This window comes from Salvelinus namaycush, chromosome 5, assembly GCF_016432855.1.
Source record: "Salvelinus namaycush isolate Seneca chromosome 5, SaNama_1.0, whole genome shotgun sequence".
NCBI classification, from domain to species: Eukaryota; Metazoa; Chordata; class Actinopteri; order Salmoniformes; family Salmonidae; genus Salvelinus; species Salvelinus namaycush.
Window position 1 is genome coordinate 21921676 of NC_052311.1, and position 61287 is coordinate 21982962.

The 61287-nt window shown below is 43.4% G+C and overlaps 2 protein-coding genes across 2 annotated transcripts; one reads left to right on the forward strand and one right to left on the reverse strand.

Annotated features, from left to right (window-relative positions):
* Positions 1–20726: 20726 nt before the first annotated feature.
* On the forward strand, positions 20727–42067 carry LOC120048050 (protocadherin-12-like). Its single transcript, XM_038993737.1, has 4 exons — positions 20727–24205; positions 26502–26593; positions 28865–29013; positions 40060–42067. The coding sequence occupies exons 1-4, from the start codon at positions 21284–21286 to the stop codon at positions 40464–40466; spliced, it is 3570 nt and encodes a 1189-aa protein (XP_038849665.1). The 5' UTR covers positions 20727–21283; the 3' UTR covers positions 40467–42067.
* A 1018-nt stretch (positions 42068–43085) lies between these two features.
* guf1 (GTP binding elongation factor GUF1) lies at positions 43086–58984 on the reverse strand. Its single transcript, XM_038992944.1, has 17 exons — positions 58526–58984; positions 58076–58187; positions 54917–55065; positions 53144–53224; positions 52959–53036; positions 52802–52885; positions 52652–52716; positions 52238–52441; positions 51845–51984; positions 51538–51661; positions 51133–51265; positions 47261–47404; positions 46982–47115; positions 46499–46600; positions 46104–46223; positions 45964–46000; positions 43086–43459 (listed from the first exon to the last, which is right to left on the reverse strand). The coding sequence occupies exons 1-17, from the start codon at positions 58727–58729 to the stop codon at positions 43325–43327; spliced, it is 2046 nt and encodes a 681-aa protein (XP_038848872.1). The 5' UTR covers positions 58730–58984; the 3' UTR covers positions 43086–43324.
* Positions 58985–61287: the final 2303 nt, after the last annotated feature.

Genomic DNA, 61287 nt, shown 5'->3' on the forward strand with positions numbered 1-61287 from the left:
TTCATGTCCAGACGCTGTCCTGTCCTGTTTCATGTCTGTTTATTAATTAAATGTTCACTCCCTGTACTTGCTTCTCGTCTCCCAGCGTCGGTCCTTACAATATTACTCATTTCTGAGACTCACTTGGATAATTCTAATTCTGCTGTATTTGATGATTCAGCAGTAGCAATACAAGGATATAACATCTATAGAAGAGACAGAAATGCTTATGGTGGAGGTGTTGCTGTATATATTCAGAGCCATATCCCTGTATTGCTTAGAGAAGATCTTATGTCAAGTGTTATTGAAACGTTGTGGTTGCAGGTTCACTTGGCACATCTAAAGCCTTTTCTTTTGGGATGTTGCTATAGACCACCAAGTGCTAACAGTCAGTATCTAAATAATATGTGTGAAATGCTTGATAGTGTATGTGATGTAAACAGAGCGGTCTACTTTCTTGGGGACCTGAATATTGACTGGTTTTCATCAAACTGTCTGCTCAAGAGGAAGCTTCTCACTTTAACCAACGCCTGTAATCTGGTTCAGGTTATTCATCAATTTACCAGGGTGTTTACAAACACTACAGGAACAAGATCATCCAAATGTATTGATCACATTTTTACTAATACTGTAGAACTTTGTTCTAAAGCTGTGTCCGTACCCATTGGATGCAGTGATCACAATATAGTGGCTATATCCAGGAAAGCCAAAGTTACAAAAGCTGGGCCTAAAATAGTGTATACAAAAGATTTTGCTGTGACTCTTATCTGGATAATATTAAAAATATATGTTGGTCTGATGTGATTCATAATTAGCATCCAGACGCTGCACTTGATTCATTTATGAAATTGCTTCTTCCAATTATTGATAAACATGCACCTGTTAAGAAACTCACTGTTAGAACTGTTAAGGCTCCATGGATTGATGAGGAATTGAAAATCTGTATGGTTGAACGAGATTAGGCAACAGGAGTGGATAATAAGTCTGGCTGCACATCTGGCTGTCTGGCTTACTGCATATTGAGAAATGATGTGACTAAACTCACCAAAAAGAAGAAAAAACTGTATTATGAAGCAAAGATCAATGATATACAGTGGGTATAGAAAGTCACCACTCCCTTTCAAAACGTTCACCTTTTGTTACCTTACAGCCTGAATTGAAAACACATCAAATTATACGTTTTCCGACTTTGTTTACACACAGTAACCCACAATTACCAAGTGAAAAAAATATCTTTATTAATATTAAAATAGTAAAATCCCCTATTTGGATAAGTGAACACCCCCCCCCCCCCCCCCCCCCTTAGAATTGCAATTGCAAACTTGCTGAGGTATAACCAACCACCTTCCAGTTCACAAATCAAGCTAATTGCCTTCCATCTGTGATCAATTGTAGTGACTTTGATTAGTTCAGAATAAAAGCAGTTGTTCATTGAGGAATCCACTGCTTAGTAGTGCAATTCATAGCAAAGAATCCACAATGGGCAGATCTGGTGACTTTGAAGGAGCTTCAAGCCTTTATGGCAAAGACAATAAAAATCAAATCAAATTTATTTATATAGCCCTTCGTACATCAGCTAATATCTCAAAGTGCTGTACAGAAACCCAGCATAAAACCCCAAACAGCAAGCAATGCAGGTGTAGAAGCACGGTGGCTAGGAAAAACTCCCTAGAAAGGCCAAAACCTAGGAAGAAACCTAGAGAGGAACCAGGCTATGAGGGGTGGCCAGTCCTCTTCTGGCTGTGCCGGGTGGAGATTATAACAGAACATGGCCAAGATGTTCAAATGTTCATAAATGGTCAAATAATAATAATCACAGTAGTTATCGAGGGTGCAGCAAGTCAGCACCTCAGGAGTAAATGTCAGTTGGCTTTTTTAGCACGTCCGGTGAACAGGTCAGGGTTCCATAGCCGCGGGCAGAACAGTTGAAACTGGAGCAGCAGCAAGGCCAGGTGGACTGGGGACAGCAAGGAGTCATCATGCCAGGTAGTCCTGACGCATGGTCCTAGGGCTCAGGTCCTCCGAGAGAGAGAAAGAAAGAGAGCATACTTAAATTCACACAGGACACCGGATAAGACAGGAGAAGTCCTCCAGATATAACAAACTGACGCTAGCCCCCCGACACATAAACTACTGCCGCATAAATACTGGAGGCTGAGACAGGAGGGGTCAGGAGACACTGTGGCCCCATCCGATGATACCCCCGGACAGGGCCAAACAGGAAGGATATAACCCCACCCACTTTGCCAAAGCACAGCCCCCACACCACTAGAGGGAAATCTTCAACCACCAACTTACCATCCTGAGACAAGGCCGAGTATAGCCCACAAAGATCTCCGCCACGGCACAAACCAAGGGGGGGTGCCAACCCAGACAGGAAGATCACGTCAGTGACTCAACCCACTCAAGTGACGCACCCCACCTAGGGACGGCATGAAAGAGCACCAGTAAGCCAGTGACTCAGCCCCTGTAATAGGGTTAGAGGCAGAGAATCCCAGTGGAGAGAGGGGAACCGGCAAGGCAGAGACAGCAAGGGCGGTTTACTGAAGATGACTCTTCAGTAAAGACTTAAAGGTTGAGACCGAGTTTGCGTCTCTCACATGGGTAGGCAGACCATTCCATAAAAATTTAGCTCTATAGGAGAAAGCCCTCCCTCCAGCTGTTTGCTTAGAAATTCTAGGGACAATTAGGAGGCCTGCGTCTTGTGACCGTAGCGTACGTGTAGGTATGTACGGCAGGACCAACTCGGAAAGATAGGTAGGAGCAAGTGTAACGGATGTGAACTGGCTAGCTAGTTAGCGGTGGTGCGAGCTAGCAGCCTTTCAGTCGGTTACGTCACTTGCTCTGAAACCTAGAAGTAGTGGTTCCCCTTGCTCTGCAAGGGCCGCGGCTTTTGTGGAGCGATGGGTAAAGATGCTTCGTGGGCGACCGTTGTTGATGTGTGCAGAGGCGCCACTGGTTCGCGCCCGAGGTCGGGGCGAGGGGACGTACTAAAGTTATACTGTTACATTGATGCTGTTGACCCGGATCACTGGTTGCTGCGGAAAAGGAGGAGGTCGAAAGGGGGGTGAGTGTAACGGATGTGAAATGGCTAGCTAGTTAGCGGTGGTGCGAGCTAGCAGCCTTTCAGTCGGTTACGTCACTTGCTCTGAAACCTAGAAGTAGTGGTTCCCCTTGCCCTGCAAGGGCCGCGGCTTTTGTGGAGCGATGGGTAACGATGCTTCGTGGGCGACCGTTGTTGATGTGTGCAGAGGGTCCCTGGTTCGAGCCCGGGTATGGGCGAGGGGACGGACTAAAGTTATACTGTTACACAAGCCCATGTAACGCTTTGTAGGTTAACAGTAAAACCTTGAAATCAGCCCTTGCCATAACAGGAAGCCAGTGTAGGGAAGCTAGCACTGGAGTAATATGATCAAATTTTTGGGTTCTAGTCAGGATTCTAGCAGCCGTATTTAGCACTAACTGAAGTTTATTTAGTGCTTTATCCGGGTAGCCGGAAAGTAGAGCATTGCAGTAGTCTAACCTAGAAGTAAAAAAAGCACGGATACATTTTTCTGCATCATTTTTGGACAGAGAATTTCTGATTTTTGCAATGTTACGTAGATGGAAAAAAGCTGTCCTTGAAACAGTCTTGATATGTTCGTCAAAAGAGAGATCAGGGTCCAGAGTAACGCCGAGGTCCTTCACAGTTTTATTTGAGACGACTTTACAACCATCAAGATTAATTGTCAGATTCAACAGAAGATCTCTTTGTTTCTTGGGACCTAGAACAAGCATCTCTGTTTTGTCCAAGTTTAAAAGTAGAAAGTTTTCAGCCATCCACTTCCTTATGTCTGAAACACAGGCTTCTAGCGAGGGCAATTTTGGGGCTTCACCATGTTTCATTGAAATGTACAGCTGTGTGTCATCCGCATAGCAGTGAAAGTTAACATTATGTTTTCGAATAACATCCCCAAGAGGTAAAATATATAGTGAAAACAATAGTGGTCCTAAAACGGAACCTTGAGGAACACCGAAATGTACAGTTGATTTGTCAGAGGACAAACCATTCACAGAGACAAACTGATATCTTTCCAACAGGTGAGATCTAAACCAGGCCAGAACTTGTCCGTGTAGACCAATTTGGGTTTCCAATCTCTCCAAAAGAATGTGGTAATCGATGGTATCAAAGGCAGCACTAAGGTCTAGTAGCACGAGGACAGATGCAGAGCCTCGGTCTGACGCCATTAAAAGGTCATTTACCACCTTCACAAGTGCAGTCTCAGTGCTATGATGGGGTCTAAAACCAGACTGAAGCATTTCGTATACATTGTTTGTCTTCAGGAAGGCAGTGAGTTGCTGCGCAACAGCTTTTTCTAAAAATTATGAGAGGAATGGAAGATTCGTTATAGGCCAATAGTTTTTTATATTTTCTGGGTCAAGGTTTGGCTTTTTCAAGAGAGGCTTTATTACTGCCACTTTTAGTGAGTTTGGTACACATCCGGTGGATAGAGAGCCGTTTATTATGTTCAACATAGGAGGGCCGAGCACAGGAAGCAGCTCTTTCAGTAGTTTAGTTGGAATAGGGTCCAGTATGCAGCTTGAAGGTTTAGAGGCCATGATTATTTTCATCATTGTGTCAAGAGATATAGTACTAAAACACTTAAGTGTCTCTCTTGATCCTAGGTCCTGGCAGAGTTGTGCAGACTCAGGACAGCTGAGCTTTGGAGGAATACGCAGATTTAAAGAGGAGTCCGTAATTTGCTTTCTAAGGATCATGATCTTTTCCTCAAAGAATTTCATGAATTTATTACTGCTGAAGTGAAAGCCATCCTCACTTGGGGAATGCTGCTTTTTAGTTAGCTTTGCGACAGTATCAAAAATAAATTTTGGATTGTTCTTATTTTCCTCAATTAAGTTGGAAAAATAGGATGATCGAGCAGCAGTGAGGGCTCTTCGATACTGCACGGTACTGTCTTTCCAAGCTAGTCGGAAGACTTCCAGTTTGGTGTGGCGCCATTTCCGTTCCAATTTTCTGGAAGCTTGCTTCAGAGCTCGGGTATTTTCTGTATACCAGGGAGCTAGTTTCTTATGACAAATAGTTTTTATGGGTGCGACTGCATCTAGGGTATTGCGCAAGGTTAAATTGAGTTCCTCAGTTAGGTGGTTAACTGATTTTTGTCCTCTGACGTCCTTGGGTAGGCAGAAGGAGTCTGGAAGGGCATCAAGGAATCTTTGTGTTGTCTGAGAATTTATAGCACGACTTTTGATGCTCCTTGGTTGGGGTCTGAGCAGATTATTTGTTGCGATTGCAAACGTAATAAAAAGGTGGTCCGATAGTCCAGGATTATGAGGAAAAACATTAAGATCTACAACATTTATTCCATGGGACAAAACTAGGTCCAGAGTATGACTGTGGCAGTGAGTAGGTCCAGAGACATGTTGGACAAAACCCACTGAGTCGATGATGGCTCCGAAAGCCTTTTGGAGTGGGTCTGTGGACTTTTCCATGTGAATATTAAAATCACCAAAAATTTGAATATTATCTGCTATGACTACAAGGTCCGATAAGAATTCAGGGAACTCAGTGAGGAACGCTGTATATGGCCCAGGAGGCCTGTAAACAGTAGCTATAAAAAGTGATTGAGTAGGCTGCATAGATTTCATGACTAGAAGCTCAAAAGACGAAAACGTCATTTTTTTTTTTGTAAATTGAAATTTGCTATCGTAAATGTTAGCAACACCTCCGCCTTTGCGGGATGCACAGGGGATATGGTCACTAGTGTAACCAGGAGTTGAGGCCTCATTTAACACAGTAAATTCATCAGGCTTAAGCCAGGTTTCAGTCAGGCCAATCACATCAAGATTATGATCAGTGATTAGTTCATTGACTATAACTGCCTTTGAAGTGAGGGATCTAACATTAAGTAGCCCTATTTTGAGATGTGAGGTATCACGATCTCTTTCAATAATGGCAGGAATGGAGGAGGTCTTTATCCTAGTGAGTTTGCTAAGGCGAACACCGCCATGTTTAGTTTTGCCCAACCTAGGTCGAGGCACAGACACAGTCTCAATGGGGATAGCTGAGCTGACTACACTGACTATGCTAGTGGCAGACTCCACTAAGCTGGCAGGCTGGCTAACAGCCTGCTGCCTGGCCTGCACTCTATTTCATTGTGGAGCTAGAGGAGTGAGAGCCCTGTCTATGTTGGTAGATAAGATGAGAGCACCCCTCCAGCTAGGATGGAGTCTGTCACTCCTCAGCAGGCCAGGCTTGGTCCTGTTTGTGGGTGAGTCCCAGAAAGAGAGCCAATTATCTACAAATACTATCTTTTGGGAGGGGCAGAAAACAGTTTTCAACCAGCGATTGAGTTGTGAGACTCTGCTGTATAGCTCATCACTCTCCCTAACTGGGAGGGGGCCAGAGACAATTACTCGATGCCGACACATCTTTCTAGCTGATTTACACGCTGAAGCTATGTTGCGCTTGGTGACCTCTGACTGTTTTATCCTAACATCGTTGGTGCCGACGTGGATAACAATATCTCTATACTCTCTACACTCGCCAGTTTTAGCTTTAGCCAGCACCATCTTCAGATTAGCCTTAACGTCGGTAGCCCTGCCCCCTGGTAAACAGTGTATGATCGCTGGGTGATTCGTTTTAAGTCTAATACTGCGGGTAATGGAGTCGCCAATGACTAGGGTTTTCAATTTGTCAGAGCTAATGGTGGGAAGCTTCGGCGTCTCAGACCCCGTAACGGGAGGAGTAGAGACAAGAGAAGACTCGGCCTCAGACTCCGACTCGCTGCTTAATGGGGAAAACCGGTTGAAAGTTTCTGTCGGCTGAATGAGCGACACCGGTTGAGCATTCCTACAGCATTTCCCTCCAGAAACAATGAGAAAGTTGTCCGGCTGCGGGGACTGTGCGAGGGGATTTATACTACTATCTGTACTTACTGGTGGCACAGACGCTGTTTCATCCTTTCCTACACTGAAATTACCCTTGCCTACTGATTGCGTCTGAAGCTGGGCATGCAGCACAGCTATCCTCGCCGTAAGGCTATCGTTCTCCTGTATATTATGAGTACAGCGACTGCAATTAGAAGGCACCATGTTAATGTTACTGCTTAGCTTCGGCTGTTGAAGGTGCTGACGAACCATGTCCAGATAAAGCGTCCGGAGTGAAAAAGTTGAATGAAAAAAAAAGTTGAGGGAAAAACTAAAAATATAAACGGTAATTAAAAGTAAAAACCGTAAAGTTGTCAGGTAGCAAAGTAAGGTTGGCAACAAAACGCACAGCAACACAGCAAAATATAAACGGTAATTAAAAAGTGTGTGTGTGACCACAATATCACAAGCGCTCCTTAAATCTGGCCTCTAGGGGAGGGTGGCAAGAAAAAAAACACTCCTCAAAAAAGCCACATCAAGTCTCATTTGAGCTTTGCCAAAAGGCAAAAGGTGCAAGTGGCAAAAGGCAAAAGGTGCAAGTGGCAAAAGGTGCTGTGGTCAGATGAGACCAAAATTGAACTTTTTGGCCTGGACGCAAAATGATATGTCTGGCAAAAACCCAATACATCTTTCCACCCAAATAACACCATGCCTACAGTAAAGTACAGGGGTGGCAGCATCCATTTGTGGGGGTGTTTCTCTTCACAGGGACTGGAGCACTTCTCAGGATAAAACGGAAAATGAACAGTGCAAAATACCTACATATTCTTGAGGAGAACCTGCAGCCCTCTGCCAGTAAGTTGAAAATGGAAAGATGGGTCATGTTTCAACATTACAATGACCCAAAGCACACCGCCAAAGCAACCGTACAGTGGCTGAAGGACAAGAAGGAGAATGTCCTTGAGTGGCCTAGTCAGAGCCTTGATCTAAATCCCATTGAGAATCTGTGGAATGACTTGAAGAGCGCAGTCCAAGAGTGGTCACTATGCAATTTGACTGAGTTTGAACAATTCTACAAGGAAGAATGGGAAAATATTGGACAGTCTAGGTGTGCAAAGTTAGTAGAGACATATTCAAAGATACTCATGGCTGTAATTCAAGCATGGCTGTAATTATATATATTTTTCCACTTGGATAGTGTGGGTTACTATATGTAAATAAAGACAGAAAAAGTCTGATTTTGTGTTTTTATTTTAGGCTGTAAGGCAACAAAATGTAAACATTTTGAAAGGGGGTGGTGACTTTCTATACCCACTGTAAGGAAATATGGAAAGAAAACTTTGTTGTACTTGAAATGAAATTATGGGCAGAAAGACACATTCAACTCCATCTTTCATTGAATCAGATGCAGTGGTGTAACATATTTAAGTAAAAATACTTTAAAGTACTACTTTAGAAGTTTTGAGGGGTATCTGTACTTTACTTTACTATTCATATTTTTGACAACTTTTACTTTTACTTCACTACATTCCTAAAGAAAATAATGTACTTTTAAATTAATTTTCCCTGACACCCAAAAGTACTCGTTACATTTTCAAGCCTTAGCAGGAAAGGAAAATGGTCCGATTCACTTATCAAGATAACATCCATGGTCATCCCTACTGCCTCTGATCTGGCAGACTCACTAAACACAAATGCTTCATCTGTAAAGTATGTCTGAATGTTGGAGTGTGCCCCTGGCTATCTGTAAATTAATAGAACATGAAATTTGTCCCGTTTGATTTGGTTAATATAAGGAATTTGAAATAATTTACACTTTTACTTTTGATACTTAAGTATATTTTAGCAATTACATTTACTTTTGATACTCAAGTATTTGTAAAAACAAATACTTTTAGACTTTTACTCATGTAGTTTCTTACTGACTTTCACTTTTACTTGAGTCATTTTCTATTAAGGTATCTTTACTTTACTCAAGCATTACTATTGGGTACTTTTTCCACCATTGATCAGATGGCTTATTCATCATAAAACCATTTGATGTTGCCAATTATTTGAATGATTACTTCATTGGCAAAGTGGGCAAACTTAGGCAGGAAATGCCAACAACTAACAGTGAGCCATCATACTCATGCATAAAAAAGCTAATAATGAAAGACAAGCATTGCAAGTTTAGTGTGGGAGAGGTGGAACATTTTTTGTTATCGATCAATAATCACAAACTTCATGGCATTGACAACTTAGATGGAAAGCTACTGAGGATGGTAGCTGACTCTATAGCCACTCCTATCTGTCATATCTTTAATCTCAGCCTGGAGGAAAGTCTTTGTCCTCAGTCCTGGAGGGAAGCCAAAGTCATTCCGCTACCCAAGAGTGGTAAAGCGGCCTTTACTGGTGTTTGACCAAATACAATGCTACTTCTCTAAACAAATTAAAAACAGACTTTCAGCATGCTTATAGAGGGGCACTCAACACACAATTGACTGAGGATTGGTTGAAATACATTGATCAGAAGAAGATTGTGGGAGCTGTACTGTTAGATTTCAGTGCAGCGTTTGATCTTATTGACCATAACCTGTTGTTGAGAAAACGTATGTATTATGGCATTTCAACCTCTGCCGTATTGTAGATTCAAAGCTATCTATCTATTTTCTATTTTCACCAATGACCTGCCACTGCCATTATACAAAACATGTGTGTCCATGTATGCTGATGATTCAATCATATACGCACCAGCAACCACAGGTGATGAAGTCACTGAAACCCTTAACAAATAGTTGCAGTCTGTTTTGGAATGGGTGGCCATTATTAAACTGGTCATGAACATCTCTAAAACTAAGATCATTGTATTTGGTACAAATCATTCCGTAAGTTCTAGATCTCAGCTGAATCTGGAAATGAATGGTGTGGCTGTTGAACAAGTTGAGGAGACTCAATTACTTGGTGTTACCTTAGATTGTAAACGGTCATGGTCAAAACATATAGATTCAATGGTTGTAAAGATGGGGAGAGGTCTGTCTGTAATAAAGAGATGCTCTGCTTTTTTGACACCACACTCCAAAAAGCAAGTCCTGCAGTCTCCAGTTTTGTCTTATCTTGATTAATGTCCAGTTGTGTGGTTGAGTGCTGACCTAGTTAAGCTGCAGCTGGCCCAAAACAGAGTGGCACGTCTTGCTCTTCATTGTAATCAGAGGGCTAATATAAATACTATGAATAACAGTCTCTCTTGGCTGAGAGTTGAGGAGAGACTGACTGCATCACTTGTTATTTTTATAAGAAACAATGTGTTGAAATTTCAAAATTGTTTGCATAGTCAACTTACACACAGCTCTGACACACACACTTACCCCACCAGAGGTCTAGTCACAGTCCCTAAATCCAGAACAAATTCAAGAAAGCTTACAGTATTATATAGAGCCATTATTGCATGGAACGCCCATCTCATATTGCTCAAATGAACAGCAAACCTGGTTTCAAAAAACAGATAAAGCAACACTTCACACCACAACACCTCTCCCCTATTTGATCTAGATAAGTTGTGTGTATGCATTGATATGTAGACTATGTGTGCCTTTTTTAAATTGATATAGTTCTGTCCTTGAGCTGTTCTTGTCTATTAATGTTCTGTATTATGTAATTTTTATGTTTTGTGTGGACCCCAGGAAGAGTAGCTGCTGCTTTTGTAACAGCTAATGGGGATCCTAATAAAATACCAAATAACCCTTTGTATTCAGGGCAAAAACTTAATTGCTTTGCCACATTTTTTGCAGTATTACTTTAGTGCCTTGTTGCAAACAGGATGCATGTTTTGGAATATGTTTATTCTGTACAGGCTTCCTTCCTTTCACTCTGTCAATTAGGTTAATATTGTGGAGTAACTTTTTTGATCCATCCTCAGATTTCTCCTATCACAGCCATTAAACTCTGTAACTCTTTTGGCCTCATGGTGAAATCCCTGAACGGTTTCATTCCTCTCCGGTAACTGAGTTAGGAAGGACGCCTGTATCTTTGTAGTGACTGGGTGTATAGATACACCATCCAAAGTGTAATTAAACACTTCACCATGCTCAAAGGGATATTCAATGTCTGTATTTTTTTATTTTTTTATTTATGTTTACCTATCTACCATTATTATGTGACTTGTTAAGCACATTTTTACTCCTGAACTTATTTAGGCTTGCCATAACAAAGTATTTGAATAATGTTTTAACAAAGACATTTCAGCTTTTCATTTTAAATTAATTTGTACAAATAATTCCGCTTTGACATTATGGGGTATTGTGTGCAGGCCAGTGGCAAAAAAAATTCAGGCTGTAACACAACAGAATGATGAAAAAGTCAAGGGGTGTGAATACTTTCTGAAGGCACTATATTTCCCTCTGCTGGCTTTCTTAATTTCCCTAATCTTCTATCTTTTTTCTTTCTTCATTTCCCCAAACTGCTTTGGTCACGTGTGCTCCCTCTCTGGCCTCTAGGTCACCAGGCTGCTTGTTATGGCGCACACCTGTCACCATCATTACGCGCATCTGCGCATAATGACACTCACCTGGACTCAATCACCTCCTTGATTATCTGCCCTATATATGTCACTCCCTTTGGTTCCTTCCCAAGGTGTCGTTGTTTCTGTTTCATGTCTGTGCATTGTTCTTGGTATATTTTGTTTATTCATTAAATGTATTCACTCCCTGAACTTGCTTCCCAACTCCCAGTGCACATATTGCAGAATGACACCTCACCAAAGGGAAGCATCAGGGAGTGTTTTTGTTGTGTTGAAGATGTCGGGTCCGGGTGTCAGAACCGGTGCAACCTGGGAGGCCTCAGCTGGTTTGTCGGATTTTCATTTCTCGACGGGTTCCCCTGCCTCAGCTGGCTCGACGGGTTCCCCTGCCTCAGTGGGATCGACGGGTTCACCTGCCTCAGCTAGGTGAACAGGTTGCGTGCCTCGACCGAGGCAACCGGGGAGGTCTCAACCGGCTCATCAGGGTCTCACGCCTCAGCCGGTTCGTCAGGTTTCTGTGCCTCAGCGGTGGCGACCGGTCCTCTCCTGATCCCCGGGATCGTCCCTGTGGTTGGCAGCTGGAGCCGCGCGCCGGGGAGGGGGTACTGTCACGTATGCTCTCTCCGGCACCATGCTCCCGTGCCTCAGCCGGATCGACAGGTTCCAGCCCTTTAGCAGAGGTCATTTTGGTCAGCGTCCTGTGACTGGAGCCGCGCGTTGGGGAGGGGGTACTGTCACGTGTGCACCCCCTCCAGGTCACCAGGCGGCTCGTTATGGTGCATACCTGTCACCATCGTTACGCGCATCTGCGCATAATGACACTCACCTGGACTCCATCAGCTCCTTGATTACCTGCCCTATACAGTGGGGCAAAAAAGTATTTAGTCAGCCACCAATTGTGCAAGTTCTCCCACTTAAAAAGATGAGAGAGGCCTGTAATTTTCATCATAGGTACACTTCAACTATGACAGACAAAATGAGAAAAAAAATCCAGAAAATCACATTGTAGGATTTTTAATGAATTTATTTGCAAATTATGGTGGAAACTAAGTATTTGGTCACCTACAAACAAGCAAGATTTCTGGCTCTCACAGACCTGTAACTTCTTCTTTAAGAGGCTCCTCTGTCCTCCACTCGTTACCTGTATTAATGGCACCTGTTTGAACTTGTTATCAGTATAAAAGACACCTGTCCACAACCTCAAACAGTCACACTCCAAACTCCACTATGGCCAAGACCAAAGAGCTGTCAAAGGACACCAGAAACAAAATTGTAGACCTGCACCAGGCTGGGAAGACTGAATCTGCAATAGGTAAGCAGCTTGGTTTGAAGAAATCAACTGTGGGAGCAATTATTAGGAAATGGAAGACATACAAGACCACTGATAATCTCCCTCGATCTGGGGCTCCACGCAAGATCTCACCCCGTGGGGTCAAAATGATCACAAGAACGGTGAGCAAAAATCCCAGAACCACACGGGGGGACCTAGTGAATGACCTGCAGAGAGCTGGGACCAAAGTAACAAAGCCTACCATCAGCAAGGGCATTGAAGATGAAACGTGGCTGGGTCTTTCAGCATGACAATGATCCCAAACACACCGCCCGGGCAACGAAGGAGTGGCTTCGTAAGAAGCATTTCAAGGTCCTGGAGTGGCCTAGCCAGTCTCCAGATCTCAACCCCATAGAAAATCTTTGGAGGGAGTTGAAAGTCCGTGTTGCCCAGCAACAGCCCCAAAACATCACTGCTCTAGAGGAGATCTGCATGGAGGAATGGGCCAAAATACCAGCAACAGTGTGAAAACCTTGTGAAGAATTACAGAAAACGTTTGACCTCTGTCATTGCCAACAAAGTGTCACGATCGTCTAATGGTGAGAGATTGGACCAAGGCGCAGCGTGTGCAAAATACATCTTCTTTTATTATAGAAGAGAGAAAAAACAAGAAACGAACAACTATACAAAAACTAACAAAATAACAAACTGACGACCGTGAAGCTATACATATAAATAGTGCTGACACAAACACTACACATAGACAATTACCCACAACCAGCTAAAGCCTATGGCTGCCTTAAATATGGCTCCCAATCAGAGACAACAATAACCAGCTGTCTCTAATTGAGAACCAATTCAGGCAACCATAGACTTTCCTAGACACCTACACTGAACACTAAACCATCTACTCTACTTAACCCCCTAAACCATACAACACCCTAGACAATACAAAAACACACAAACTTCCCCATGTCACACCCTGACCTAACTAAAATAATAATGAAAACAAAGATAACTAAGGCCAGGGTGTGACATAACCCCCCCCTTAAGGTGCGAACTCCGGGCGCACCAGCATAAAGTCTAGGGGAGGGTCTGGGTGGGCGTCTGTCCACGGTGGCGGCTCTTGCACTGGTCGTGGTCCCCACCCCACCATAGTCACTACCCGCTTTCGTAGCCTCCTCCAAATGACCACCCGCCAACTTAACCCCACTGGAATAAGGGGCAGCACCAGACTAAGTGGCAGCACCGGACTAAGGGGCAGCACCGTACTAAGGGGCAGTACCGGACTAAGGGGCAGCACCAGGATAAGGGGCAGCACCAGGATAAGGGGCAGCACCAGGATAAGGGGCAGCACCAGGATAAGGGGCAGCACCAGGATAAGGGGCAGCACCAGGATAAGGGGCAGCTCCGGACTGAGGGACGGCAGCTCCGGACTGAGGGACAGCACCGGACTGAGGGGCAGCACCGGACTGAATGGCGGATCCTGGCTGGCTGGCTCTGGCGGATCCTGGCTGGCTGGCGGATCCTGGCTGGACGGCTCTGGCGGATCCTGGCTGGACGGCTCTGGCGGATCCTGGCTGGACGGCTCTGGCGGATCCTGGCTGGACGGCTCTGGCGGATCCTGGCTGGGCGGCTCATGGCTGGCTGACGGATCTGGCTGCTCATGGCTGGCTGACGGATCTGGCTGCTCATGGCTGGCTGACGGATCTGGCTGCTCATGGCTGGCTGACGGATCTGGCTGCTCATGGCTGGCTGACGGATCTGGCTGCTCATGGCTGGCGGAAGGCTCTGGCTGATCCTGTCTGGCGGAAGGCTCTGGCTGATCCTGTCTGGCGGAAGGCTCTGGCTGATCCTGTCTGGCGGAAGGCTCTGGCTGATCCTGTCTGGCGGAAGGCTCTGGCTGCTCCTGTCTGGCGGAAGGCTCTGGCTGCTCCTGTCTGGCGGAAGGCTCTGGCTGCTCCTGTCTGGCGGAAGGCTCTAGCGGCTCCTGTCTGGCGGAAGGCTCTAGCGGCTCCTGTCTGGCGGACGGCTCTGAAGGCTCATGGCAGACGGGCGGCTTTGCAGGCTCAGTACAGACGGGCGGCTTTGAATACTCAGTACAGACGGGCAGTTCATGCGGCGCTTGGCAGACGGACAGTTCAGACGGCGTTGGGCAGACGGGCAGTTCAGACGCCGTTGGGCAGACGGGCAGTTCAGACGCCGTTGGGCAGACGGGCAGTTCAGGCGCCGTTGGGCAGACGGGCAGTTCAGGCGCCGTTGGGCAGACGGCAGACTCTGGCCGGCTGAGACGCACTGTAGGCCTGGTGCGTGGTGCCGGAACTGGAGGTACCGGGCTGAGGACACGCATCTCAGGGCTAGTGCGGGGAGAAGGAACAGGGCATGCTGGACCCTGGGAACGCACATTAGGCCTAGTGCGTGGTGCCGGAACTGGTGGTACCGGGCTGAGGACACGCATCTCAGGGCTAGTGCGGGGAGCAGCAACAGGACGCACAGGACTCTGGGGACACACAGGAGGCTTGGTGCGTGGTGTAGGCACTGGTGGTAAAAGGCTGGAGACACGCACCATAGAGCTAGTGCGTGGAGGAGGCACAGGGCTCTGAAGACGCACTGGAAGCCTGGTGCGTGGTGTAGGCACTGGTGGTACTGGGCTGGAGCGAGGAGGTGGCGCCGGAAATACCGGACCGTGCAGGCGTACTGGCTCCCTTGAGCACTGAGCCTGTCCAACCTTACCTGGTTGTATGCTCCCCGTTGCCCGACCAGTGCGGGGAGGTGGAATAACCCGCACCGGGCTATGTAGGCGAACCGGGGACACCATGCGTAAGGCTGGTGCCATGTAAGCCGGCCCGAGGAGACGCACTGGTGGCCAGATGCGTTGGGCCGGCTTCATGACATCCGGCTCAACGCTCAATCTAGCCCGGCCGATACGTGGAGCTGGAATGTACCGAACCGGGCTATGCACGTGTACAGGAGACACCATGCGCTCTACTGCGTAACACGGTGTCTGCCCGTACTCTCGCTCTCCACGGTAAGTACAGGGAGTAGGCGCAGGTCTCCTACCTGACTTCGCCACACTCCCTTTAAGGCCCCCCCCAAGAAATTTTTGGGTTGTACTCACGGGCTTCCAGCCTTGCTTCCGTGCTGCCTCCTCATATCGCCTCCTCTCGGCTTTAGCTGCCTCCAGCTCTTCACGAGGGAGGCGATATTCTCCCGGTTGTGCCCAAGGTCCCTTACCATCCAGTATCTCCTCCCATGTCCATGAATCCTGTGTAGGTGGGTCCTGTTGCCGCTTGACACGCCGCTTGGTCCTAGATTGGTGGGTAATTCTGTCACGATCGTCTAATGGTGAGAGATTGGACCAAGGCGCAGCGTGTGCAAAATACATCTTCTTTTATTATAGAAGAGAGAAAAAACAAGAAACGAACAACTATACAAAAACTAACAAAATAACAAACTGACGACCGTGAAGCTATACATATAAATAGTGCTGACACAAACACTACACATAGACAATTACCCACAACCAGCTAAAGCCTATGGCTGCCTTAAATATGGCTCCCAATCAGAGACAACAATAACCAGCTGTCTCTAATTGAGAACCAATTCAGGCAACCATAGACTTTCCTAGACACCTACACTGAACACTAAACCATCTACTCTACTTAACCCCCTAAACCATACAACACCCTAGACAATACAAAAACACACAAACTTCCCCATGTCACACCCTGACCTAACTAAAATAATAATGAAAACAAAGATAACTAAGGCCAGGGTGTGACACAAAGGGTATATAACAAAGTATTGAGAAACTTTTGTTATTGACCAAATACTTATTTTCCACCATAATTTGCAAATAAATTCATAAAAAATCCTACAATGTGATTTTCTGGATTTTTTTTCTTCTCATTTTGTCTGTCATAGTTGAAGTGTACCTATGATGAAAATTACAGGCCTCTCTCATCTTTTTAAGTGGGAGAACTTGCACAATTGGTGGCTGACTAAATACTTTTTTGCCCCACTGTATATGTCAATCCCTTTGGTTCCTTCCCCAGTGTTTCTGTTTCATGTCTGTGCGTTGTTCGTGTTTCGTTTATTCATTAAATATATTCACTCCCTGAACCTGCTTCCCGACTCTCAGCTCACGTTACAGCTATCTTTTCTCTTTCTTCATTGCCCCAGTCTGCTAGCTTTTGAAGCTCTCTATTTTTCACTTTGCACTTTCTACTTTAGGGCAATTCCATGGTAACGGAATTACGCTGAGACTCCGATTTTTCACTTTAAAATGTATGCCAAACTAAACACTGGTTTAACAAACCATACAACTCTGTGCACAATGAATACTTTGAACAATTTACACAGTATGTGCACAGTTCTTTCTGTAAATGTGTCTTTGTAAAATGTTCAGTGGAAATTATTCAAAGTAGTCATTGTGCATAGAGTTCTATGGTTTGTTAAACTTTGAAATCAATGTTTTTTGTTTGGCATACATTTTAAGGTGAAAAATCTCTGCTCGAATCGAAATGTTTTCTTTAGTTGTCGGTTCAGTAAGTCAGTAATTCTGTCTTTAGAAAAGTGTGTGTGAGTGCTTATGCATGCACACACATTTATTTGTGTGTAATCACTATGATCAGACAGAGCCTCTCCCGTAGAGACTCCAGCAGCTACTAGACTTGACTAGACAGAGGCAGGGAAATTGCACTTGGCCCTGTCTTGTTTACCAGCATTCATATCCTTTATCTGTCTGGAAAACAACTCAAATAGCTTATTTCTTCCTGGAACCCCAGTGTCCCTATGTGGCTTTGTCGACTCACTTTCCTGTTTTTCCAAGTATCACCAGCTATTGTTTTCACTTCACAATGATGTTTAGATTAGATACCCAACCCCGGTCCGCACTAAAATGAGAATGAAAAGGAAGGTGTGTAGGAGGCTCTCTGTTGGGGGTTTCCAACGTGAGAGGTGGGAGCAAGAGGGATGGATGTATATGTTTAAGTGAGGGGGAAATGCTCTACACACACAAGAAAACTTGCATCTTGACGGGATGTACACACACTCACAACAAATGTGGCAACCAGACTACTACCAGCAGGAAGTCTCCCCCACATGAAAAGTCTTGTCAGATGCCAGTTTACATTGGCAGACCATCTTAAGGGGGTTGAGGAAGGAAAAGGAGGGGGGAGATAATAGTTCATCAGATGCTCTCTGATCTGTTGTTTCCACATGCTCTGCTTATCTGCATTGTGGAACAGAAGAGCACAACTCAAGCCAGAGCCAAATGTTACCGTCTCCCTCTGGCCCTACTGTGTTACACTCCCTGAGGCTGTCTGTGTTTTTGGCTGAATGTTTTCCTCCTCCTCCTTAGCTGCTGTGTATTTGTCTGTATTGACTAGCGACAGATGAATTATCTGAGTGCCAAAAAGGGGATTGAGCATTATTCTAAAGCAGTGTAGCAGTAGCTGCTCCGGAATATGTATGTGTGCTGCAGTGGAGGCTGCTGAGGGGAGGACGGCTCATAATAATGTCTGGAATGGAGTGAATGGAATGGTGTCAAACATGGTTTTCATGTGTTTGATACCATTGCATTCTCTCCATTCCAGACATTATTATGAGCCGTCCTCCCCTCAGCAGCCTCCACTAGTGTGCTTGTAATGCATACTAAAGTTTAGGATCAGACTATAAACTAAGAGCAGTGTTTCCCAAATGGTCACCGGTGGCCACTCGGCAAGGTGTGTGTGTGTGTGTGTGTGTGTGTGTGTGTGTGTGTGTGTGTGTGTGTGTGTGTGTGTGTGTGTGTGTGTGTGTGTGTGTGTGTGTGTGTGTGTGTGTGTGTGTGTGTGTGTGTGTGTGTGTGTGTGTGTGTGTGTGTGTGTGTGTGTGTGTGTGTGTGTATCTGTATGTAGGAGGCTTTCCTTTGCTTTTCCTGTTCTACTCCAGTGGTGAGGATGACAAGTGGCACAGGATTGTTTGTAGGGAACGAAATGCTTCAGTGGTGCATATTATTGGAATGCAAACAAACCCTAAACAGGGATGGTAGACACACACACACACACACCACTGCCTTGCTACATTTTTCTCTCCTTGATGTCCTCCACTCTATGAATTCTCAATTGGTCCTAAGAGTCCAGCTTTATGTCCACTTCTAGGTTTTCTTGACTGCTCGACTTCTCCTGGAGCCTGCAAAATATCAAGACGCTTGTGTCTGACAGTATGACAGCAATTCCAATCAGAGCCTTCCCACCGGGCAAAAACTGCTTGAATCAACATTGTTTCCACGTAATTTCAACAACAAAAAACTATATGTGATGACGTTGAATAACGTGGAAAACTGATTGGATTTGAAAAAAGTAATCAACTTAAGGGAATTTAGTCGTTTTTTTCACCCAACTGTCAACAGAAATCCAATGACAAGGTGACACTTTATGATTTCACGTTGAATTTACATTACTTGATAACTCAACCAAGTGTAAACCAAAACTAGACGTTCAAATGACGTCTGTGCCCAGTGGTGGCTTATTCTTATTCTGAAATCTTTCAGGTAACAGTATTTTTTTTTGTATAAACCATTTCAAAAAATTTGCTTTGTAGAAGAAAATAGGGCTAATCATTACCACACACGAACCACATGCTAACCACACGCCCTCCCACAGATGCGGAGGTCTCTGAAAGAGAGACAGAACTGTTAAGGACTCCCACCAGCTCTCCAAATGGGGATAGGAGAAGAACAGCTTTATGTGTGAAACGGATCCCCTGTTTGTTTAGGAGATAGAACCTAATCGCATTGGCCGACCTCTGCTCTCTCTGGCCGCACAGAGACGGTCGCTCTGAGGGGAGTCAGCCTCCCTTTTTTGCTTTTTACGAGGTCTGGGGACCCTTAACTATGTCTCTGAAAACATACAGTGGAGAGGGACTCGTATCTTCAGCATCATCTTTCCCAGAGTTATCACCCTGTCCGGTGTTATCACTCTGTGAAAAGCTTTTATTGGCCCGCACAGTGATAGGTTTGTTGATGTCCAAGCTGAAAGGGAAACTTCCCATGCTATTGTTTCTGGTACAGGTTATAGGCCTACGGTTCCTTCGGTCCAGCTCGTCAAATAATTGATAAGCATTGTGATAATACAAACAGGATATTTATATTAAAGTAAACATTGATTGATCAGGTTGATTGGTCAGGTTTTACATGTTGTGTTAACCGTAAAGAGTATAACAAACTTTGTCTATGTAGGCTATTAGATCATTTCCTGTCGCACGTTCAACTTATATATTATATATACATGCAGAGCTAAGATTAGGCCATTTTACGCTCCTTCCTCATTTTCCTATTGTGGAGATCCATATAATTGGCAATATGTCTGTTGTTTATCAGGATTGTTTGCCCTGTTTGTTAGTATCTAAATGATCTGAAACTGCAGTTTTGCATTATACACTACATTGTTGCTAGCCCTTCAGTATGGATAGCTTCTACTTTTTACAACAGCAAAAATGTTATGTACTTGACTGAGCTATGTGTGATAAAAATACAAAAAACTGCTCAACAATTGCAGCTTACTGCTGAGAAACCCAACAAAAACCATATCATATTACAACAGAACATGAAAGAAGACATTAAAGTAATCCAGAAATGGGCATTTGACAATCTAAAAGACGTTTTCTACTGACAAGTTTGAAGTTGCCCACACATTTATCAGCAAGTGCTATTTAGTGTTTAGAATTTCTGTCGCGAGCCCAGACCGTAGATCATGCAGCTCTGAGTGGAGAGCAGGCCTGGTTACAGCTAAAAGTCCCATAGGGGCGGCACTTCAAGCCCACTACTGAGTTAAAGATCCACAATGCAAGGCTCTGATGGTTTTTTGAATATTGCAGGAAAAGATTAACAAGGCAAAATGTGGTCTGGGGGCAGAGAGGGAGGATCACATTTCTTCAAAAGCACTCAAATGTTGTTTCAACTCCTGCTTAATTTCCTGAGGGCCCATTTTTTTCTGTTTTAGGTTGTGGATTCCAGATTTGCATATGCTCCATGCCTCCTGTTCTGATTGGCTGGGTCCTCCCCTGCTTGTATCATCACAGATCCAAACTTCCTCAGTGTTCTCCTAACTTTACTTTGTAGCTACAAGCTGATGAACCGAGAGGCTGGGAGCCAGCAGCTGTGTGAGTAATGCAGTAAGCTATGAGTGTATGTATGTGTAAGAGAGGGAGGCAAGAGTTATAGTTATAGGGTTTGTGATTTGGTTCTCTGACTCAATTTAAGGGTTGTAAGGTTGTTGGTATAAAAAGGATGTAGGGTTATCTTTAATATCGATTTTAATTCTGTTTTGTTAGGAAATACATTTGATTGTTTCATTGATAGATTGAGCTGTAATTGTTGGTATATTTTGTGCTGATATTCAGAGCTCTGTAAAAGTGTAAGAATATGGGTGGATGAGCGGTTTGATTAATGGTTTATACTGATAAAAACATAATTCTATGTTTTGTTGATTTGGAACTCAGATATTGAACTATCAACATTTTACTGTAGCAGGCTATTTTCAAAGGAGATATTTTCTATCAAAAGGTTGAACTTTTTTCATCAGTCATCAGTATTTAAATTGAAGAAGATCATTTTAGAGTAGGGGAAAACAATTACACCACCTTATCTCAGTAGTTTATAGTGGGTGTTAGACATGCCCTTTTAAATGCTGGACAGGACAGTAATATCTCACACAGTCATGCTGCTGGCTCTACTGCTGGTTCTGTGTCTTGCTTCTGGGGCCCAGTCTTCAGACCCGGCCCCATTAACTGTTATGTACAGAGTCTGGGAGGAGCAACCTGTGGGCACTAGGGTCGGCCATCTGGTCGATGACCTGCGTCAGAGAGGCGAGACAGAGGCATTGGAGGATTTCCAGGTCGTGGAGCACGGTCAAGCCCTGCCTTTCTCCATCGGAGCGAGAGACGGAACTCTCTCCACTCTGGGACAGCTGGACCGGGAGGAGCTATGTCGAGGCTCGGACCTGTGTGAGCTGGCCTTCAGTGTCCTCTACAGGAAAGGTGGTGCTATCCACTTTCTGAGGGTGCGGGTGGAGGTGATGGACCTGAATGACCACAGCCCCACCTTCCCCAGTGGCAAGCAGGAATTGGAGATCTCTGAGACGGCCACGTTGCGGATGCGGATTCCCCTGGACCGAGCCGTGGACCCGGATGCCGGCCCCAATGGACTGCAGACCTACTCACTGTCCGTTAACCAGCACTTTGCCCTGGATGTAAGGAGCACTGCGGATGGGCCAAAGCAAGCAGAGCTGGTGGTGATCAAGGAGCTGGACAGGGAGGTGCAGTCCTCCTTCGAGCTGACTCTGGTGGCCTGGGACAAGGGGAACCCTCCCAGGTCGGGCAGTACTCTGGTCAGAGTCAAAGTCTTGGACTCTAACGATAACAGCCCCATGTTTGAGGATAGCACCCCCACCGTGGAACTAACCGAGGACACAGCCCGTGGGACTATCGTCATCAACCTCAAGGCCACGGACCCTGATCAAGGGGCCAATGGGGAGGTTGAGTACTCTCTAAGCAAACATGCTCCACCCGAGGTGCAGAAGCTTTTCAGTGTCCACCCCCAGAGTGGGGCAGTGACCTTAAAAGGCCAACTGGACTATGAGGACAAACACTCTTATGAGGTGGACATCCAGGCTCGCGATCTTGGGCCCAACGCCATCCCCTCTCACTGTAAACTACACGTCAAGCTGAGGGACATCAATGATAATGCACCAAGGATCCACGTGACTTGGACACCTCCTGATTCTCCAGTAGCAACTGTTTTAGAGGGTGCACCGGAGGACACATTCCTCGCACTGGTGATGGTCTCTGATGCAGATTCCGGGGACAATGGGAATGTGCATGCCCACATCTGGCACGGATCAGGCCACTTCCGCCTCAAGAAAATACATGGCGACAACTACATGATCGTAACCAATGGCACCCTGGATCGCGAAAAGGTCATGGAGTATAATCTCACGTTACTTGCCCAGGATTACGGTGACCCTCCACTGTCATGTGTTAGATACCTAGTTGTCCATGTGTTGGATGAGAATGACAATGCCCCTGTGTTCTCCAAGTCCCACTACAGGGCTTCCTTCAAGGAGAACAATGCCGTAGGCCTACAGGTCCTCAAGGTAGAAGCTAATGATGTGGACATTGAGCTCAGCGGCAGGGTGTCCTACTCCATCCGAGAGTCCAATGAACTGGGAACTCCCACGGCATCTTTTGCCATCCACCCCATCAGTGGCGTAGTCAGCGCCCAGCAGTCATTGGACTATGAGGAGTCTCCCACCTACTCCTTCATCGTGGAGGCCATAGACCATGGGCATCCACCCCTCACCAGCACTGCCACGGTACTCATCGAGATCCAGGATGTCAATGACAACTACCCCGTCATCAAGGAGCCAATGCCAAAGAAAGGCATAGCCTTTGTGAGCGTCCCTGTCAACGCAGAGAAGGGGGAGATGGTGACAGAGCTAGGGGATGGTACTGAAGAAGGCTCCACCTATCCTCCGATCAATCGCTCTGCACAAAATGGACTTTCAGGATTCCTGGCCACTACCATCAAGGCCAACGATCTAGACTCTGGCCTCAATGGAAAACTCAGCTACATGATCACAGATGGAAACCCCACAGGACTGTTCAGACTCGACGACACTACCGGACAACTGTATGTTAACACGACCAATGCTACAGAGCTCATTGGGAAGACTTTCAAAGTGGATATCGCCGTATCGGACAAGGGCTCTCCAAGGCTAGTGACAAAGGTCACCTTGGAGGTTACTTTCATCAACTTGCAGGACCATCTGAAGAACTCAGCCCCTGGTAACCGTGGCCATCTGAGTTTCACCATGATGATGGCCATATGCCTTGGGGCCAGCTGCCTCCTGCTTCTCCTGGCTGTTGCCCTGGTGACCACCTTCTGTCGCCCCACGAAACGAGACAACCATGCCTACAACTGCAGGATGGCTGAGTCCACCTACACGCGTCACCCTCGCCGTCCACAGAAGAACATCAGGAAGACGGACATCCAGCTGGTGCCAGTCCTGAGGGGACGAAGGGAGGACCCTCCGGAAGACGAGGATGAAGCCCAGCCCCTCTCCCCTATGCCCCTGGTGGTTGAAGAGCAGCACACCGAAATGCAATACAGCATAGCCACCTCCATGTACCCAACAGTCCACTCCCAGGCCTACCCTGATGGGGGCGCAACGCTGCCAGTCTCCCATACCAGAACACTCAGGAAACCTGGGAGCATGGAGCTGGATGGCACTCTCCCTCGAACCCCCACCACTCCTTACCGAACCCTGCGCAAGGCAAGAAACCCTTCGTTGTCCTCCTCACTCTCTCAGACCAGCACCCTGAGGCGACATGGGAACTCTGAGATCCAGGCTAGGCCTGACGTTGAAGAGCCAGAACCATCCTCCCCAGTGTCCCAGGTAGCAACACTTAGAACGTCCAAGAACACAGACACCAGAGGTGTACATGATGCTGAAGACCACAAACGGATGCTGAGGAACTTGGTCCGTCTCTCCATGGCTGCCTTCGGAGACAACTCCATCGAGCTGTCTGCTGCCTCTCCAGAAGTACAGGTAATAAACATTTTAGTTATAAATACTACAAACATGAATGCACATTTGGTATATATCATGCAATGCATTACCTTGATTTCCATCATTCTCATGTTAGATGATACCATATATACATCTAACTAATAACAGACTTTTGTTTTGTATATAGGCCTTATTTTTTTCACTTAAAGAATTACTGTAAGTAATTAAGTGTAATCCTGAGAGCAAATATTTTCCCCCTCTGTTCCTCTGCTATTTTGGCCTGGTGTATAGCTTACATATAGGAAGCCTGAGGGGACAGCTGACAGATGATGCTGGAGCCAAAGCATTGAGTTTATTCAGGTGCTCATGTGTCAGCCACTGTAATCCTGTCTACTTCTGTGCCCCCCGAGCAATCTCTCCTTTTACTCAATATCACATAACAGATTCATACAGGGGAGGACAAATGCCAGGAAGAATCAGTAGACCACTCTTATTCTCTAAGGGGGAAACCCAGCCAAAGTAAGCTCTGATATGTCTGTAGTGTAAGGTAATACTGCCTTGACATGTAAGGACCTCGAGTTGTCAGTTACAAATGGCCCAAATTGCAATTTCTGAGCTCATTTTAAGCAAGAAAAACAGCAACTGTAAAGGTCTGGTTTCCAACACAGAAGTGCTGTGCTAGTCAAACGATGCATCCTCATTGATGGAGAATTCACTCAGTCGACAATGCCAACACCCAATGGGCTTATAACATAGAGTCTGGCAAGGTCTGAAGGCCTCATGTGAATTCCATTTTAACAGCAGGAAGAGGCCTGATTCTTGACCCACCTTTCCTGCACCCCCGCCCGCCCGCTCGCCCCACTTGGCACTTCGGCTTTAGAGTCCCCCCGTCCTCCTCCTCCACATGTTCATATTTCGGAGGTTCATCCTGGAAGGAAACTGGTCAGAGAAGAATAGTCCTTTATGTAAAAGCACTTTCCTGCCCACCCTCGGCCCTCTGTGTGCAACACATACATGTGCCTACGCACACACACACACACACACACACACACACACACACACACACACACACACACACACACACACACACACACACACACACACACACACACACACACACACACACACACACACACACACACACACACACACACTTCCCTCTCTTCACATCACGAAGGCTGTTTCCTCTGAGCTTGGGGCCACAGTTAGCAGCACATCCGGTCCTATAAAAAAGATGCCAGCACAAACCGCTCCAATTGTCTAATTGAATGACACCCATTCCCTCTCCCACAGAAAGTCACCTTTCTTTCACATGTTGCAACAGTTAAACCAACATATACCATGAACATAGATAAACAATGAGAACCACAGCACTTCATGCTGTTCAATTTAGTAGATTAAAAACTCTGACGTTTGTTGGCATTGCCTTTGTCAGGGAGTAAAACGATATCCCAGACAGTTGGTATAAAACTGTCCAAACAGCCTCAATACACCACATTCCCCAAGCACTAGTTTGTTATTCTGACTTCTGTGTTATAATATCAATAGCTGGTTTCCATCCAATTAGTGACATATTTTCATGCGGATATTCTCAAATCTGAGAATTTCCCCACTAGAGGTGCGCTTCCATCAAACTGACTTTTTGCAAATAAAATGCTGTGCGTGATGATGAAGGGCACATAAAAAACACTTTTGGGCTTAAGTTTCCATGTACCGAATAAAAAGTTGTGTGTTTCCATTCAATTGTTATCTTTATCGATGATTTTGGCACAAAAAGTATTTGATAAAGAGCAAATGTGCCCACTCTGGTCTTGGCACCAACAGCTTGCAGATTGGCACAGTGCAGACGGTACATGATGCGATTATGGATAAGAGCGAGATCATTTTTATTACTAAATTAGCAGCCAAGCACCGATTATCATTTCACCAGCATTATTTATTTCATCTGTAGCCTAATAAGCTGCATGGTTTTCAAAGTCGTCATGGGAGGACCACAAAACATAGTATTTTGTGACTACAAGTTTACTTCGACATGATGGTTATTTTATTAATATTTGCGCCGCTTAAAAGCTTTTCCATTGCAATTGTTGCATAATTCGTTTTACAGACACAAAAATGGCGCACCATGTCCAGCGAACAAAAAGTCTATCGACATTGATGAAATTGTACTGACACTTAGTCTTTCCATCACACCTGTCGTGTTATTTTTTTTTTTATAAGGCATGACTTAGGTTGGCTGGAAACATGGTTACTGTCTCCTAACCCCTCTCTCCTCCTGCAAATTTAAAACAAGGTTACTGTCTCCTAACCCCTCTCTCCTCCTGCCAATTTACAGCAGATCTCCCAGCTCCTCTCCCTACTCCACCAGGGCCAGCTGCAGCCGAGACCCAACTTCCGAGGCAACAAGTACTCCCATCGCGCTGGCAGGTGACTACATTTCCTCTTTCTTTTTGGATTTTCTTCCCTTTTTCTTTTAATTATCCCTCCTTTGTTTCAGAGCCATTTGGCTGTTGATCACTACTACCTCTAAATGCATCATTTATTTGAGATTTTCATTATGTATTTCTTCACAAAATGTTCACTTATCTCAAAAGCGAATATATTTACAACATTATGTTTTTTCATTTATACGTATCCTTTATATGTACAAGTGATCCCTTTGAGATTTATTTTCTCTGCTCGAAGGCACCCTATAAATAATTTTAGTTTCAAATGCTCCTATGAATATAACTAGGCAATAGAGCGCAGGTTTGTGTCTGATAAACCAGAAGGCCTCCTCTGCCCTCAGTCTGCCAGTAACAGGAAGAGTGTCTCATGACCTAGGTGGTCTGCCAGTCAGTCAATGTGTCAGGGGGCATGTTAGAGCATGACTCACTGCCCTGACTCATGCCTCTAGGGCAGGAACCAGCACATCCAATGACCACAAAGTTATTATCATCTATAGTATGGCGTGAGAGGTTTCTATCTGGTTCGGCTTCTTTGCTAGCACGAGGAATGAAGAGTCTGTCATTCTTTAATTGAGATCATCTTAAAACAAGACACAGGCACAATGCAGACTTTTCTCCTCTACTCGGGTATCTGTTTTTACGTGTCATCATGGCCAACTATGTGGGATGTTGACCCCCCCCCCCCCCCCCCACTGAGAGGTACATTAGTCTACCTGATTGGGTGAGACTTCCTGTCTCTGGCCTGATTGGCCTAGCTATCTCCCTTGGGTCCAGGTCTGTCTGGCTCTGACTGGCTCAGATAACGTCTCTGACAGGGAGCAATGTCTGTTATCAGTCTATACCTCAAGTCTCTGGTATTTTATCATTAAACACTAAAACACCTAGAAGTACAGTGCATTTGGAGGGTATTCAGACCCCTTGACTTTTTCCACATTGTGTTACGTTACAGCCTTATTCTAAAATGGATGGAGTTGTTTTTTGCCCTCATCAATCTACACACAATACCCCATAATGACAAACCAAAAACAGTTTTTTTGAAATGTCTGCAAATTTATTAAAGATAAAAAATGGAAATATCACATTTACAAAAGTATTCAGACCCTTTACTCAGTACTTTGTTGAAGCACCTTTGGCAGTGATTAGAGCCTGGAGTCTTTTTGGATATGACGCTACAAGCTTGGAACACCTGTATTTCAGGAGTTTCTTCTATTCTTCTCTGCAGACCGTCTCAATCTCCTCAGGTTGGATGGGGAGCGTCACTACACAGATATTTTCAGGTCTCCCCAGAGATATTCGATCGGGTTCAAGTCCGGGCTCTGGCTGGGCCACTCAAGGACATTCAGACACTTGTCCCAAAGCCACTCTTGCGTTGTCTTGGCTGTGTGCTTAGAGTCACCCCAGTCTGAGGTCCTGAGCACTCTGGAGCAGGTTTTCATCAAGGATCAGTCTGTACTTTGCTCCGTTCATCTTTCCCTCGATCCTGACTAGTCTCCCAGTCCTTGCCGCTGAAAAACATCCCCACAGCATGATGCTGCCATCACGATGCCTCACCGTAGGGATGTTGCTAGGTTTCCTCCAGATGTGACGTTTGGCATTCAGGCCAGAGTTCAATCTTGGTTTCAACAGACCAGTGAATGTTGTTTCTCATGGTCTGAGAGTCTTTAGGAGCCTTTTGGAAAACTCCAAGCGGGCTGTCATGTGCCTTTTACTGAGGAGTTGGCCACCTGATCGGTGGAGTGCTGCAGCCTTATTAAATTGTTTAAAAAAAAATGCTTCTTAGCAAAGTGCAATTTCTCAAGCAATAGTTTTGCTAGGATTGTCTGGGAGGAGAGAGATTTGGAACTACCTTTCTTATTGGTTATTAACTAATTTACCCCCTGGTGATGTCACAAGGCAGGCCAAAACTCCATCCCACTAAAACAGGCAGACATTTTGGGCAGTCTTTATTAACAGCTCTTACACTAAAAGGGCATTATCACAATTTTCAGAGTATTGTTCCAACCTCTTGATGTGTCAATATATATAAAACACAGGAAAAGCAAGGTCTTGACTGCACTGGTCCTTTAAACTATTATATTGAGCTCAGGTCAGCATATTTCCAGAATGGAATCAACTTTCTCCCATCACAATTTGGGAACATTTAACAGGACAGTCATAATGATGGTTCCACAAGATGGCTGACATTGGTTCTAAAATGTCCTCCCTCACTGTCCCTGACACTCCCCTGTCTGTTTCCTCTGCTTCCCTGAAGGACCGGCGTTCAGGACACTGATTGTCAGAGCACCAAGGACAGTGGCCATGGCGAGAGTGAAGCCGGAGACATGGACTGGGACACGGGCCGAGACTCCCCTGTCGACCTGCTACTGGAGGAGGACCTTAACACCCTGCTCAACAACCCTGGTAAGAACCTTTTGTTATTTTTCAATTAAACCTTTATTTTACTAGGTTGTCCCATATACATCAGAATACCATTTCACCACTAAAGAGAACTTATACTATTTTATAGTCAACAAACAACAATAACATTGAAGAAAACTTAAAACAAACAATGGTCAAAACTAACAAAGAGAAAATACTTTTACTTGCATTCCTAGCTCTCTGTGGGGCTTCATTCTGTTCTGACAATTCATAGCTGACTTAAATGACTAACAATGGGTGTTTTCACTCAGTCGTAAAGATTCACATTGGGATATACTGTATGTGAAACAGTAGTGAGCGCAGCGCTCTGTATGGTCGAACAGACTAATATGTTCACATTCTATAGTCCAACATACACGGTAAATATATGTGTGGAGTTCCTTCCAGGTATTGTTCAGGTCATTGTCTCGTTCTGACTAGGAGCCCTGTCTTTGTTCTTTTCAAATCAAAGACACACCCCATAGTTTTTCTCACTTAAGACCTCCGGGCAAATACAGGGATTTCTATCTTTCGGTTGATCTTCAGTGAGAGCAATTTAAAGTCTATGCTGGTACAGTAATCTCACACAGAGGTGTTACAAAGACCTGCGTGTGTGTCTGTGTGTAATCCTTGAGTCACCCGTACCCAAAGGCAAACGGGTCCTCCATTAGCATTGTAAGTCACACTATATTTGTGAGACACGCGAATGGTGAAAAGCTCAGGCTCTTTGAGGATTCCTGACTATGTTTAAGCCGCCTGTTTCTCAGATGTTTTGTCTTCTCACCTGGAGAGTCTTTCTTTCTTGTATTTTGCTATGGTAGTCCCATTTTTGAAGCTGTATAGAACAAACAGACAGACACCCCCGTCACCACCCTCCACTCTGCCCTGAGGCAGTGAACAGATAGTCTCACCTCTGACGTTTCAAATCAAATCTGTTTGCCACATGCTTCGTAAACAACAGGTGTAGTAAACTGCTTACTTACGGGGCCCTTCCCAATGATGCAGAGAGAAAGAAAATTGAGAAATAAAGAAAAGTAAAACACATAATAATATAGTAAAAATAGATACACAATAAGTAACGATAACTTGGCTGTATACACGGGTTACCAGTACCGAGCCGATGTGCAGGGGTACGAGGGAATTTAGGTCAACTTCTACCTACATGTACAAATTACCTTGACTAACCTGTACCCCAGCACATTGACTCGGTACTGGTACCCCCTGTATATAGCCTCGTTACTGTTATGTAATTTTCTTGTGTTACTTTTAGATTTTATTGATAATTTTTTTAAACTTTTGTTTATTTAGTCAATATTTTCTTAACTCTATTTCTTGAACTGCATTGCTGGTTAAGGACTTGTAAGTAAGCATTTCACGGTAAGGTCTACTACACCTGTTGTATTCAGTCCATGTGACAATTAAAATTTTATTTGATATACATATGAATAGAGTGACAGATAATAAACAGTAGCAGAAGAGTATGTGATAAGTCAAAAAAATGTAGTGCAAAAATGGTCAATACAGAGAGTCCGGGTAGCTATTTGGTTATCTATTTAACTAACTATTTAGCAGTCTTATGGCTTGCGGGTAGAAGCTGTTCAGGGTCCTGTTAGTTCCAAACTTGGTTCATCGGTACTGCTTGCCGTGCGGTAACAGAGAGAACAGTCTATGAATTGTATGGTTGAAGTCTTTGGCAATTTTTATGGTCTTTCTCTGACACCACCTGGTATAGAGGTCCTGGATGGCAGGGAGCTCAGCCCCAGTGATGTACTGAGCCCTCCGAACTACCTTCTGTAGCACCTTGCTGTCAGCTGCCAAGCAGTTTCCATACCAAGCAGTGATGCAGCTAGTCAAGATGCTCTCAATGGTGCAGCTGTAGAACTTTCTGAGAATCTGAGGGCCTATGCCAAATCTTTTCAGCCTCCTGAGGGAGAAGAGTCATTGTCGTGCCTCTTCACAACTATGTTGGTGAGTTTGGACCATGATAGATCCTTAGTGATGTCGACACAGAGGAACTTGAAGCTTTCGGCCAGCTCCACTACAGCCACGTCGATGTGAATGGAGGCGTGCTCAACCCTCCGTTTCCTGTAGTCAACATTATTTATTTTCGATCAGCTCCTTTGTCTTGCAGACATTGAGGGAGAGGTTGTTTTCCTGGCACCACACTGCCAGGTCTCTGACCTCCTCCCTGTAGGCTATCTCATTATCGTTGGTGATCAGGCCTAGCACCGTTGTGTCTTCAGAAAACTTTTTTTTAAATGCTGTTGGAGTCGTGCGCATCCATGCAGTCGTGGGTGGAACATGGAGTAAAGGAGTACAGATTTGCCAAATGGAGGGCGAGTGAGAGCTTTGTATGCATCTGTGTGAGTGGAATAAAGGTGATCTAGAGTTTTTTTCACCTCTAGTTGTATAGGTGACATTTTGGTAGAAATGAGGTAAGACTGATTTCAGTTTTCCTGCATTAAATTCACTGGCCACTAGGAGCGCCGCCTCTGGATGAGCATTTTCCTGTTTGCTTATGGCCGTACACAGCTCATTGAGTGCGGTCTTAGTGCCAGCATCTTAGTGCCAGCTCCAACTTCTTAATCATAGCCTCAATTTTGTCCCGCATATTGAATATAGTTGCGGAGAGTCCCTGTAATCCTAGATTCAGGTCATTCAGGCGAGAAAAAACATCACCCAGATAGGCCAGTCCTGTGAGAAACTCATCATCATGCAAGACAAGTGAAAATCATGGTCAGTAAAGAAAACGTTAAGCTCATCTCTCAATTCAATACTTTGCCCCTTGATAACCAGCGCACTTCTGTATGTTGTAAAAGCGTTACATGGTCGCTGCTTTTATCATTGCAGAGTGCAGAAAATACACGAGAGTTCAGGGGCCTTGCTTTAACAAAGTTAACCATGTTCACTGTAGTGCCCAAAATGTCTTTCAAGCTGTCAGGCATTCCCTTGGCAGAAAGAGCCTCTCAGTGGATGCTGCATTGTACCCAAGTGGCGTCAGGAGCAACTGCTTGCATGTCATGGCTTTTGCACCATCACTAAAGATAACAACACATCTTGACCACCAAAGTCCATTTGATGTCACAAAGCTGTCCAATACTTTAAAAATATCCTCTCCTGTTGTCCTGGTTTCCAGTGGTTTGCAGAAGAGAATGTCTTCCTTAATTGACCACCCATAAACGTAACAGACACATACCAGGAGCTGTGCCAGGCACGCCACGTCTGTTGACTCATCCAGCTGTAACGCATAGAATTCACTGGCTTGTATGCGAAGCAGTAATTGTTTCAAAATCTCCTGCCATGTCACTGATGCGTCGTGAAACAGTGTTGTTTGATGAAGGCACTGTCTGTATAGTTTTTGGGGGCTTTTCCCCCCAGCATTGTCCCAGCCATATCCGCGGCAGCAGGAAGAATTAAGTCCTCCACAATAGTATGGGGCTTGCCTGTCCTAGCCACTCGGTAGCTCACCATATAAGACGCTTCTAGCCCCTTCTTATTAATGGTATCTGTTGCTTTTATACATATCTTACTACTCGAAAGTTGTCTTAATTCTCGCAAAAAAATAATAGGCATGTTCAAATAGGCTTGTTTTGTTTCTAAATGTCTGCGCAAGAGTGAAGGTTTCATCGAGTTGTGAGATAGTACTTTTGCACATATAACACACTGTGGCTGAGGAAAGGCACTACTCCCAATATAAGTGAACCCCAAATCAATGTAGTTCTCATCAGATTCACAACTGTCAGTGTCCATGCTAGCTGGGCTAACAACAAATGTATAATTACTGATGCTTGCGTTGGATGTGCTCATGGAAGCAGAACAACTTGTATCATCAACAGGTGCAGGTGTAGTACTGCTGGTAGTAGCAGTACTACCAGTAGAGCTGGTATGTGTCTCTATGGACGCGGTATGTGTCTCTCTTACTTTTTTTTAACCATTTAGCCATTTTAGAGCAAACGGAATGTTTAGCTACATACGGACCATTAATGAAATTCCTGCTAGAGAGTAACGGTTAATGTGATTGAATGTTAATTATTCGACTAGGCTACCTGTATTTGACATTGTGTTGTTATTTCGCTGAACACTAGATGGTTTAATTTTATTTTTGTATATAATCCGTGTCGTCGTTCAGCCATGACTCGGTGAAACATAAGATATTACAATTTTCAATGTCTCGTTGGTAGGATATTTGTGATCGTAGCTAGTCTATTTTGTTATCCAATGATTGTACGTTGGCTAATAGGACTGATGGTAAAGGCAGATTGCCCACCCGCCGTCGGATCCTTACAAGGCACCCCGACCTACGTCCCCGATATCTCCATCTCTTCTTCATGCGATTGACCGGGATTTGGGCCTTGTCGGGTGTCTGAAGTAAATCCTTCGCGTCTGACTCGTTAAAGAAAAAATATTTGTCCAGTATGAGGTGAGTAATCGCTGTTCTGATATCCAAAAGCGCTTTTCGGTCATACGAGACGGTGGGAGAAACATTATGTACAAAAGAAGTTTACAAATAAGGCGAAAAAACACACAATAGCACAATTGGTTAGGAGTCTGTAAAACGGCAGCCTTCTCCTCCGGCGCCATTCTTCTTAGAAGATTTCTATGGGCACAAGCACTGTTCATGTCACAATCTGTTCACACCCCTCTTGTTGTTGGAGAGAAAAAAAAAGCTTATTTCCTGCAATTCTACACATTTTGTCATGGGGCGCAAAGAACATTTAGCAGTTTTAAAGCATATTTTCTCGCAATTCTATACATTTTGCTATGTCTAATGTGTATTCATGTGATATTTGAGTGACAAAAAAATTACAACTATATCTATGGGTTAAAAAACCTAAATAAATAAATGTTAGCTGACATGGGCTAGTTGATCTGGACATTTCTGACAAGTTATAAATAGCTCTCTAAGGTATGCAATGACTGACATGACAAGAGGAAAACTGAACGTGTACTACCCAATTTCGAAATTGCACCTAGTGCATTCTACTATTACAACTTTCAAGAGTACATTTAAAGCCAGACTGAGTTCCTTAAAAACTCAGTCCAACCCCCGCACCCCCACCCCTGCCGACTCCTAACGCGCCCCATCATTTGAGAACCACTGCTGTAGCATACTGTTCAGATAGGTTAAAACCTCTTGGCGCACGGATCCCTTTAACGGGATCATTTTCGTAAACAACCGCTGAATTGCAGAGCGCCAAAAAAAAGTGAAATATACCAAAACACAGCTTAGCTTGTTGTTAATCCACCTATCGTGTCAGATTTTGAAAATATGCTTTACAGCGAAAGCAATCCAAGCGTTTGTGAGTTTATCGATCACTAGACAAAACATTACGAACAGCTAGCCGCAAATTAGCTTGGTCACGAAAGTCAGAAAAGCAATAAAATTGATCGCTTACCTTTGATGATCTTCGGATGTTTGTACTCACGAGACTCCCAGTTACACTTAAATGTTATTTTTGTTCGATAAAGATTATTTTTATAACCAAAAACCTCCATTTGGTTTGCGCGTTATGTTCAGAAAACCACAGGCTCGTGCCGGTCGTGAAGGGCAGACGAAAATTCCCAAAAGTATCCGTAATGTTCGTAGAAACATGTAAAAGTTTTTAATAAATTTTTGATAAATCTCGCTCATTTTTCAAAATAAAAGCTTGAAACTATGTCTAAAGTCTGTTCACAACATGTGGAAGCCATTGGAAAAGGAATCTGGTTGATACCCCTTTAAATGGAGGATATGCAGGCAATGGAACAGGGATTTTTCCAAATAAAAGGCACTTCCGGGTTGGATTTCCTCAGGTTTTCGCCTGCAAAATCAGTTCTGTTATACTCACAGACAATATTTTGACAGTTTTGGAAACTTTAGAGTGTTTTCTATCCTAATCTGTCAATTATATACATATTCTAGCATCTGGGCCTGAGAAATAGTCTGTTTTCCTTGGGAAAAAAATACAATTTGATTTGATTTGGAACGTTATTTTTCCAAACACGTGTCCAACTCATTCCACGGAGGGCCGAGTGTCTGCGGGTTTTCTCTCCTCACATGTACTTAATTGATGAAATATGGTCATTAATTAGTAAGGAATTCCCCTCGCCTGGCTGTCTATGGAATGAGTTTTAAACCCCTGGGTTAAATAGAAACTGAAATCTGGAGACTGGCTGTAGGTCTGTAACACGTGTCTGCGGGTTTTCGCTCCAGCCTTGTTCTTAATTGATGAATTAAGGTCACAAATTAGTAAAGAACTTCCCTCACCTGGTTATCTAGGTCTTAATTGAAAAGGAAAACCCACGGATGCTAGGCCCTCCATAGAATGAGTTTGACATTTAACATGAACTCCTGCAGAACTAAGCATTTCTTGCAGTAAAATGAGGCACCAAATGTAGGCAACATTTTGACTCGGGAACAGGAGTGGAGAAATATAATTTCTTTCTTTCAGCATCTTGAATGTGAATGCGCAGTTAGATACCATCTGTAGAGGTGCTATCTTTATCAGTATCATAAAAGCTGATAGTATTTCAGCTACATGACATTATGCTGCTGAGCAAGGGATTATTTAGTCTTCTAGTGCAACATATAACGACAAAAGAGAAGCTGCATGTTTCTAACTATAGACAAGTTGACTAACACAGGGTTTCCCAAACTCAGTCCTGGGTCCCCCCTTGGGTGCATGTTTTGGTTTTTGCCCTAGCACTACACAGCTGATTCAGATAAACAACTCATCATCAAACCCTGGACTAACAAATAGCCTACCAAAATGTCAGAAAATATAAGCAGAAACATATCTAAATAAGACAACAACGAAAAAACTTTCCACAGTTTCTGACTGCATTTTACAAATTAGAGGGTTAGGGTTGGGTGCAGGCCTCAGATTTTCACTTTATCCTTTATCACATATAGTCTAGTCAGGCAGTTGTGGATGGGTTATGACCGGTTGTGGATGGGTTATAACCGGTTGTGGATGGGTTATGACCGGTTGTGGATGGGTTATAACCGGTTGTGGATGGGTTATAACCAGTTGTGGATGGGTTATGACTGGTTGTGGATGGGTTATGACTGGTTGTGGATGGGTTATGACTGGTTGTGGATGGGTTATGACCGGTTGTGGATGGGTTATGACCGGTTATGGATGGGTTATAACCGGTTGTGGATGGGTTATGACCGGTTGTGGATGGGTTATGACCGGTTTTGGATAGGCTATGACCGGTTGTGGATGGGTTATGACCGGTTGTGGATGGGTTATGACCGGTTGTGGATGGGTTATGACCGGTTGTGGATGGGTTATGACTGGTTGTGGATGGTTTATGACCGGTTGTGGATGGGTTATGACCGGTTGTGGATGGTTATGACCGGTTGTGGATGGTTATGACCGGTTGTGGATGGTTTATGACAGGTTGTGGATGGGTTATGACCGATTGTGGATAGGTTATGACCGGTTGTGGATGGTTATGACCGGTTGTGGATAGGTTATGACCTGTTGTGGATGGTTATTAGCAATTGTGTACGGGTGAACAAACAACTGAACCGCGCACCACTAGTGTGTAGATCAGTGTTTTCAGCACCCCTTGTTCAGAATGTGGCCTCACAATCTCTATCTGTCCTTGAGCTCTGCTATTTTCTTTCAAATCTGCATTATTTTGTTTGGTAGCCATATCACCCATTAAAGGGACAGTTCACTTGAAAATCTAAGTTGAATCAAAGTCTAAGAGGCGATAGAAGATGAATCACATATCACCAATTGAGTTTTTAGATTTACTAAACCGATGATTATGACCGTTATTAAAGCTGAGCTCTGACTTTAAATAGGTTTGTAGATCTAACGCTTGGCGGTATGCTTTAAACTGCTTCCATATTTGCGGGTGTTTGGTTGTGGTTGTAGTCGATCTACCACAGAAGGGATGTTCTCCACATCAAACCTGTTTGTGTGATGTGGTGTGTGGGGGTTCCTCTGGTTCCAATAAGAGGGTAATTGTTTTCTGAGGATTTAGGGGTTCCCTGCTGGTGGGTTCAGTCTAATTAAGTTTGCAAGGAGGCGAGCCATGGATCACGGAAGATAAAGAGAAGAAGGGAGTGGGAGAGGGAAATGAGATATAGAGTGGGGGGTGTAGAGAGAGAGGGATGAGATATAGAGTGGGGGTGTAGAGAGAGGGGGATGAGATATAGAGTGGGGGTGTAGAGAGAGGGATGAGATATAGAGTAGGGGGTGTAGAGAGAGTGGGATGAGTTATAGAGTGGGGGGTGTAGAGAGAGGGGGATGAGATATGGAGTGGGGGTGTAGAGAGAGGGGGATGAGATATGGAGTGGGGGGTGTAGAGAGAGGTGGATGAGGTATAGAGGGGGGGGTGTAGAGAGAGAGGGATGAGGCACAGAGTGGAGGGTGTAGATATAGGGGGATGAGGTATAGAGTGGGGGGGTGTAGAGAGGGGGATGAGGTATAAAGTGGGGGTGTAGAAAGAGGTGGATGAGATATAGAGTGGGGGGTGTAGAGAGTGGGGGGAAGAGGTGTAAAGAGAGGGGATATAGAGAGAGTGGGGGAGGTGTAGAGAGAGGGGATATAGAGAGAGTGGGGGGTGTAGAAAGAGGGGATATAGAGAGAGTGGGGGTGTAGAGAGAGGGGGAGAGAGAGATAAGGAGAGGGAGAAGAGTTTGCAGGCATAAAAACAAAAGGGGTTAGACCAGGGATGATCAACTTTGATGGGGGCCACAAAAAATCATAAGGGGCCTTAGTGGCTCGCGGGTCTGCGTACCCACATTCATACTCACACAAGCAGTCAGAGTAGGCATTAGCCTTTTGTGGACCGGAAAAACTTTTTTGCAAAATCTTCTCTCCTTCCCATGGCAAAATGTTTATAATTGCAGCAAACTTGCTTTAAAACTGCAACATTTTCTCTACACCCCATGGCAAAATGTGTAGCCATGGGGTGTAGAGACAATGTTGCAGTTTTAAAGCAAGTTTGCTGCAATTATACACATTTTGTCATAGGGTGGAGAGAAATGTTTGTAGTTTTTAATATGATATTTGAGTGAGAGTGACTAACAAAATCAATTGGGGCCCCACATCAGTAATTCAACCATGACTACTACAAGTTTAGATAGCTGACGGGCTAATTGAGTGACTGTCAGTGACTGACAAGAGAAAAACTGCTGATGCACAACCACATTTCAAAATTGCACCCTGTGTATTCTACTATTCTAACTCTCAGACCCAAATTAGTTCCATTTGTTTTTTGGAAATTGATCCGCGGTCCTAGTACCCCACCCCTGAATTAGACAGTAAGAGGGACAGAGAAACAGAGAGAGAGCGGATGGAGGGGGGGACAGAGGTGTTTGCAGAGAAAGCGGCCAGACAAGGAAGCAGCATTTTATTGAACCCAGGCAGTTAGCTTGTGAGTTAACCTCTCTCTCTCTGATGTGGTCTGCTGTGGGGCTAACACTTCCTCCCCAGCCTCCGTGTCAAAGTCAAGCAGTCGCAACAGACCGTGTACAAGGGCCAGCCTGCCCCTTTAGTTTACTGGCAGTTTATATGCATGCTAGCCCTGTTAGCAACGCTCTCTTCTGAGGTCTCCAGGAGATGACAGACATGAAAGATGGCCTTAGAAGTAATGATGGTTGACTGATTCAGGGCCACTTCGTTTGATTACCTGTGTGTGTGGTTCAACAACTCAAGAGTTTAAACCCCCCCCACATATATGGAGCTTACTCGCTTTCATTCTAAAACCCCCACATACATGGAGCTCAGTCTTTGAACATGCCAATCAAATACCGCAGAGGATAACTATCTTCCAGGGATTTGGGGCGAAACATGATGCGTCTGAACGTCATGTGGGATTTGTGTAGGTTACTCTTCACTGATGTGTAGGGTAAACACAGCGGGAAAAGGATTTGTTTAGTTTATGGATTGAGATTTAAGTCAAGGGCTGTCAGTGTCACAGTGGGGGGAGAGAGTATGAGTGTGTGTGTGTTTGAGAGGGAGAATTAGGGTGTGTGTACTGTATGTATGTGAGTGGGGAGAGATGCTAGCTGCTGGGGTCGTTCAGTGACTTCTCTGCAAGTGTGTGTGTGTTGCTGAGTGTGTGTGCACCAGGTCTGGTTGTGATTTAATGAGGACCACAGGGTGAGTGATCCACAGCAGGCGCTTTTTCTAGGCCACGAGCCTAATCAGATTGAAGTGAGGAGAATCAAGTTAAAGAGTTGGGGAGGCCAAAACAAGAGGAGTCATTCAGCAACTCTCTAGCCCTCTGGTTCATGGCATTGTGCACAGCTGGCCTATGATTGCGGTGTTTCACTTATCAATATGAGCCTTTGAATTCTGCAGTGTATTTTCAGTCAAACTGGTGTTTTTTATATGTTTTATTCCTGGAGTTGTAACCTTTAGCATGTTGCTTGTGTTTTGCCATTTAAAAATGTCTCTCGATAGTCTCTATCCATTTAGTTGAAACGTGTTTTTTTTTCAACATACCATTTAAATGTAAATGATCAGTTATACTACAACTAACCCCCCCCCCCCCCCCCCAAAAAAAAGAATTAGAAAATTGATAAGTTGGTCAAGATAATCAGGCATATACAACAATGCCTGGAATGCTTAACTCTAGAGATTGGCTTAGCTTTAAGTGGATTTTCACCCGTTCTGAGTCTGTACATGCTCATTATGTGTAAAACCACTTGGCCACTTTACTTGAGTAGAACTCAGGATATAGCCAGGAGATGACAGGAAATACCAGATAAATATACTCCTCCTGTGATTTCCTCCATCCTGCCCCCCCCCCCCCCCCCCCCCCCCCCTTTGTCTTTAACATACAAGATAATCATTCTCCCATCTTCAGATTTCATTTAATGTTGTTTTCACAGGAGGAAATGCATTTTCTCAGGCGCAAACAACAACACTGGCCAACAACAACAAATACTATAACAAAGGTCACCCATGTGGTGCTTTGTGTCACGTCCAGCGGTGTATTGCTGTAGAGCTGTTGCTTTGTCTTATATACATGCTGTTTAACTGTTTTGCCAGTTTTATACTTTATCGACATGTTCTCATCTCTTTCCTTGTCTCTTATCAGATGACGTCTTTGCTGACATAGAGGACCCTGCATGGATGGCCCGCCTCTCCCTCCCCCTCACTGCAGACTACCACAAGAACATTTTTGTCCCCAACGGGCCACCGTCCTCCGACACCCATTGCTCCCCAGACACTCTTGACTCCTCCTCCTTCTCCACCTTCGGCAAGACGCCGGAGAAGGATGGCCCGCTGGGCGGGGCCTTGCTCTCTGAGGTCAACACCTTGTTTAACATGCTCCTGACCCAGAAGGGCGACTCCCAGTCACGCCCCTCGCCAGATGTGCTCTACAGATTGTCTGCCGCCTACCGGCGCTCGCTGGGGCTGGAAGGAGCTGCCAATGCGCCACGGAACTCTGGGAACCCCGAAAAGGGGTCCCCTCTGGCTCATTGCTCGGCCCAATTCCCTTAGGCCTTGTCTTAACATGGTTACATCATGGAAATCAGTCTAAAAGAAGTTGCTGTAAAAAAGACAGTCTCTACAAGCCAGAATGTTGAATACAATGATATTCAAACGTGCGTTGCCGGTTGTCTGTGCTGTTGGTCCTTTTGGCGGTAGGAAGTGTAGATAGGGTATCCACAAGAAAGTGTTGTTTACACAACTTTTTGCCATGCCGGTAGTTTCTGTCACTTGTATTTTCCATCTCCTGATGCATTTCACGTGCTGCACAATATGTCAACATTAGCCAAATGTAACTGAATGTTGTTGACCAAAGCGCATTACTTCAAAAGCAGCTTGAAGTGCTTGTGAAATTTGCCAGCTGATTACGTGGGACAACATTTGGTCTGTGGCATTTTTTACATATTGTGCATGTCGCTTGCGGATTTCGTCAGCATTGAAAATACAAACCAACATACAGACCAAGGTACTGAAAGTTGGGTTAATAACACTACTCTGTGGATATTTAGTCTCAGATTACCTTCTACATCAGGACAAAATCAGCAGACAACAGGTAAATTACATTCAAATGAAGTTTATTCAAGAGTCTGACTTGTGATGTGACTGTTCACAAAAAGGGAGCCTACATGTTAGAGACGAGAGTCGTCCACTCTTGGATTCGTAGAGGCTATCTTAGGCCCAACTCCTGGTCTGAAAACAGTTGCCTCAACTTCATTTGATTGGTTCCTGTTAGTTTGGGCTATTTAGAATTTCCAGTATGTTCTTACAATCCCCCCAAACTGGTGACTGTGTTTTCCTTTTTGCTGTGGTTGCAGAAATGACAAACTGCTCAAGCTTACAACAGCAACCTCTTCTCCTAACATATCCCCATTAGGAGAGGTCAATTACACTATTAGTCCTAGACAGACTGCTTCCCTGTCTGGAACAGGCCAAGGCCAGAAAAGGGAGAGGAGTTAACCTAAGGCCTTTGTTCAGTGCTGGAACACAGTCAATGTACTATACAGTACTCCCTACATAGCACAGTGTACATTTAGCTTGAGATAAATGTTACACAAGTAAACTGTTTCCCTCATGTGGCACATTCTCCTCTGTATCATTCTGATTAACTCTCTCTCTCTGGTCAGAAGTGTTTATCAGTGGGAGCAACAACATGGTGCTATTCTTTGTTAGCATTGTCCATGGTATGAATGGCTGAGTTTGGCAACCCAAGCAAAGAGTCCAAGAAGGAAACGGCTCTTTGTCTTTTCTTAAGAGAAAACACTAGCAAAACTATGTCCTGTTCCTGAGGATGTCTGCCGCCATTTCCTTCACCTCCATTTTGAGAAATGTCTCCATTGTTGATTACTATTTGTATTTACTCCTTAGCTACTGAAAAATGTCATATTTACAGAGGTAAATATGCTGTTTATTTAGGTCTGTGTAAGAAAACACACAGGATTTGGTTTCAGATATTTGAATGGCTGTAAAAAGTGTTATAAATTAACTTTCTTGACAAAAGGTGTAATTTTTAACTTTGCTCGAGAGAATATGGCATTTTTTGGGCCATAAATCAAACCAGCAGCACTTTGTACATAACATTTTCTAAAACATTTAAATAAAATGATTTGAAAACAGCATCATTCTCATTTCATCCTACAAATTCCACGATGTTGAGGATTTTGACTTTTGTTTTGAATGTTGAGAAATTTGATTTTCTTTGGGTGAGAACATGGAGACTCACTGCAAAAGAACATCTCTATGAAAAATCTTTGTAAGACAACGACCTCTGGTGCTTTTTCCATGTAATTTTTGTATATTGGCTTGTGATGAGCCAGTAGCTGGAGTTTTCCTTATTCATTCTTCATATACCAAGGCCTTATTGGAATTCTTTCAAAGTGCATCCTTCATTCCTCCCTTGAACAAATAACGGGCTTGATTCAATCCGTATTGCGGAAGTTCTGCGTTACAGCACGATTGAAATGTAAAGGTAATTTCAGATTGAGCCGACATATGCAGTGTGTACTGTGAATGCTGTCTCCGCCCACGCGGGAACACTCTTTACATTTACGCAATACGGATTGAATAGAGCCCTCAGACTAGACATGACTGGACAGGTGAACGCAAGTGTGCCAGTACCAGATGCTTCTCGTCTGTCCAGTCATTAATAATCTGGGATTTGACCATTCAGATCAGCTCTGAAAAAGATCTGTGATTGGTCAAAAGACCAATTAAATGGCAAAAATAAAATAACTGGGCAGCCTTTGAAAGCTCTGTCCAAATGGTCTAATCAGTCGAACAGGACCCAGCTGTGTTTTGAGGGCGGGACAAAATGTGAAAGGTTGATTGAAAGCTAAATGGGAAGAGATTGCAGTGACAGCTGAGAGTAAAATAAAACAAACACCATCAGGGAGGTATGCGGGCTGTGACCAACGACATCCCTGGTTCGAATCCAACCACTGTCTTTCTTTTCCAACTTAACGGTATAACTAATTAGACCCCCCCCCCCGCCAGATCTTCTCCCTCAATGTGTTTTCAGTAGAGAGGACGCGAGGAATCAAGGAAATACAAGTACAATTAAGATTAAGCCAAAATGTTACAACCCCAGCACACTGGATCCATGGTAAAGGGAAAGAAACAAGAGAAATGACATGATAACATTTGATCTTGTTTTATTATTTACATCATTGATGTATTTGCACCTTGCACTTACAGTATTTCACTGAGTAATCGTTACATGTTTTCATAGGCAACGGGATCTACATTATAAGAATAAACAATGTTAAAATGTAACATCTTTATGTATGGGACATTGAAGTTATTTTGATGTTAACAATATTGTTCGTTAATTTGTTGAACAAAAAATACCTTCAATGACTAATGATACTGATATTCTACTTGTCTTTCCTCTTCAGAACATTGATGAAGGCATCCTTGGGGACTTGCACGGTTCCAATATACCGCATCTTCTTTTTACCCTCCGCTTGTTTCTTCAGGAGCTTCATCTTTCTTGTTATATCACCTCCGTACTAAAAGAGAGAAAAGCCCTGTTTATACCTGGTTGTAACATGCATCCTTTGTCCTGATCCTGTCCACATTCAGATTGTGCCCACATTTCCAGACCAGGTGTAGATAATCAAAAGACACATTGTGATCAGGTCTTCCTGCCCACCTCCAGAGGTAGTCAGACACACATTGTGTCTGGATATCTTAGAAGTGTAGCCGGATCTGGACAGTGAAACCATTTAACGTACTATTATCCGCTTTCTAAAATCATTGACAGGTGATCGCCATTGACTTATGGCATAAATATGTGTCTTGTAATAAATAAATAGTATTTTGAAAGATTGTCTGTCAAATAATTTTCATAAAGGGAGGGACCAGGAAATCTGGTCACAATGCAAACACAGTGGACGGATAACAGACATTTTAATACCATGTGTAGACATCTGTAAATATGGGCACAATCAGAATGTAAACAAGATCAGGACAAAGGACCCATGTTAGCACCAGTTAAAAAAATGGGGCTAAAGAGACTCAAGGATCAGCTAACATACTAAAACACTACAATGTGGAATAATAGTGAAGACATCAAAACTATGAAATAACACATAGTAACCAAAAAAATAGTTAAATTATAGATTCTTCAAAGTAGCCACCCTTTATGACAGCTTGGCATTCTTTCAACCAGCTTCATGGAGGTAGTCACCTGGAATGCTTTTCCAACAGTCTTGAAGGAGTTCCCACATATGCTGAGCACTTGTTGGCTGCTTTTTCTTCACTTTGCGGTCCAACTCATCCCAAACCATCTCAATTGGGTTGAGGTTGGGTGATTGTGGAGGCCGGGTCATCTGATGCATCACTCCATCACTCTCCTTCTTGGTCAAATAGCCCTTACACAGCCTGGAGGTGTGTCAGGTCATTGTCCTGGTGAAAAACAAATGATAGTCCCACTAAGCACAAACCTGATGGGACGGCATATTGCTGCAGAATGCTGTGGTAGCCATGCTGATTAAGTGTGCCTTGAATTCGAAATAAATCACTGACAGTGTCACCAGCAAAGCACACCATCACACCTCCTCCTCGCTTCACGTTGGGAAACACACATGCAGGGATTATCCGTTCAACTACTCTGCGTCTCACAAAGACACAGCGTCTGGAACCATAAATCGCAAATTTGGACTCATTAGACCAAAAGGACAGATTTCCACCGGTCTAATGTCCATTGCTCGTGTTTCTTGGCCCAAGCAAGTCTCTTCTTCTTATTGGTGTCCTTTAGTAGAGGTTTCTGTGCAGCAATTCAACCATAAAGGCCTGATTCACGCAGTCTCCTCTGAACAGCTGATGTTGAGATGTGTTTGTTACTAGAACTCTGTGAGGTGCAAACTGAGGTGTAGTTAATTGCCGATTTCTGAGGCTGGTAACTCTAATGAACTTATCCTCTGCAGCAGAGGTAACTCTGGGTCTTCCTTTCCTGTGAAGGTCCTCATGAGATCCAGTTTCATCATAGATGGTTTTTGCAACAGCACTTGAAGAAACTTTTAAAGTCTTGAAATGTTCCGTATTGACTGACCTTCATGTCTTGAAGTAATGATGGACTGTCACTTCTCTCTGCTTATTTGAGCTGTTCTTGCCATAATATGGACTTGGTCTTTTACCAAATAGGGCTATCTTCTGTATATCACCCTTACCGTGTCACAACACAACTGATTGGCTCAAACGCATTAAGAAGGAAAGAAAAGCCACAAATTATCTTTTAACAAGGCACACCTGTTAATTGTAATGCATTCCAGGTGACTACCTCATGAACCTGGTTGAGAGAATGCCAAAAGTTTGCAAAGCTGTCATCAAGGCAAAGGGTCGCTACTTTGAAGAATCTCCAACATAAAATATATTTTGATTTGTTTAACACTTTTTTGGTTACTACATGATTCCATATGTGTTACTTCATAGTTTTGATGCCTTCACTATTATTCTACAATGTAGAAAATAGTACAAATAAAGAAAAATCCTGGAATGAGCAGGTGTGTCCAAACGTTTGACTGGTACTGTATATAAACCCTGAATTGCTGACGGTATGTATTGTCCATTGAGAGGCCTTGAAGACACAGGTCGGCCATATTGGCACTCCCCAGCGGGAGCAGTCCTTCATAGGAATTCTACATTATTTAAATGAAATCTTTCAAGGACAAAATTACATGCATTTAAGTATTTTTGTTGTTGTAGTGGGGACAGTAATATTATTCATCTTAAATTATACTTTAAAGGCAAATGTCTTTTTAAATATATTTTGTAATTTTTTATTTGATGTTTAGCTCACATAAAAGTATGCATTAAGGTGTCTGTAATATAATAAATGTGGCAAAAAATGAATGTAAACATTAATAAATGCATTTCTATTTTTTACAACGGTGGGGGAGTGCCAAGATTGAGGCACAGTGGCTTCAACACAGCGCCCCCTATCAGTCACCTAGTGTATATCTAAATCATTGGTATAAACCAACATTTTAATTAAAAGAACAAGTTTACTTACACATTTTGCGAGCACATTTTTCTTGTAAGCCTTTATTCTGCAAGAGAAAGAGAGCGGGTGTCATGCAATCTGAAACGCAACCAACTTTCCAAATGACTTGGTCTTGTGTGTATTCTTCCATGTTTGGCCACTACACTTACGTCTCCCTGGCGATGACTTTGCTGCCGATGGCTGCTTGTACTGCGATTTCAAACATCTGTCTGGGTATGGCGTCTTGCAGGCGCTCGCACATGGCTTTGCCTGCACTGTATGCCCGATCTCTATACATAGGAGAACAGAAGTCACCCAAGGGTCACATCATTACGGTACTCAAATATATCATAGTATTAGTAGCCCTTGAAAGACAGATACATTGAGCCAAAAATGTATTTGTATAGTAGATACTGTTTTTTACTCAAGAGTTGAATCACACAGTAATGTCAACGGGAGAGATTCACAGTTTGAGTTAGGATTCAGTCAATTGTTTTTCAACAGTAGGGGTCTGAGCCCAAAGATTAGCTGATATAGGTCTAAGCACTAAGTATCAAAGACTTACTTGTGAACAATAGTGGTGAGTTCCTCCACAGGTTTCCCATTCAGCAGAATATCCATCTTGATCACATGGGCAACCTGGTACCCTGCATCCTCATAGTCAAAGCTGATGAACATATTACAACATAAAATGACTCATGTTCTTCTAATAATTCAGGTTGCCAAATCAATCTGAAAAGTTGGGCCGGAACAATACCAGTATCGCGATACTCGTTCGTATCCTGGCAAGGAAACAAAACACGAAGCGGATTTAATTTCTTTAGGAAAACAGGCATAATGTTGGAAACAAACATCATTATGTTGTCATCCAGAGTCACATGTATTTATTTTCCAAACTACAGCACACAATATTTTACATCCAGCAGGTTTTTAAAGGACTGAAGAGTTTGGTCTGCTTTGTGTTTTCATTTTTGCCATGGGAAAAAATATTGCGATACTGGTATCGTTCCGGCCCTACTGAGAAGGTCCCTATGCAACATAGAATTACCTGGCATATCCTGAAGACATGGATTTGAGGAGGTCATAGAAGTCCACGACAATTTCATTCAGTGGGAAGAGATATTTCATCATCACTCGGTGGTCGTCAATGTACACCATGTTCTTCTGGACTGCTCGGCGATTCTACATGAATGGACCAATTAAAACAAAATATATATATATTTTTTTTTGGTGCAAAGTAATCAAAACACATTTTCTTAAATGTCTCTGTTACACAGTGATCCTAAAAACAAATAATTAGCAACACCTGAAAGCCAGGCTGGCTTACCAAGCAGATACTCATGATTTTCCCAATGTAGTCATCAGGGGTGATGATGGTCCCCATCACCATGGGCTCCAGGTACTCTTTCACTACAGACCTGTCTGGGAACTGGGCTGGGTTCACTATGGTGATCTCCTCCTTGCCATGCTCCTACAACACAACAGTTAGAACCTTTACCAAACAACGGCTACCATATATATATATATATATATTTTTTTTTTTTTTTTTTTTTTTCACATGACAGTGTATGAAACAGGTTATAAACAATTTTTTCACTGTTTGACAATAATAGTTGACGTACAGTAACAGTCAAAAGTTTGGACACACCTACTCATTCAAGGGTTTATCTTTATTTTTACTATTTTCTACATTGTAGAATAATAGTGAAGATATCAAAACTAATGAAATCACACATATGGAATCATGTAGTAACCAAAAAAAAGTTAAATAAATCAAAATCATTTTATATTTGAGATTCTTCAAAGTAGCCACCCTTTGCCTTGATGACAGCTTTGCACACTCTTGGCACTCTCAACCAGCTTCATGAGGTAGTCACCTGGAATGCATTTCAATTAACAGGTGTGCCTTGTTTAAAGTTCATTCCGTCTTAATGCATTTGAGCCAATCAGTTGTGTTGTGACAAGGTAGGGGTGGTATACAGAAGATAACTATTTGGTAAAAGACCAAGTCCATATTATGGCAAGAACAGCTCAAATAAGCAAAGAGAAACGAAGGTCAGTCAATCCGGAACATTTCAAGAACTTTGAAAGTTTCTTTATATGCAGTCGCAAAAACCATCAAACGCAGAGTTCAAGTAACAGACATCTCAACATCAACTGTTTTTATTTATTTAACCTTTATATAACTAGGCAAGTCAGTTAAGAACAAATTCATATTTACAATGACAGCCTACCAAAAAGGCCTCCTGCGGGGACGGGGGCTGGGATTAAAAATATAGGACAAAACACATCACGACAAGAGAGACAACACTACATAAGAGACCTAAGACAACATAGCATGGCAGCAACAGATGACAACACAGCATGGTAGCAGCACAACACGGCAGCAGCACAAAACAGGGTACAAACATCACAAAGGCCAAGAAAGTAGAGAAAACAATCTCACGCAAAGCAGCCACAACTGTCAGTAAAAGTGTCCATGATTGAGATAAAACTGTCCAGTTTGAGTGTTTGTTGCAGCTCGTTCCAGTCGCTAGCTGCAGCGAACTGAAAAGACGAGCGACCCAGGAATGTGTGTGCTTTGGGGACCTTTAACAGAATGTGACTGGCAGAACAGGTGTTGTATGTGGAGGATGAGAGCTGCAGTAGATATCTCTGATAGGGGGGGAGTGAGGCCTAAGAGGGTTTTATAAATAAGCATCAACCAGTGGGTCTTGCAATGTGTATACAGAGATGGCCAGTTTACAGAAGAGTACAGAGACTTGCAAAAGTATTCACCCCCCTTGGCATTGTTCCTATTTTGTTGCATTACAACCTGTAATTTAAATGGATTTTTATTGGATTTCATGTAATATACATACACAAAATAGTTCAAATTGGTGAAGTGAAAAAAATAACTTGTTTCAAAATATTCAACAACAAAAGAAAAATACGGAAAAGTGGTGCGTGCATTTTATTTCACCCCCTTTGCTATGAAGCCCCTAAATAAGATCTGGTGCAACGAATTACCTTCAGAAGTCACATAATTACTTAACTAAAGTCCACCTGTGTTCAATCTAAGTGTTAAATGATCTGTCACATGATCTCAGTATAACAGACGTTCTGAAAGGCCCCAGAGTCTGCAACACCACTAAGCAAGGGGCACCACCAAGCAAGCGGCACCATGAAAACCAAGGAGCTCTCCAAACAGGTCAGGGACAAAGATGTGGAGAAGTACAGATCAGGGCTGGGTTATAAAAAAAACTCAACCCAACTGAGATGGTTTGGGATGAGTTGGACTGCAGAGTGAAGGAAAAGCAGCCAACAAGTACTCAGATTGTTGGAAAAGCATTCCAGGTGAAGCTGGTTGAGAGAATGACAAGAGTGTGTAAAGCTGTCATCATGGCAAAGGGTGGCTACTTTGAAAAATCTAAAATATATTTTGTTTTTTTTAACACTTTTTTGGCTGTGTTAATTCATAGTTTTGATGTATTCACTATTATGCTACTATGTAGAAAATAGTAAAAAATTAAATAAATTATTTATTTTGCTGTAAAATCATGTCAACTTTCCAATGCAATATATGTACAGTTGAAGTCAGAAGTTTACATACACCTTCTCCAAATACATTTAAACTCAGTTTTTCACAATTCCTGACATTTAATCCTAGTAAAGTTAGAATCACCACTTTATTTTAAGAATGTGAAATGTCAGAATAATTGTAGAGAGAATTATTTATTTCAGCTTTTATTTATTTCATCACATTCCCAGTGGGTCAGAAGTATACATACACTCAATTAGTATTTGCCTTTAAAATGTTTAACTTCGGTCAAATGTTTCGGGTAGCCTTCATCAAGCTTCCCACAATAAGCTGGGTGAATTTTGGCCCATTCCTCCTGACAGAGCTGGTCTACCTGAGTCAGGTTTGTAGGCCTCCAAGCTCGCACAAGCTTTTTCAGTTCTGCCCACAAATTTTCCATGGGATTGAGGTCAGGGCTTTGTGCTGGCCACTCCAATACCTTGACTTTGTTGTCCTTAAGCCATTTTGCCACAACTTTGTAAGTATGCTTGGGGTCATTGTCAATTTGGAAGACCCATTCGTGACCAAACTTTAACTTCCTGACTGCTGTCTTGAGATGTTGCTTCAATATATCCAAATCATTTCCCTTCCTCATGATGCCATCTATTTTGTGAAGTGCACCAGTCCCTACAGCAGCAAAGCACCCCCACAACATGATGCTGCCACCCTCGTGCTTCACGGTTGGGATGGTGTTCTTCGGCTTGTAAGCCTCCCCTTTTTCCTCCAAACATAACAATGGTTATTATGGCCAAACAGTTCTATTTTTGTTTCATCAGACCAGAGAATATTCCTACAAAAAGTACGATCTTTGTCCCCATGAGCAGTTGCAAACCGTAGTCTGGCTTTTTATTGGCGGTTTTGGAGCAGTGGCTTATTCCTTGCTGAGCGGCCTTTCAGGTTATGTCAATATAGGACTTGTTTTACTGTGGATATAGATACTTTTGTACCTGTTTCCTCCAGCATCTTCACAAGGTCCTTTGCTGTTGTTCTGGGATTGATTTGCACTTTTAAAAACCAAAGTACGTTCATCTCTAGGAGACAGAACGTGTCTTCTTCCTGAGCGGTATGACGGCTGCATGGTCCCATGGTGTTTATAGTTGCGTACTATTGTTTGTACAGATGAACGTGGTACCTTCAGGTGTTTGGAAATATCTCCCAAGGATGAACCAGACTTGTGGAGGTCTACAATTTTTTTCTGAGGTCTTGGCTGATTTCTTTTGATTTTCCCAGGATGTCAAGCAAAGAGGCACTGAGTTTGAAGGTAGGCCTTGAAATACATCCACAGGTACACCTCCAATTTACTCAAATGATGTCAATTAGCCTATCAGAAGTTTCTAAAGCCATGACATAATTTTCTGGAATTTCCAAGCTGTTCAAAGGCACAGTCAACTTAGTGTATGTAAAATTCTGACGCACTGGAATTGTGATACAGTGAATTATAAGTGAAATAATCTGTCTGTAAACTATTGTTGGAAAAATTACTTGTGTCATGCACAAAGTAGATGTCCTAACAGACTTGCCAAAACTATAGTTTGTTAACAAGAAATGTGTGGAGTGGTTGAAAAACCTAAGTGTATGTAAACTTCTGACTTCAACTGTACATGTGAGTTGAAGTCCCTAGAGGTGGTGCTGTCTATTACCTTAATGAGCTTGGCGGAGGACAGGATAGCCTTGTAGGGCACGGTAGGGGCTGTCACTATGACAGAGGCGTTGTACTCCTGCTCCAAGCGCTGGTTAAACACCTCCATGTGGAGCAGGCCCAGGAAGCCTAGCCTACAAAAGGAAGGAAAGAAAAACAAAGGAAAAGAATAACAATGTGAGTGTCAGTGTGAGGGAGAGAACAATTTAGAAGTCAGGGTCACAGCTGAAAATGGTATCCCTCAAAGCAAATGAAGAACATAAAGCATAGCAGTGCAGTCACAGACCAGGGTGGTTATGACGCATTGACCCAAAGCTATGTATCCTGTCAAGGTCATCCCCGTCACCATTTGTACAGCTTTAAGTAGTAGATGATTGTAGTTTAGTTGGTCATGTTATGATCTGACCTCCAGCCTGCTCCCAGTGCCAAACTGCTGTCTCTCTGGACCGTCACACTGGAGTCGTTGAGCGTCAGTTTCTCCAAGGCACTGCGGAGGGCGCTGTAGTCTGACTGGTCCGTAGGGTACATCCCTGGAGAGATGCCAACAAGCACACTCAGGATGGAAATCAGTGACACCTGCTACTACTAATGTGTAGTTATAAACTACTGCCTATTGACACTGTGTAAATGCAACATTATGGGACCAGTTGTATTGGGTTTTCACTTTTATGTCTGTCTAGCACATGGCCAGATTGGAATGCTTCTCAGTGTACCGGCAAACACCATGGCCTTGGCTGGCTTGAACCCCGGCAGAGCTTCTACCAGATGTTTCTGATGGTAGAGGGTGTCACCGATCTGGGCCTCCTTCACTTCCTTCATACCTGCTATCACATAGCCCACCTGGCCCGCGTACCTGCACAACACACCACAGCGTCGGGAATGAAAAGAAGAGAGTCATTGTTCATTTACAGCCATGTGACCAATATGATATGCCTATATAGCAATATAGTAGTGTACCAAACAAGAAGAACAGATACAATTATTAGCATCTTGTATCTTACTACCACGAGGAAGGGAGAACTGACAGAGTGTGCGTTTAATACAACAGTCACCACCAATGATATGGAATCAGACAAGATGAATATTATGCAGGATAAGACACTCACAATCTATCTGTGGGGTGCTCATCTGGCCTGAGGAGGCCTAGCTCGTTGACCTCGTAGCTTTTCCCCAGGTATGCAGATATGATCCTGTCTCCTTTAGACAAATAGCCTCCGAAAAGAGCGATGTTCGCCACCACCCCTCTGTAGTGATCGAAGTTGGAGTCAAACACCAGGGCTTTGAATGGGTCCTCTTTTTTAAAGGTTGGTCTGAGAACAAAAAATGACTATGTTGAGTGCATCCGAAACGGCACTCTATTCCCTACATAGGGCACTACTTTTGACCAGATCTCTATAGGCCCTGGTCAAAAGTAGAGCACTATAGGGAATAGGGTGCCATTTGGGAGGCTGCCATTGATTCAATGAGGAAGTGCATTACATTTGTTGTTCCAACAGGAAGTAAGGAGTAATAAAACTTACGGCGGTAACCGTTTCACCACCTCTTGAAGGACTTGTTCTACATTGGTGCCCAGTTTGGCAGAAATCTAAAGAGAGGTGGAATCATCATATTTAGACAGTTGTCTAAACTAAGATATTGGCAATTATCAACATCTCAGTCAATAAACTCACCCTAATACATTCTTCAGTTGGAATATCAAACACCTTCTCAATCTGTTTTTCTACCCTCTCTGGATCAGCATTTTTCAAATCAATCTGAAAAAGAAACATTAGAACATGATGGTATTTGTCAATCACTTATCTAACATAGATTAATTGGGATATGTACCTTGTTTATGACAGGAATGATGGTCAGCTGAGCTTCGAATGCCAAGTAGAAGTTAGCCACAGTCTGTGCTTGAATCCCCTGATCCACACAAGAACACATCAATGACACTACCGTGGATACATTTTCCAGGTAATGTGTCTGTCAAATGCACATTATTCCGAAAATAAAGTTGCTGAAAAACCTACCTGATTGGCATCAACGATCAACAGTACACCTTGGCACGCTGAGATGGATCTAGACACTTCATAACTGAAGTCAACATGACCCTGAAAACAGAGAAGACTAGGAGTGCTGTAATTAAGACTAAAACAAACAAACCCCTTGTGTCACTGACAGTATCTAGTCCCATCTACACTGAACAAAAATATAAAACGTAACATATAAAGTGTTGGTCCCATGTTTCAAGAGCTGAAATAAAAGATTCCAGAAATGTTTCAATTCGCACAGAAAGCTTATTTCGCTCGAATTGTTTGCACAAATTTGTTTACATCCCTGTTAGTGAGCATTTCTCCTTTGCCAAGATACTCCATCCATCTGACAGGTGTGGCATATCAAAAAACTGACTAAACAACATGATCATTACACAGGTGCACCTTGTGCTGGGGACTATAAAAGGCTACTCTAAAATGTGCAGTTTTGTCACACAACACAATGCCACTGATGTCGCAAGTTTTGAAGGAGTGTGCAATTGACATGCTGACTGCAGGAATATCCACCAGAGCTGTTGCCGGAGAATGTAATGTTAATTACTCTACTATAAGCCGCTTCAGAGAATTTGGCAGTATGTCCAACTGGCCTCACAACCACAGACCACGTGTAACCACGTCAGCCCAGGACCTCCACATCTAGCTTCTCCGCCCGTGGAATCGTCAGACCAGCCACCCGGACAGCTGATGAGACTGTGGGTTTGCACAACTGAAGAATTTCTGCACAAACTGTCAGAAACATTTTCAGGAAAGCTCATCATCCTCACCAGGGTCTTGACCTGACTGCAGTTCGGCATCGGTAAAGACTTGTGGGAAAATTCTCACCTTCGATGGCCACTGGCACGCTGGAGAATTGTGCTCTGCACGGATGAATCCCAGTTTCATCTGTACCAGGCAGATGGCAGACAGCGTGTATTGCGTTGCATGGGCGAGCGGTTTGCTGATGTCAATGTTGTGAACAAAATGCCCCATGGTGGCGGTGGGGTTATGGTATGGGCAGGCATAAGCAACGGACAACGAACACAATAAAATTTCATCGATGTCAATTTGAATGCACAGAGATACCGTGATGAGATCCCGAGGCCCATTGGCGTGCCATTCATCCGCCGCCATCACCTTATGTTTCAGCATGATAATGCACGGCCCCATGTCGCAAGGATCTGTACACATTTCCTGGAAGCTGAAAATGTCCAAGTTCTTTCATGGCCTTCATACTCACCAGACATGTCACCCATAGAACACGTATGGGATGCTCTGGATCTACGTGTATGACAGTGAATTCCAGTTCCCGCCAATATCCAGCAACTTCTCACAGCCATTGAAGAGGAGTGGGACAACATTCCACAGGCCACAATCAACAGCCTGAACAACTCTATGTGAAGGAGATGTGTTGTGCTGCATGAGGCAAATAGTGGTCACACCAGATACTGACTAGTTTTCTGATCCACACCCCTATTTTTTTTAAAGGTATCAAATCAAAATCAAATCAAATGTATTTATATAGCCCTTCGTACATCAGCTGATATCTCAAAGTGCTGTACAGAAACCCAGCCTAAAACCCCAAACAGCAAGCAATGCAGGTGTAGAAGTATCTGTGACCAACGGATGCATATCTGTATTCCCAGTCATGTGAAATCCATAGATTAGGGCCTAAAGCATTTATTTCAATGGACTGATTTCCTTGTATGAACTGTAACTCAGTAAACTCGTAGAAATGTTTGCAATGTTAAAGAAATTGTTCAATGTACTTACTGGTGTATCAATGAGGTTGAGCAGGTAGGTCTGTCCCTGGTACTTGTAGAACAAGGAGGCTGTCTGGGCCTTCACAGTTATCCCTCGCTCTCGCTCCACCTGCAGCTTGTCCAACACCTGTTTATTCTTATCGGTCGTGGTTATGGCACCTGTAAAAACCAAGCAATGAGCTGAGCCATATCAAACAAGAAACGAAATGCATGAGTACTTGTGTGATCCATGTGTATGAATATGGTAATGGACCAGCATGGAACCCTAGACAAAGATGCAGAGTAGCCCACATTTTGCGAGAATGGAGAGGCCAGAGATAGCCGGAATAGTAATTTGGGCTATGGAACCGAAGTTGGGTATTGGAGAAAGGTCATTAGTGCGTGTTCTGCAAACAATACGGCGGATGAAGGCGCGGCATGAGTGTGGTGAACGGATAGACGTGATTATGGACAGCCAGGAAGAAGGAGAAGAGCCGTGTGTTGAGGAAGAATGGCGCCAAGTACAAACAGTAGTCTGCTGTCTCTGATGGCTCAGAAATTGAACCTGACGAGAGTGAGGATGAATTACCTGCGGTGGCAGGTGTGGTGAAGAATTGAGTCCGAGCCTCGCCCAGATGGTCATGAAAAGAATAATTCTGGCCCAGCGGGAGTGACATTTTTGGAGAAAGTGGATCCCTGCCTTTTGGCTGACACATATGTCGTCTCAGGCTAGGTAGATAATAATTTGGGTACTGTTAAATGGATTTCAAAGTGGACCTTTACTCTTTTCTGTCCTGCCTTTTGGCGCGATGCGGTGGCGAGCATGGTGAAACAGAAGACACGGTCTGTCCTTTATAGTCATGTTGCAGCAGTGTGTAGGAGGGAGATTCTGAGATGTGATAAGTGTGCAGGAGGGCATGGGACAAAGTAATGCATAGTATCGCTGGAAAAAACTGTGTCAATTGTGGGGGTGCCCATGTTGTTGGGAATCAGAAGTGCCCGTTGCGAGAGAGACAGGTTGAGGTTGCCAGGGTCAGAGTAGAAAAAAAGGTTTCGTATGCTGAGGCAGTGAAGAGAGTAGAACAGGGGTATTCAACTCTTAACCTACGAGATCTGGAGCCTGCTGGTTTTCTGTTCTACCTGATAATTGCACCCACCTGGTGTGCCAGGACTAAATCAGCCCTGATTAGAGTGGAACAATGAAAACAAGTAGTGGAACTGGCTTCGAGGTCCAGAGCTTAAGGGGAGTATAGGACGATGGGTCAAGGGTGAGTAGTAGACTAGGCCAATACAAATTTGCGCTTTAGTAAGGTTGGCTTCTTAGAATTCATTGCCATGGTTATCAACTGTACCACAAAAACGGACATCAAATCACCGAAAATGGATGCTGTTGTGGAAACTGCAGGGTAGTACTTGGGTGTACAAGGTTTTACTGCAGAATATCTAGAAGGTGTGTTGAATGAAAGAGTCCTGTCTTCCAGGCTGTTGGCCTGGTGTAGGATCAGTTAGGGTCAAAGTAGTGGACTTAAAAAATATATATATATTTGACCTTTTATTTTTATGAAATAGTGGTATATACAGTTGAAGTCGAAAGTTTACATACATTTAAACTCAGTTTTTTACAATTCCTGACATTTAATCCTAGTAAAAATTCCCTGTCTTAGGTCAGTTAGGATCACCACTATTTTAATGTGAAATGTCAGAATAATAGTAGAAAGAATGATTTATTTCAGCTTCCATTTCTTTCATCACATTCAGAATGGGTCAGAAGTTTACATACACTCAATTAGTATTTGGTAGCATTGCCTTTAAATTGTTTAACTTGGGTCAAACATTTCAGGTAGCCTTCATCAAGTTCATAAGTTGGGTGAATTTTGGCCCATTCCTCCTGACAGAGCTGGTGTAACTGAGTTAGGATTGTAGGCCTCCTTGCTCGCACACGCTTTTCAGTTCTGCCCACAAATTTTCTATAGGATTGAGGTCAGGGCTTTGTGATGGCCACTCCAATACCTTGACTTTGTCATCCTTAAGCCATTTTGCCACAACTTTGGAAGTATGCTTGCGGTCATTGTCCATTTGGAAGACCCATTTGCAACCAATCGATAACTTCCTGACTGATGTCTTGAGATGTTGCTTCAATATAGCCACATAATTTCTTCCACATGATGCCATCTATTTTGTGAAGTGCACCAGACCCTCCTGCAAGATAGCACCCCCACAACAAGATAGCACCCCCGTGCTTCACGGTTGGGATGGTGTTCTTTGGCTTGCACGCCTCCCCCTTTTTCCTCCAAACATAACAATGGTCATTATGGCCAAACAGTTATATTTGTGTTTCATCAGACAAGAGGACATTTCTACAAAAAGTACGATCTTTGTGCAGTTGCAAACCGTTGTCTGTCTTTTTTATGCCGGTTTTGGAGCAGTGGCTTCTTCCTTGCTGAGTGGACTTTCAGATTACGTCAATATAGGACTCGTTTTACTGTGGATATAGATACTTTTTTACCCGTTTCCTCCAGCATCTTCACAAGGTCCTTTGCTGTTGTTCTGAGATTGATTTGCACTTTTCGCACCAAAGTACTTTCACCTCTAGGAGACAGAACGTGTCTCCTTCCTGAGTGGTATGACGGCTGTGTGGTCCCACGGTGTTTATAGTTGCGTACTATTGTTTGTACAGATGAACGTGGTACCTTCAGGCGTTTGGAAATTGCTCCCAAGGATGAACCAGACTTGTGGAGGTCTACAATTTTTTTCTGAGGTCTTGGCTGATTTCTTTTGATTTTCCCATGATGTCAGAGGCACTGAGTTTGAAGGTAGGCCTTGAAATACATCCACAGGTACACCTCCAATTGACTCAAATTGTGTCAATTCCAAGCTGTTTAAAAGGCACAGTCCACTGAGTATGTAAACTTCTGACCCACTGGAATTGTGATAGAGTGAAATAATCTGTCTGTAAACAATTGTTGGAAAAATTACTTAAGTCATGCACAAAGTAGATGTCCTAACCGAATTGCCAAAACTTCAACTGTAGGTGTAGGGTTAGTTGGTGGTGCCATTTCTTCCCCTCCCTTTAATATCACAAAATATAATGTGATCGATCACACACTCCTGCAGTTGGTGCCAGCTTCCACAAAAAGTTAAACACCATGATACCAATGAAGAAGAATATGGTCATTTAGGTGATAGCTACCTGTTAGTTCCAGAAGCCTGTCAGCCAAGGTGCTTTTCCCATGGTCAACGTGAGCAATGATGCTGAAGTTTCTGATCCTCTCCACTGGGAACTTTGACATATCTATGCTCTCCTTCAAGAAATAACAAACTCAAATCAAATGTTGTCACATGCGCTGAACACAACATGTGTAAAGCTTACCGTGAAATGCTTACTTACAAGCCCTTAACCAACAATGCAGTTTCAAGAAAATATTTACTAAATAAACTAAAGTCAAATGTAAGTCACACAATAAAATAACGAGGCTATATACAGGGGGTAAAGGTTAGTCGAGGTAATTTGCACATGTAGGTAACGTTAGGGGTAAAGTGACTATGCAACCAAGTTAGTGCAGTTAGCTACAATAAAGGCCTTGACTTGTAAGATAATGCATACTGCACGGCACGCTGTCTGCAATGTAGAGTTCATTACTTTGTCAGCCTGTGTACTGATCATCTTGTTGGTGGTGTTGTGTGTGCAGAAAACAGGTGCCCTCTTCATCCATCGGTGTCGAATGACCGTGCAAGCTATGTTACAGTACTGGCTCCTTTGTCTTGTTTGATAAACTCTGAAGTCCAAAAGATGCCTTAAAAAAGGTGTTGCACACCCATGATGTTTTATTAAAGACAGCTGCATGTTAACGTTCGTTAGTTAATCAATTCGTTAGCTAGCTAAAGCTTCTGTACAGGGCATTGACATTAGTCCTGATAGCTAGCCAATTTAACGCCGCAGACCCTATTAAATCGTATCAACATACGCTACATTTCTTTACATTTCAATCGCAATGTATGAATTCTTAGAGGTGTGATGAAAAACCCAAATCAGATACATATAACTGTGTCTAAAGGAGAACTAAACTTAATCAAATAAAAAAACATGCTTCGTCGGGCGCAGCCATGTTGGGTTGTAAGGTTACTAACAATGCATCCTGGGAAATGTAGTTTGGCGCCTTGTGCTCTAAAAAGCCACCTTGGTTCCACATGTTGATTTTCAAAATTGCAAAAACCCGATTTATTATTTTATTAGGGGGAAATTACAAAGAAGGGATTCAGGTTGAGTGAGTAGAGTGGGATATTACAGGAATATCATACAAACGAATAATTTAGGAACAATTTAAATCTGTTGACTATAACAGATGAGCCATCTAAAAATGAACTACAAATACTGTTCCACTCACTAACCAACTGGGCTAGGGCCAGAATAAGAGGTGCCACCATTCCAGGAAGATAGCTTCATCCTGGTTGAAGAGCATGAATACCTTGTAGCAGTTCCTAACCTCGTTGTCTCCACTGACCTGGATAAAGCTCTCTGCCTAAATTGCAGCAGGAATATTTCAAGCGTGGTCATAAAGCCAGATAGGCGACTGACACATCTTGTGAATACTGACAGTGTACCTTTCTTTTGTAGGGCCCACACATTTGACAGTTCCAATTCTCCTTTGGGATGAGTTTGACACCTAATCAAAGCCTTAGAAGAACGGTAGGAATCAAAATGCAACCCAGAAAAAGTGAGGAGGCTGAAAATATGTTTTGGGGTATTTGTTGTTGTTTCTTATGGTAACCATTACAGTGAACCTTGAGAGGAAACATCTATTATTGAGTTGCAGGGTGATGACAGATGTTCCAATAATGTAATATATTGTGAAGCAGCCTGTACTATGAATGGTGCTGTTTCTAGGCTATTCCATTATTTTCCACAAGGTGTCCCCTTGCACAGATGACAAGAATAGGGGTAGAGGGTGGAAAAATCATTGCCATGGCAACATAAGACAGCAGCCCACTCATACTGAGTAGGTCCCCAGAATAATGTTCAGATAAGAAACCAAATGAAATATCTTGCCTCCGCTTTTCATCTCTGACTTCTGTGTGTGTGTGCCTCTTTCTCACGTTGACGTCGCTATTACAATTCTCCTTCCTTGCCAAGTGTGATACATCAAGGGCAATTGTACTGTTTTTCTAGGTATTCTACCAATATGAAAACGCTAAGCTTTTTCATAATCAGTTTGTTTCCAACTCGTTAATTGTAATAATCAATTAGCTCAATAGGTTGCTGATGGATGCAGGTTTTTCAGTGCCAGCACACTCATTAAGATTCTGATTAATTCGGCAAGCAGATAAAACGAGGCTTCAGACTACCTGTCACGTGAATTATTCAACATTTATTGATTCCCTATGCTATGAGGGTACTCATTTTAATATGTTGACGTACTACCCAATGACTCAGGCACTTTATCTGATTTCATAAATTTGGGATTCAAACAGGTTCTGAGGATCTTTAATGCAGCACCACCGACCAAATAGGACTGGGAGAAAATGTGGGTTGATGTATTCAATTTAAATAATTAATAACAGTTTAAAGCTATAGATTTTCACCCTTGAGTCCTCATTGTAGACAGTCTCAACTCATTCTTGATGTACCACAGTATTCTATGACTGTACATTTCTAAATCTATTCTCATGCTTTTTTACAGCTAAAATGTATATATTGAGTGATTTAGTTAACTTTATTTAGTTAAAGTTTTTATCTCGATATCAAATTATTTCTGGATAACAATTGAGTACCTTACTGTGATTGTTTTCAATTAAAATGATAAAAATAAACAAATAGTTTCTTAGCAAAGAGCAATTCCTCAAGCAAGAATTTAGCTAGGACAGTCTGGGAGTAAGGAGGGGAAAACTAAAAACGAGCTGTTATTGGCAGAGAGGTTTGGAACTCTATTATTGGTCTATTAACTGCCCAACGCATCACCGTGGGAAAACTACCTGCCCTCCAGGACACATACAGCACCCAATGTCACAGGAAGGCCAAAAAGATCATCAAGGACAACAACCACACGAGCCACTGCCTGTTCACCCCGTTATCATCCAGAAGGCGAGGTTAGTACAGGTGCATCAACGCTGGGACAGGGAGACTGAAAAACAGCTTCTATCTCAAGGCTATCAGACTGTTAAATAGCCATCACTAGCACCTTAGAGGCTGCGGCCCTATATACATAGACTTGAAATCACTGGCCACTTTAATAATGGAACACTAGTCACTTTAATAATGTTTACATATTTTGCATTACTCATCTCACAAGTATATACTGTATTCTATTCAACTGTATTTTAGTCTTTGAGGCTCCGACATTGCTTGTCCAAATATTTAGATATTCTTAATTCCATTCCGTTACTTTAGATTTGTATGTATTGTGT

What these genes read in the sequence shown, in the direction of transcription:
- guf1 (XM_038992944.1), bottom strand. Translation starts at nt 58,729, where the DNA reads ATGCAGCTGTCTTTAATAAAACATCATGGGTGTGCAACACCTTTTTTA. An exon ending in GTGGTGAAACGGTTACCGCC is followed by an intron (nt 52,442 to 52,651) that starts GTAAGTTTTATT and finishes TTTTGTTCTCAG; the next exon opens with ACCAACCTTTAAAAAAGAGG. An exon ending in CTCACCACTATTGTTCACAA is followed by an intron (nt 46,224 to 46,498) that starts GTAAGTCTTTGA and finishes TCCTATGTATAG; the next exon opens with AGATCGGGCATACAGTGCAG.
- LOC120048050 (XM_038993737.1), top strand. Translation starts at nt 21,284, where the DNA reads ATGCTGGACAGGACAGTAATATCTCACACAGTCATGCTGCTGGCTCTA. An exon ending in CTGCCTCTCCAGAAGTACAG is followed by an intron (nt 24,206 to 26,501) that starts GTAATAAACATT and finishes GCCAATTTACAG; the next exon opens with CAGATCTCCCAGCTCCTCTC. An exon ending in CACCCTGCTCAACAACCCTG is followed by an intron (nt 29,014 to 40,059) that starts GTAAGAACCTTT and finishes GTCTCTTATCAG; the next exon opens with ATGACGTCTTTGCTGACATA.